Source organism: Lathyrus oleraceus, chromosome 3 (genome assembly GCF_024323335.1).
Source record: "Lathyrus oleraceus cultivar Zhongwan6 chromosome 3, CAAS_Psat_ZW6_1.0, whole genome shotgun sequence".
Lineage (NCBI taxonomy): Eukaryota > Viridiplantae > Streptophyta > Magnoliopsida > Fabales > Fabaceae > Lathyrus > Lathyrus oleraceus.
In genome coordinates, this window is record NC_066581.1 from 526,220,609 (window position 1) to 526,292,697 (window position 72,089).

Consider the following 72,089-nt stretch of genomic DNA (forward strand, 5'->3'; position numbering starts at 1 on the left):
AAAGAACAAAAAACTTTACTAAGTTGATATGTTATTAAAAGGGACTCTATTAAAATAAATAACAAAAGAAGAAAACGCTTACATAAGTTGCTATGTTTGCAACAGTTCCTCTATGCGATTTGCTCATTATGAGGATAGAAATTTTGTCGGGGATGAAAGCGGTTGGTGCAGATGAAACTACAAGAAGTTGTTGCAGATGAAATTGTAGAAGAAGTATTATATAAGAAATTTTTGGTGATGGTATGGAAGAAGTGTTGATGGCGAGGATGTATTTATAGGCAAATGACTTAGAGCATGAAAAGTTGTCTTTGCATGTGGTCTCCAATTGAATTGGAGCCCATGTGCATTTTGTACATGGTATCGCCATTCAAATTGGCGCCTCCATAGGGACATGCATGACACACCTAGGTCTGATTGCTTGGTTTCAAGGTCTGCATGCATGTAAGACAAGGTGTCGCCAAATGGATTGGCGCACATGTGTAAGGAATGAATGGGGCGTCAATTCAATTGGAGTGTGTGTCTGCATGTCTGACATGTGATTGTCCTCTCTCTTGCATACTGAACATGTCACTTCTGAGTAGCTTGTATGATTGACACATCATTTCGTACTAGCTTGCATGTGCGACACATCACTTCGAACTAGCTTGCATGTGAGACACATCACTCACCTATTTAAGTTTCTTACTATCAACATCCAAGACTCAACACACATTCATCTGCAGCAAGAAAATAGTTTTCATCTGCACAATGTCATCTTCACCAAAATACAATGTCAACGTTCACTGCAACGATGAAACATATGAGTCTGAGTTATATGGTTTTTATTTTTGAAACACCGATACCATTAGACTTACGATCAAGAGAAATGCAACCTTCTTGCATTTGAAAAAAAGAATACAATCTTGTATAGGATCGGGTATTGTGTCAAAGATCATGTATCAAAATCCAATATTTTTTTAGAACAGTCAATACAAGTTTTTCCCGCTTAAGGTACGGGACGATGAAGATGTTGAATACATGTTTGTTAGTTATGAACATTCAGGTTGCAAATGTATTGAGTTGTATACTACTCTTCAGCCATGTATACCATCTCAGCAATCTCAAATAACCAGTCAGGATGAATCTGGTGAATTTGATCCACAATGGTCAAATGACGTCAACCTAGAAGCAGAAGCAGAAGTGGACGTCATTGATGAAGAAGAAGAGGGGGCCAAGATACAGGTTGATCACATGCTGAACAACGACATTGAAGATGATGGTCAACCATCGACAATACCTCCTAGTCATGTCTACAATCCGCCTCAACATATGACAAAGATGGATCTGCATGACGATGAAACATCCAACAGTGTTTTCTATAACCCTTATCCACGATCAGAAGGCAAATTAAAGGTGGGAGACATGTTTCGTACCAAAGAAGAATGTGTGCGAGCTATCAAAAAATTCCACATGAACAACTTTGTTGATTTTATAGTGAAACGCACTTATTCGAGAAGGTATGTTATCGAATATCGTAACATCCTTTGTAAGTTTCGGTTGGCTGCGTCTTACAAAAAGAAAAACGACTCTTGGGAGATCACTTCAATAGACCCACCTCACAGTTGCATTGCAACTAACGTTGAACAAGATCACCGTAAACTAAGCGCTGCATTGATATGTCAATACATTTTACCGTTGGTTAATAAAGACCCATCAGTGAAGGTGAGTATAATTATATCCCATATCAGAACAACATATAATTATACTCCATCTTACAAGAAAGCCTGGATTGCAAGGACAAAGGCTGTTGAACAGGTATTCGGTAACTGGGGGGATTCATACAAAGAATTACCACGGTTTTTATGGGCACTAAAAGCATATGTCCCAGGAACTGTGGCAATTATGGAGACATTTCCAGCAATGATCCCAGACGGAACCTGTGTTACAGGTAATAGAATCTTTCACCATCTCTTTTAGGCGTTTGACCCATGCATCAAAGGTTTCGCATTCTGCAAACTTATTATTCAAATTGATGGCACTTGATTATACGGCAAATACAACGGTACTTTGCTTATGGCGGTTGCACAAGATGGCAACAACAATGTCTTTCCCATTGCCTTTGCTCTTGTTGAAGGTGAAACGGCTGGTGGATGGGGTTTCTTTCTTCGACATCTCAAAACGCATGTGGTTCCACAAGCCAATCTCTGTTTGATTTCTGATAGACATGTTACCATTGAGAATGCCTACAACAACCATGACAATGGATGGCAAGATCCTCCTTCTACCCATGTCTATTGCATTAGACATATTGCACAAAACTTCATGCGTGCAATAAAAGATAAGAATCTTCGTAAGAAGGTGGTGAATGATGGGTATGCTCTAACTCAACCGTCATTTCAATATTATCGTGATGAAATTAGACTGTCTGATGAAGACGCAGGGAGATGGCTAAATAACATACCAGTAGACCAATGGACAAGGGCATTTGACAGAGGTTGTCGATGGGGCCAGATGACAACAAACCTTATGGAATACATGAACGGGGTATTCAAAGGAATTAGAAATTTGTCAATAACCGCCTTGGTAAGATCGACCTATTATAGGTTGACTTCTACGTTCGCAACCAGAGGTGAAAGATGGAGTGCGGTGTTAATGTCTGGGCAAGTATTCAGTGAGTGTTGCATGAAAGTCATGAAAGAGGAGAGCATCAAAGCTAGCACACACGCTGTAACAGCCTTTGACCGTCATAGGCAAAATTTCAGCGCCCAGGAAACAATGGACCACAACAAGGGGAGACCAAATTTAGCCTATGTTGTTAGACTAAACAGAAGTTGGTGCGACTGTGGAAAATTTCAGGTCTTCCGCATTCCTTGCTCCCATGTCATTGCAGCATGCGCATATACTCGTCAAGATGCTTACAGCCATTTATCTGATGTGTACAATGCCGTCACCGTCATGAATGTATATAATAAAAGCTTCTCGGTGCTACCAATGGAGGAATACTAATCTCCATATGAATGTGATATAGTTTGGCACAACGACGAGATGCGTAGAAAGAAAAAAGAAAGGCCAAACAACACACGTATCAGGACAGAAATGGATTCGACAGATAAAATGATAAGGTTATGTAGTATATATCGTCAACCATGACACAACAAGAACAACTGTCCCAATCGAGGAGCAGCATCTGGATCATAAGCTTATTGTAACATTGTATTTCTATAACCTTCAATCATTATATATCATACAGTTTTTGTTACAACGAGGTTCACAACAAACATCAGTACAAAATAAGCTAACTGAAAACAAAAATATTTCTAACCGATTACAACAATCAAATTGATGTCATCTCGACCGAACATCATTTCCCTAGCATCCTTATCAGTCTTCATCCGCACCCAACCAAAGATATTGTTGAGTCTCTCAATACTTCTAATTTTTTTCCCTTTTGGTATTTTCCCATCTAACCAACGAACCAGCTCCCTCTTTAGTTGCTCGAACGTAGTGATGTTCTGGAAGAGCATCAGCATCTGAGGTTTGTCTCTCGCATAAATCACCTTTCCGTATCGGCGACGAACACCAAACATGATTTCCAAATGATTAAATGAGATGTGAAACAATGACTCACATAACACATCTATTTATAACAAAAAAAATTACATTTTACACTGAGGTGTCAATCCAATTGGCGTCTCCTTTGTAAAAATACGCATGGGCGTCAATTGGATTGGCTAGGGCATGTGCCATAACCAATCCAATTGGCGCCTCCATTCAATCTTTAAGAGGAGACGCCAATTGAATTGACGCCTCCTCCTAAAAGTTGGGTAGCTTGAGAATTTTTTTTTAAACCAGAGGTATTTTGGGAATTTTCTTGAAAAATTGAATTATTTTTAAAAAAAATTCAAAATATAAGGAAAGAATTTTGAAACTAAACTTACCTATAATGAATCACTTAAAGTTAAAAAAATATATTTTGTTTTCATCTCTAAAATCATTGTCTTTCTTAAAAATGAAAATAAAAAACTAATAAAGAAAATAAATTTTCATAAAGAAAAACAATATTTTCAAGTTAACACTCTCATTTTACTCCTTTGATATTTTATTATATTAAATCATCAAATGTGTAAAATGTAAAATTTTACAAAATAAATTGAAGATTTCCATAACACTCATGATAAATTTATCAAATAAAGAGATAATTCGAATATTATTTTCGAAAATCAAACAGAAATTTATAATAAAACTAGATTAAATTATGTGGTTCACAAAGTTATGCTTCTATGAGAATGTATATTTCTCCATTTTTGATAATGTAAAAGAGAAAGAAATACTAGCAAATTGTTAACGGAAGTTTCAACTCCACCTTTTTTTCCATAAAGGGCCAAACTAAAAGATGAAGATGAAAAGAAGCCTTCAATGATAGCAAATTGTCGTGCATATAAACATTCTGATAGAATTTGTGAAATTTTCAATATTATTTTGGAGTTTTTGAAATTTACACAAACAAATTCAAAATGAATTTTAATAAATATTTAAAATTTGTATAAAATTATTATAATCAATTTATTGTGTTTGTGGGGGTGTGAGATTTAAATGAAAAGTACCACACCAACTGCCTCCCTGGCTTTATTTGTCTCCTGCTCATAACTTTGTATTTATCTCTATACTTTTAAGCTGTCCATTAACCTACCAATTTAAATAATTAAATTATAGTAATGATTATAGAAAAAATACTTAAACCTTAGCTAGCTTAATTTGACTCATTTTTTTGGACTTTGAACCCTTCTATAAAACCCTAGTTTTGCTACTTATCATGAGAAAAATAAATAATAAGATGAAGTTCATCTTCATATTACTCTCAAGTCTTTTCCTAGGATGTCTCATGCTCATGAATGTCCAAAGGGACTCATCAACAAAAACAACCTTCAGAGGACTCAAGTTACAACCACAAGATTATAGAGTTAGTATTAACTAGCTTTCCACGTGATTTTTTCTTTTTTCGTTTTAGATTTATATTTCTGACCTTATTTATAAATTGAAACAAACAGAAGCAAATGATACTCAAGGCAAAGGTATCTTCAAAAATCAACAAGTTTTTAAGTCAAAGAAATAGTCCCAACACAGACACCAAGTGTTCAAAAGATTGTGATGAAATGCAAGCTTATAAATACAGTTCAGATAGATCATCAAGATCTGAACAACAAATTTTCAGAAAACCTCAAGATATTGATCATACTGCAAAAGAGATTGAAAACCAGTTTTATAAGGATTATACTTATAAGGGACGACATCCAATGCCAAAAGCACCATGATAATGAGTCTATGTTTTTACCTTATTTCACATAAAAGGTTCACAACTCTGAAAACACCGATGCCTGTGTCCATGTCGGACACTGACGTAATAATATCGACGTGTAATGCCGGTATCATGTCAGAGCTCACTCACTACTAGACAATTTCATTTACCAACTATATGTATAGTGTGTGATACATTGCACAAGCCTTACAACATTGTTTCAAACCATGTTTCATTTTTAGTAATGCTTCTAAAATTTGCATGAGGCTCCAAGTCTCTGTCTCTGCCTCTTCATTTTCTTTTCTTTACAGTTAACAAAAGCTGGGATTAATAACCTTTGAAAATTCTCAAGAAACTGGTTCCACTTCTCTTCATCCATATCTGTCAGCTTCACAAAACATGAATGTGTAACCAACTCATTCACACTATTATCTCCAGAAGAACTCGCAACCGAAGAGCCACTTCTTTTTTCATTGATTGCTGCGTTTTTCACCAACACGGATAGCTTTGAAATATTAGTATATTCATCGCCTTCTTCCTCCTCCTCCGTTACACTCTCTTCTAGTTTAGAAAGTTCAATTCTACAGTTTCCGTTTTTCATTTGTAATTGAGATGGTAATAACACTCTTGGCTTCTCTTCTATATTTAAGACTTTATCAGATTCCGGATCCTCGCAATCTAACTGAAAAGGGGTCGCATCTTTGTCTCCTACTTGTGTTTCAAAAGATGATAAATCTTCATGATCTAATAGCTTCTTTGCCTCAATACATATTAGCTCAAGCTCGCTAGGTTCTTCATCGTGACAGTGAAATTCCCTACTCATCATATCGCCGATCTCAGCTAGACAAAGACCGAAGGCTGCTGCTTCTTTGAGGAACAAAGTACAAAGGACCAAAACCCGCAAGCATGCTTCTCGAATCATTGGAAGCTCCATTCTAAGCATTTCTGACTCCCGGAATGGGTCTAGTTGAAATATGTACTTCAGCTCATCATCGGAGAAAGGGATTGAAGCTTGAGGCCAATGGATCCATTCAAAATAAGGATCTTCCAAATTTTCAGGTAGACAAAGACCATGATCGATAGGAAAAAGCTCGACCTGATCAAACCTTCCAAGCCCATCAAGCTTCTTGACAAGAAGATTTCCTGCGTGTCTGTCTGTATTTAAGATGCGTACATCTAAAATTCCGATCCTATGAACAGAAGCAACAGGAAAACTAGAAGTTCCATGATCACTTGCATCAAAATCGTGAGGCATGTAATGTTGGAGTGACGCAATTTTGCTTATTTGCTTCTTGTTAAGAAGCATATTACCATTGACCCTGTCGTTAACATTAAAAATAGTGTGTGTAACCTTGACAAGTGCAGTAGAAGGCACGTTCGCAAAATGATCATGATCAAGAAGGTAAGCTGCAACTTCTCTGAATCCCGTCTCCCCAACCCTCACCGACCTTTTCAAACCCGGTTGTCCGAGAGCTTTACCGACAAAACCTTTCGGATTGTTTGGTGCATAAGGTTCCTCATCAGTTGGTTTCACAATTGCGACGTTTTCACCATAAATGTTTCTAAAATAATATGCACCTCCTAATCCACTCTGAATACGGATTGGTTCGACACCGCCTTTTATTGCCATCGTGATATCCTTAACCAGTTCTTTAGTTCCAGATAACATATCCGACCGACCTATAATCTCAATTGGTCCACTCTGATCCCTAAGTTGAAGATCCCTACCGGTCGGTGAAAGGCACGGGGTAGATGAACTCCTATGTAAAAAGTTCCTGGTGAGAAGAAGTGGAGAATCATTTCTAACTACACTTAGATCATTTTTCAAGACTGTGTCGCCACATATAAGTGAACTTTCCTCAGTCGGAACATTGAATGCTACCTGTAATTTCCTCTTCACAGTGTGCGCATTGTCACTCCTTTCTAATTCCATGCCAAGAACACACCCGGTTTCTGTCTGAACAAATACACGTCTTCTACCCGAAGGCTTTCTTTCCATTTTCTTATTCCCCGAACATTCGCTAGGAGGTCCTTTGAAGGTTGCAGCCGCCATCTCGTCATGTAAACATGTATCCAAATCAGGATACATCTAAGAAAAACGAAAAGGGGAAAACTCGGATGCAGAGTGTTTATCTCTCAAGCAAACGCCAAACTCAGATGCTGGCACTTGAGAAGAGTCTTTTGCATGAACAACCATAGCCAACTCTACAAAATCCGAAACTCAGATGCCGGCACTTTTGCATGAACAATCATAGTGATCTCTACAAACTGAAACTCCAAAGGTTCTTACATACAAACTGGAAACTCGGTAAAAACAGGATGTCGCTCAACCAAACCGCTACATCGGAGATGTCGCCTGATAACAGAAGAAGCTAATCAAAAATTGGAAGGAAAAAAAATAACTATAAAGATATTTTCCAAATTGAGATTGGCAAACAAAGACAAATTCACTTTTGAAATCCCAATAATGATCAATCAAACATAGGGAAAGGATGCTTAAATATGAATTTAACAACAAAGAACTTGATTTAGTAACTAGAGGATTAATGGTATCAAACCTATGATATCAATCTCGGATAGCAGCACAGCATGGCCATCCCCAAAAAGGGAACGAGAGCTGAGAGCAGAACGGCCGATAATTAGTGACGCGGACACTAAAACATTATCAAAATTCATGAAGTGTTCATATTAAGAAATAAAAATCATAAGTCTTAAGCCAAACATACTTCCAAATGCAAATAAAATTCAAAAAAATAACCTTGCTATCCTTAAAAATTTAAGGGTGATATCATTTACAGCAGACGCAACCGGAGCGGCCACTTAGAGCAGTGTCGTTCCTAATCTAATCCCATTATCACGGTCGTTTCAGCCGAGACACCCATCTGTGAAGGAACGGCACGGCCTGACGCGGTTTTCTTGGTTTTGCTGCTCCGTGCCGAGAGAACGGCCAGAACGGCAATAATAATATCAAACCAGTTCTTGCAATAATAGAAAGAAAAAGAATTTAATGTATATTACCTAGTGCAATATGTACAATGAGTAGTATCTTACCTTAGTTACTCCTAACAAATGAAATCAGTGTTAATCACAGACAGTGGCATCGGATTAGTGTTAGCTGGTTGAAAAGAAAAAGATGCAATTGATATTTAAAATACAATTCAAAGGTAAATAGTTGAATTAGAACTGTTAATAGGAAAGCATGATGCATTTTGTATTTCATTAACAGTGTTTACAAATGGGTCCAAGTCCAATAACTTCTTTCATTTTTCTCACTCAATCTAATCAAAACCACGTCATGAAATGAGTATTTATTCTAACTTACCTTTCCTATATGACTAATCAGCCCAAAAGTAAATGGTTTTCTAAATCATTGTTTAAACTCATAATCAATTAACTAATAAATAAAATTGTATCTTTTCTAACCACTCAAGAAAAGACAAACCGACTATCATAGTATAATGACAAGCTATACATAACTCCTATCAGCTGAATCATTTCAATGTCAAGATTCAAGTCCACAATAAACTGATGGTGTAAAATAGACTTCAATCTGTTTGTACCTTTATAGTGTCTTTTTTAATAAAACTTGTGTCAGTTTTGTTTTTCATTTTCAAAGTTCAAATTAAAATTAACTATTGTCATGCAAAATTAAAATGAAAATTAAATTTTAAATACATCTCATGCATATATTGGTACTATATCATAGAGGTGTACAAATGACTGGTTAGATCAGGTTTATGTGACCCAAATTCGACCATAAACCCGGTGAAACGAGATGACATAAGGATGGAAAAATACAAAGACAGGGTCGGGTTTGTATCAAGACAAGTCACCGATACAACAATATTTTTATTAAAACAATATAAATTTTAGTCTTCAAATCACTTACAAAGAAACTAATCACCCATAAATTTCAACACAATTGTAAAAACTTGCAAACATAAGCATCACAATGCTTTTTACTTACTAAAGTCATACAAAAGATAATAGAAATGAGAGATCGCACTCAAGTGAATTCTTAAATTAGAAAGAGAAAATAGTTAAAGAAATAAGACTTTTCAGTGACATGAGTGACTCTTATAAAATATAAAAATAATACTTAAAAATAATATAGTTGTCCTCAAATTCATTTGAGTCCTTTATTAACTATGTTTATATCTTGTTCCTAAAATATTGTCATATTTTGCACACCCTACCAAAAGTTTTAACTAACAATCGTGTTCGCATTACGGTCGTGTAAAGGCTTTTACAATTTCGATTGATATAAGTGTTGCGACACTGATTACGGTAGTGTAGAGTGAATTAACCACAATTTATTGTTTAACATAAAATCAACCTTACAAAAGAGTGGCAAACAGGCAATGTCCGCCCCGTTTAGACCCGTCCCACAAAAACCCGCATAAAACAGGACGGGCGGGACTGGCTTTGTTGAGGGTGCGACCCTAACACCTTGTCCGCCCCAAAAAAATTAGGAGGGTGGGATGAATCCGCAGGCACTTTTTAAATCTATAAATTACAAATTTTCATATTAAGGTCTGTGCCCACAAAAAAATGGAGCGGGACGGATATATTAGAGGTGCAGACTTAAAATCTTGGTCAGTTTCGCAAAAAAGTACAGTAAAAAGGATATGCCCGACAGGCCGGCCCGTTTTTGCCACCCGTTATATCCATATGCCAACAAAACTAGTAAGTACACAATAATGAATTTGGACCCTCTTTTTTCTCTTCATGATAATAATATGATCCTAACAAGCCGACAACTATAGTTGGCTAATAACTAATTATAGGATACAACCATGAAATCCACAAAATAATAATAACATTTTTATTTTTTATTTTTTATAGTTTTCCATATGTTTCTCCACTAGATATAACATAATCCTATAAGAAAATGTGTGAAACAATAATTAAAATTTTAAAGTTTCACATTACAAAAACAAAGAATTTGCATAAATATTAAGTAAAAAACGTCACTCCTCTTTTCAAAATTAGGAGTCTTATAAAAACAATAACAATCCTATAAGTTAATAATAGTAATAATAACAACGCAATCGGAAAAGAATCTCACCTGCTTCAGCCTCCTGAAACAACAAACCTGCCGCAAATTTCACAACCAAAAGCTTCAGCCATCGTAAACTTCACCTTCTCAACAATATCTGTAAATCCAAAATCATAAACAAATCTTCGATTCCAATTCACGAAAACACAAAACGAAGAAAACAAAAACAGAAATTCAAATAATTCGATGTGCGAATTTTAGATTTGAAGTTAAACATGGAATCACGAAAGTGTAAAAACCTCGTCGGCGAGAAGGTTCTGCGGCAAGTCGAGAGGAGGCTCCGCCGTGAGAGGCGGAGGAGAGATCCGATGAGAGATCAGTTGGAGTTAGTTCTGCAGATTTTCGTTATTACATGATTTCAAGGTTTAACAAGATTCTTGAATTCTTATAGATTTTTATATATTTTTATTCGAAAACTAATTTATTTTACTTTTTTTTTTTAAATATGCTTCAAGAAAGTTTAAATATGTGGGCCAGTTAGAAATAAGAGTTTAGACACGTGGGGATGAAGGGCCCACACTGTTGCAAACTACTATTGCACGTGGCAGTTGTTGAGTTCGTGCATTGATACCGACTACTATAAATTTTTATCATTTACTCCACTACTTTTAGGTTATATTATTTTACAAAATTTTCGACATGGTGTGGTGTAATTGGCGCCTCATTATCACCGAATAAAGAAAACAATTTCTTTTTCAAGGTTAGATGTTCTTTTCTTCTTTATTTTTTTGTTGAATTTGTTGTTAAAAGAGGGGAAATTGAAAGAGGATTAAAGTTTAGGGTTTATTCCTTTTAGATTAATGTAATAAATTTTTCAATCGACGGTTGTTGTACTAATTATGTTTTTCTTTGATTTTGTTTTGTTATTAGATTGAGTGCTTTATTGTTGAAACTATGACATAATCAAAAAATGGTTACGAAACTGAAGTAAGTAAGAGGCACAGGTTTAAATTTTTATTTGTTTTGTTATTCTTGTTAGTCTGTGTCTAAAATTAATCAAGTTTTTTCATGAATTTAAGGTACGAATGAGACATAGTTATATCCCGATGAATTTGAGCAGCATCAATGAAAAGTTAACCACAACTCAATGTGCCTACATCGAATGCACCCCGTTCAAATGGGCGATGTATATTTCTAACAACTTCTCAATCTCAGGTGGTTTATTGTGGGAGTTAGTAAGTAGATGGGACATACGTAGTAGGGTATTTAGGGGTAGAGATAGGATAGTTCCCTTTACTCCGGTTGATGTTTCTTTTGCTCTTGGATTCTCTATTGTTGGTAAGTCTCTAGTAGTAGAAGAAGACCAACAATGTCAAACATTAGATCTATTTAAAGGGGCTGAGGTAACCATTAAAAATATTCGCAAACAACTTCGTTGCCACAAGAAAAAATTAGTTAATTTTTTTAGACTTTACATATTACTTTCATTTGTGGAGTTTTACTTTCCCAAAATAGGGAATAAGGTATTTACGGGATTTATTAAGCAATTGGATAATTTGAGTTCATTTGATACCCATAGTTGGGGACTTGATGTTTATAACTTTGTAGTTTCTAGTTTACGTGAGTCTTCAGTTGTGTTGAAGGAGGGAAAAAAACAAGACACAAAGACATTTAAACAGGTGTGTTGTCATATTGAAGGTAAATAGATTATATAACTTTATAGTTCCATCTTGTCTTTTGAAACTTTGAAATTTTGAAATTTACAACTTCTAATTTTTGTTATAGATTTGGGCATTCAACCATTTATCTTTGGGGAAAGCACTTGTTATTTTTAAGTTTTCTTTTCCACGTGTATTTAATTGACCAGTTATAAGTCTGCAGAAGAAAAATATTGAAAAAGCATTTGAAAAAAATATGGTAAGATTTTGTGTGTTTGAATTGAGAAAAATAGGTTTTCTGTTGTCGTGTGTTTGAATTGACTTTTTTTTGTTAGATAATTGATAGAATGGTTGCAATAGAGGAAGAACTAAAATATGACATAGTCAATGTTTCTCTGTTTGAACAAGGACAACGATTTATGGATGTTAATGATTATCAAATACTGGTGGCTGAGAATAAAGATTTCAAAGAGAGGATAGTAGTTCTTGAGGATGAAATGAGGATGATGAAAGAGGCGAGAGTTAAAACTCTATTTGAGGACGAGGTTGTTCAAGATGATCGACAACTTATGAACTTTATCACTGAAGATGAAGTATGAACTTTTGCTGGAGATGTTGGACATAACACTCCATTTAATGATGATGACAGTGTTGTAGAAAATCAATCAAAGTCTAAATCCAACATGGCTACAAGAATTAGGAAGAAACCAAGGAAGCGTGGAAAAAGAACTAGAATGAATTTGTAAATCATTAGTGTTGTAGTGTAGAATTTGATAAATATGTATTGCAAAATTTTGCCCAATTGTGATGTGTTGTAGCGTAGAATTTGGCACAATATTGACAAATTGTGGTTGTGTTTTGTTTATATGCATAATGTCTTGATTATGCTATAGTTCATTTTGTAGTTAATGTGTTGGGTATGTTATAGTTAATTATGTTGTTAATGTGTTGAGTGTGTTATAGTGAATATTGTTCCAACAATGTATTAACCAAGTTTGATTTAACAATTTCCCTTTTTTGAAGTCTGGGATTGCATTAACCAAAGTTAAACTTCCATTAACCAACTTCATACAATGTGTTAACCAAAGTTAAACTTCCATTAACCAACTTCATACAATGTGTTAACCAATTTCCCTTGTTCTTTGTTAATATAATTCCTCACATTCTTTTCACAAAAGGTAATATTTTCATGTCCTCCTGCATCTTTAACAAGCGATTGAAAAGTCTTGTTGATCTTTACTCCCGCAACATCATTTATTTGAATTGTTCTCCTCACATGTAAGTTCATTTTCTTGTTAGCCTTGAACAATCTTGATTTTGTAGGGCTAGTCTCATGAAAATGGTTAGATTCAAATTGTGTAATGTACCACAAACCATCTTATTTCAATTTAATACAAATCTTGGCAAGAAAATTTTCTGCTATAGATCGTAGTGTCTTTAACGTGCATGCAATTTTTGAAATGTTAGACCCCTCTCTTGAATATGAAACTATTAGGTAGTTGAGCTCTCTGTCATCTCCTTTTTTCGATGATCTAATCCTCCACCTAAACCCCTTTTTTAAAGCATACTCTTGATAATATGTTTTAACTTCCTCTAGACAAGAAAAACACATCCCAATTGCAGGAACCCAAAGTGAGTCATCATCATCACCATCACCATCACCATCACCATCACCATCATCGTGATCACCTTCTACATCTTCCCTTTGAGTACTACCAAATTCTATAAAAATGCTTGAACTGTCCATTATGACACAAAAACTGCACAAAAAATGTCAATGTCATGTCTAATATAAATTTATAACAAATTCAAAATTATGGTTAATATTGTCTATAACTTGGTTAATAAACGTCCAGACATGTGGGTATGTTTATAACATTGTTTATTATAAAGTTGGTTATTGGTGTGACATAAGTTGGTTAATAGAGTTCTCAAAATGGTTAACGAATCAACATGAGTAAATATATGAAACCGTTTCACAGTAAATAAACACGGTTAACAGTGTGAGAAAAGTAGATGAATATTGTTTAGAACATGGTTAATGAACAATCGTGAATAAACATATGAAATCTATAACGGTAAACAAAGTTGGTTAATATTGTGTTAAATCTAGAAACATATGAACAATCGTGAATAAACATATGATCCAAAAGAAGAACATTGATATTATTGGATGAATCTATAATGATATCTAGAAATTTACCGAGTTAAATCTTCATCTTCATCACATAATGGTGCTAAATAAATTTCTTTTTTTCTTGATAAACTATGTATTTGATTGGGTATGATTGAAGATGTAAAGAAAAGAATAGTTGAAGAAGAGATGATAAATGATGCGGAAAGAGAAAGAAGAAGAAGGAATGGATACACTGGCTACTAATATGTGGTTGTTGTTAGGAGAGAGAGAGAGAATGATAGTGAATATGACCCACATATAACAAGAGAGAAACAAAAAGTAGTGGTCATATTTTATTATTTTAAGTGTAGAAGGACATTGTTCATACGGTGTAGTGTATGATTCAAGTGTAAGAATAGCAAAATTGGCCGTTGGATTTAAGTTGTCGTAATTTGGATTTAAGTTGTAATTTGTAGCTCAATATGTGTTATTGGGCTTAACAAAAAAAGTCTAATAAACGATTAAATCGATTAAACTGTTTGTATTAACTCGTAACCCATCCTAACCCAACTCGTCCAAAACAATAAAAAAATGGACGGAAGTAGGCCTATATGGCTCAATCGCAGGTTGGATTGAGTGAGACTTTTGAGCCCGAAATCGTCCAACCCGATCCGTTGTCCACCCCTACCGACAACATTCTAATGGTAATTAAAAGGTTAACTTAAAAAAACCTTGGTGTCATTAAGTTCTCTTTTGTAACCAAAAAATAATTAAAATGCATTTTTTATTTTTTAGTTTTTAATTTTTAGTCTCTCTATTTCAAAAATTAGCATTTTGGTCTCTCAATTTTACATCTCTTAATATTTAGTTGGTCCCCTCCAATTTTATAGATATAATAGTAATGATTAGAATAAAAAATTAATTTTTAATAATGTGGCATTGAAAATAATTTTATAATTATTATTGTTTTAACTTTTTATTGAATAAATTAATAATTATAATTATTTTTTAAAAAAATTAATTAATTAAAATTCTTAAACTAAATTTTTAAGTCCAAAACCCATCAAGATTCAGCCCAAACATGTATCCAACATGTCAATGACTCATGCATGAAAAGTTATATAAACATTAGTTGTGTTTTATCTAAAAATGATGTGGGACTTATATAACCCTAACAACACATTCCAACTACAACAAACTTTATCTTTTTCTCTCATTGTAATCATGTCATCATCATCTTTCATTTGCAGATACATGACATGGTTGATTTTTCTGTGATGCACTACATCACCATTCACTAAAAGAATTCAACCATTTGAATTTGAAGTGTATGATTAAGAGCCCGTTTGAATCAGTTTTGCTTTTCACTTTTTAAAATATATTTTATAAAATTGTTTTGGAAAAGTATTTTTAAGAAGAGAACTATTAAAAAACTTATTTGGTAACATGACTTTTCAAAACTGTTTTAAAGATGAGAAAATAGAAATATTTGTTTGATAAATTATTTTTAAAAACAGTTTTAAAAATGAGAAAATAAAAAATGATAACTCAAATGAAAACAGAAATCCAGAAATTCAAAATTAAAAATGAAAAACATGTTAAACCTGTTTTTGTTTTTCACTTTTAAAAACAATAAAAATGAAAGAGTTTTTAAAAACAGTTTTCTAGAACATTGTAATCAAACAAATTTTTAATTTTATAAATTTTAAAAACAAAAAAACTGTTTTTAAAAACTAAATCAAACACACCCTAATTGTGTGGATTTCAATGAGAAAACGAATGTCATTTGCTAAAATAATTTTATTAATAATTGGTAGGAAAATAGTTATTTGAATTAAAATACAATAAATAAGAATAAGTTAATGGAAAAAAATAATAAATATCTATTCTAAAATGATAAATAATTTGAGACAAATAAAAATAGGAAATATGACACATATTGTAAAATGGAGAGAGTAAATATTTATATAGCTTAATAATACTTATATCATTGTCAACTTGGATACTAGACTAATGCTAAAATGAAAATGAAATGTCCAAAGATTCATTTTAAAATTTTAATTAATTAATTCCTAAAAAAAATAATTAAAATAATTAATGATTAATTTATTTTAAAAAAATTATTAATTAATAAATTATTCTAGTCATCAATGATACATCACTAATTTTTTTTTATCATAATTATTATTATCACGTCTGCAAAATTGGAGGGGGTCAAATAAGTCCCAATAGATGTAAAGTTGAGGAATCAAAAAAACTAATATTAGACGAGTGCTTTGATGTTGTTTTGGTTTAATTTGGTGAGGTTTGAAGGTTCTCTGGGTTAGGTGTATGAAGGTTTGAAGGTTAATGATGAGCATTCATCGTGTTCATGATGAACAAGATAAATATTCATCTTTTTCTGGGTTTAGGCACGGTGGTTGGTGGTGGTTCACGGTGGTTCAGGGACATGTTCATTGTTTCTGGGTTGGACCTTCATTGTGTTCATATGAACACGATGAAGGCGGTGTTGGATGTGAATTTGAAAGTAGAAAGATGGTCTAGAGGGGGTGAATAGACCAAAATTAAAATTCAACCGTCGTTTTCCAAAATCAGAGTGTTTTCAAAAATGAGATGTAGCGGAAGGTTTGATGCAAAAATTAAAATTATACTATTCAAATATTGATCAAGTTAACACGAATCATTTTACAAATATCAAAGATTAATATGATGAAACACTCGGTATGGATTGATTTAATTGCGTAATGCACAAGAATTGTTTACATAGTAATTCAATATATGAAGTTATAAGGTCAAATTGTTTCAGATTATTAATCATGAAACTAGCTTAATCAGTTATCCAATTCTAACAAAACCTAAAGCTTACGCAATAAATAATTATCAATGAACAAACAATATAATACGATGGGATTGAAAAATCTAAGAATGCAAATATTGTGAAATTAAATGCAAGAGAAAAAGAGAGAGATGACACCGAGATTTAGAGTGTTTCGACATTCATCATCGCTTTGCCTACGTGCACTCTTAAATGGTTTCCCATTTGAACTTGCACATTTCCTTGTTATTTGATCAATATTTCCAAGAGTTCATACAATCATCAATCCACAATACAACTGAGAAAATAAATCTCTTATTTGGAGATTGACTTGTGTAAGGGCAAACTGTCATACAACATACGATCATAGGTTTCGATGATGACAAATTACCACCATGGATGAATCGGCATTGTCGATTCCATCTCTACAAAACAAATGCAACATATCACCTATCATATCCTTTTCTATGTTCATCTAAACTGTTATATTTCATACAACATATGTGGATAAAATGTGGTCATGACAAAATGCATGAAAACCACAAAAGTCTGAATTTTTGCATATTTACAGGGTTTAAGTCGACCGCAGGGTCGGCCCATAACACAGTGTATTTCCTCACGGGTCAGCGCACAAAGGTTTGAGTCGACCGCAGGATCGGCGCATAACATAGTGCATTTCCTCACGGGTCAGCGCACGAAGGCTTGAGTCGACCGCAGGGTCGGCGCATGAAGGTTTCACTTTCGCACGGGTCAGCACACGCCAACCTATGGTCGACGCATACTAATATGTTTTTCAGATTGTCCAAAACTGCAGGCTATGCGTCGATGCATAGACCTGCTATGGTCGACCATTCGCGTGCAAATACAGCTTTTTAAGTAATTCCCACTGTGTTTGAAAAGTTGTTAAGTGGGTTGGTTGGTTTGTTACTACAAATACAAGTTCAGTTACTTGTATCAACTAACATTTGACAAAATTGATTCAAGTGTACAAAGAACAAGAAAAAGTGAAATAGGTGTCCAAGATTCTTCATCTTCATCTTCAACATCTCACAACACATCAATTACACACAACCATTTTTGAAGTGCTTTGTGATTGGTTAAAGGTGATAACGTTCGAAGCCGAGATTGGGAATCCGGTTCGGGTTGAAGCTTGCGACATGTTTTTTCTTGAATAAAACCTTTAGGGTTTTGTCCTCCAAGATTGGTTTGATTTTTGGGGTTTTTGGACGATTTCTTCATCAATTTTCAGCTGAGCGAAGGTGATTGAGAAGAGGAAGTCTTCATCAATCTAGTAGCGGATTCGGTGATATTGAAGGGAAGATTTCGGGTTCGATTTGTTGTAGTTGAGATCAATCGGGCCGAGGGTTTGAAGAACTGAGAGTTATTCAACAAAGGGGCTGGAATCGGAGGTCTATCAACAACAATCGAAGGACTTGATTCACCTTGAATCAAGGAACAAGGAGTGGATGCAACATTCAACGTCTTGAGAATTCTGTTGTATAATTGCATTTCAATCCTTGTATAAACTGTTATACTCAACATGTGATATCTATTAAAGCAATCTCAATTCTAGTTTTAGAATTGAGGGCAGACGTACCTCAAAGTGAGGACGACGGGGGAACTGCCTCATCAAATCTTTGTCTTCTCTATTTTTCAGCATATTTGTTTTTGGCTTAAAATAAGTGATTTTTGTATAAGCACTTTTATCAAACCTTAATATTAATTGAGTAAGAAGTTAAAACTCTGTTTTTGAATCCAAAGTTCAATAAGATATTGTACTAGACTAATTGGAATCACTTACTCAACATAAATATCACTTGGAGTGTTTTTGCACACCAAGTGTTTGATAATTTGCCTAAACCAAAATTATCTTAGTTGTGTATCTAGTTTGGTTTGCTCTTTGAATCATTGGAACTAGGAATCCTAGCAAGTGAAATAAATCATTGCTAGTGTGACTAGTGTAGTGATTCTTATTCTACATTATCACTAATCCATAGGCTAGACGCATATCCGGTTTTCCAATAACCGTTCGTTTTAGACTATATTTTCCTCGGCCACTTCCGCACTTAAAACAAATTTTCAAAACCAATTTTTAATTGGTAGCCCCGACTCAACTTTTAATTGGGATCTATTCAACCCCCCCCCCCCCCCCCCCCCCTTCTAAATCCGTGCCATAGTCTAACAAGTGGTATCAGGAGCACCGGTTCACTCTGTGCTTCAAAATATAACTTTGATAGAAAATGGCTAACGAACCTAAAGGGGCTTATAATAGAGCTCTCATTTTCAATGGTGAAAATTATAGTTATTGGAAAGACTGTATGCGGGTGCACATAAATTCCATAGATAGAAAAATATGGAACGTTATTCTCAATGGTCCAATTGAAATAACCATGACCAATGAGAATAATGAATTAGTGCCAAAGCCCGAAGCACAATGGACCGATGATGATGAAAGAAAATACAATTATGATTGGAAAGCTAAAAATATCCTAATCTCCTCATTAGGTGTAGATGAATACTATCGTGTATCCTATTGTCCTACTGCTAAGGCCATGTGGGATTCACTACAAATCGCCCATGAGGGGACGAACGATGTTAAGTTGGCAAGAATCAACACACTAACACAAGAGTTTGATCTCTTTTTCATGGAGCAAGGGGAAACCATTGCTGTCATGCAAAAGAGATTTACTCATCTCATCAATCGATTACATTCATTAGGTAGGCCGGTTTCCAATGATGTTGCTACTAATAAGATCTTGAGATGTCTCAATAGGGAATGGCAGCCGAAAGTGACCGCCATCAAAGAAGCAAATGATCTTACCATATTAGACTTGACAGCATTATTTGGCAAACTACAAGAGCATGAACAAGTACTCTTGAGCCTGGAACAACACGAAAAGAAAGAAAAGAAGGACAAAACAAAGGTGAGTGAAAAGAAATCTATAGCTCTTAAGACTTCCTCCTCGAAGTCTCAAGCAAAAGAGCAAAGTGATTATTCCTCGAGCGACGAAGAAGAGGAGGACAATAGCGAAGATATGGGATTGTTCGTTAAACGTTACAATCGTTACGTGAGAAAGAACGGCATCCAACATTCCGAGAAGAACTTGGTAAACTTCCGGAAACAATCGAGGTACTCTAAAAATGATGACTCAAAAGGTAAAAAGACTAGAGGGTCGTGCTACACTTGTGGGAAGCCCGGTCATTACAAACCGGATTGTCCGATGAACAAGAAGACAAAAGAAAAGGAATCATCCAAATCACACAAGAAATCATCAAAGCCAAGGAGAGCATACATAGCTTGGGAAAGCGATATCGACTCCTCCGATGATGAAAGTTCTAGTGATGAAGATGAAGCTGTAAACCTATGCCTCTCTGCTCATCAAAAGAACAAAAAGAAACAGGTACGACATGCTAAATATGAAAAATCCTCTAGTATGTCTCATCATGAATTACAAGCTGCATTTGATACTTTACACTGTGAAGCTAAAGAGGCGTTTAAAAGGCTTGCCTCAAATAACCAAATTTTTATCCATTCGGAACAAAAAATTCGAGAATCCGAAAGGAAACTTGAGGCACTCAAAGCTTCTATGGTAGAAAGCACAAAAGCAGGTTGTGAGGACCTTAGAAATACGATAATTAACTATGGGTGTGATACTTGTTATATTTGGCAAGGTGAAGTAAGAAACCTAAAGACCAAACTTGACAAGGCTCTTGAGCCCAAGATTACCTTTGCAATCGACAAATCAAACTTTCGAAAAAGTATGGTTAATCCATATCAAAAATATAAATATGTGATAAAGGATGAAGATAGCAAAGGCAATCAAAATGTAAATTTCTCTTGTCTTTATTGTTGCAAGAAAGGCCACTCCATTGCTAAATGCAGGTTTAGGAGATTCTTAGTTCCTAAAGGCATTTATCAATGGCTGCCCAAATGCAACCATCTCGTTACTAACTATTCAGGACCCAATAAGCCATTGGGTACCTTCTCGTGTTAATTGCATTTCCATAGGTACAATGCCTCGAGACCACCGAGAGAAGATGGGTTCTCGATAGTGGATGCTCAAGGCACATGTCAGGAGACATATCACTCTTCATTGACTTCGTGGCTAGGAAGAAAGGATATGTAACCTATGGTGACAACAACCGTGGAGCAATACTAGGTAAAGGTAGTGTAGGTAACCCTTCTTCCACTACTACTTCTGATGTATTGCTTGTCGAAGGTCTTAAACACAATCTTCTTAGTATCAGTCAATTATGTGACAAAGGATACAATGTATCTTTTTCAAAAGATTGTTGCAAAATTATACATAATGATGATAAGAAGAGTATGTTTAATGGCCTGCGAGTGAATAATGTCTATATGTTAGACTTGAACGAAGTATCGTTAACAAGTGACAAATGCCTTGTAACAATGAGTGAAGATTCATGGTTATGGCATAAGCGTTTAGCACATGTTAACTTTGACTTACTAAATAAAGTAGTCTCAAAAAATCTAGTCTTAGGTCTCCCCAAAGTAAAGTTCACCAAGGATCACCTTTGTGATGCTTGTCAAAAAGGGAAGCAAACGAGGATCTCATTTAAATCAAAAAATATCGTTTCAACAACGAGACCTCTCGAACTTCTTCATATGGACTTATTTGGGCCGTCTAGGATTAAAAGTCTAGGAGGAAATTATTACGGTTTCGTAATAGTGGACGATTTTTCTAGATTTTGTTGGACTATCTTTTTAGTAAGCAAGAGCGATACGTTCGCCACCTTTGAAAGGTTTGCTAAGCTTTCCCAAAATAAATTAAATACAAACATTGTTTCAATTAGAAGCGACCATGGGGGTGAGTTCGAAAACCATTTATTTGAAGAATATTGCGGTAACCATGGTATTGATCATAATTTCTCCGCTCCACGTACTCCTCAACAAAATAGGGTTGTGGAGCGTAAAAATCGAATTTTGGAAGAATTGGGAAGAACAATGATTAACGAAAGTGGTTTACCGAAATATTTTTGGGTCGACGCCATTAGTACGACGTGTTATGTTTTGAATAAGGTGCTCATTCGCCCCATTCTAAATAAAACACCGTATGAGCTTTTAAAAGGGCGAAAGCCAAATGTTTCTCACTTACATGTTTTCGGTTGCAAATGTTTTGTATTAAATAATGGAAAGGAAAACTTGGGCAAATTCGATTCCAAGGCCGACAAAAGTATCTTCCTCGGATACTCTCAATCGAGTAAAGCATATAGAATATATAATAAACAATTACTTGTTGTGGAAGAGTCTGTACATGTCACTTTTGACGAATCCTATCCGAGAAACATCGGAAAGGGTAGTGTTGTTCATGGTGCAGGTACATCTACGGAAGACATACTCAAGGGTGGCGAGTCGGGGATTGATCAACCCGACAAAGTCAAAGTTGAGGAGGATAAAGATGTACACCATGAGGAAATCGAGGTAGCTCATCCGCCTTCAAACGATGATCTCCCTCAAGCTTGGAAGTCTCCCAAAGACCATCCAATTGACAACATTCTCGGAGATATCTCAAAGGGTGTTACAACTCGATAGAAGCTAAGTAATTTCTGTTATCACTTCGCTTTCGTTTCACAAATGGAACCTAAAAACCCTAAAGAAGCCCTACTCGATGAACACTGGTTTTTGTCAATGCAGGAGGAACTAAATCAGTTCACTAGAAATGAGGTTTGGGACCTTGTCCCTCCTCCGCGAGGTCATCGAGTAATCGGCACCCGATGGGTGTTTTGGAACAAGTTGGACGAAAACGGGGTAATAACCCGTAACAAGGCGCGTTTAGTCGCGCAAGGGTATAACCAAGAGGAAGGCATCGACTATGAGTAAACTTATGCGCCGGTTGCCCGACTCGAGGCTATACGCCTTCTCCTTGCATTCACTTGTGCGAAAGACTTTAAACTATTCCAAATGGATGTTAAGAGTGCATTCCTTAACGGTTACATAAATGAAGAGGTCTACGTCGAACAACCTCCGGGTTTTGAATCTCATGAGTATCCCGATCATGTTTACAAACTAAAAAGGGCTTTATATGGTCTCAAACAAGCCCCTAGAGCTTGGTATGAGCGACTAAGTAAATTTTTACTTGATCAAGGTTACTCAAGAGGAAAGGTTGACACAACTCTCTTTATTAAACGTCAAGGAAAGCACTTGATATTAGTACAAATTTATGTTGACGATATTATATTTGGGTCTACTAACATGAATCTCGTGAGAGAGTTTTCGGATCTTATGCAGGGTGAATTCGAGATGAGTATGACGGGGGAGCTCACATACTTTCTCGGTTTGCAAATTAAACAACTCAAAGAAGGAACATTCGTGAGTCAAACAAAGTATTGTTTGGACCTCATCAAGATATTTGACATGGCAAAAGCCAAGGCCATTGACACCCCCATGCCAACATGTGCAAACTTGAATAAAGATGAAAACGGTAAGGACGTAGAGGTAAAAAGGTATAGAGGTATGATTGGATCACTTCTCTATCTTACGGCTTCTCGTCCCGACATTATGTTTAGCGTGTGTATGTGCGCAAGATACCAATCATGTCCCAAGGAATCCCATCTAAAAGCTGTCAAACGAATACTTCGATACCTATCCGGTACTCCGAAGTATGGACTATGGTATTCCAAAGGTAATGATTGCTCATTGGTAGGTTTCTCCGATTCCTATTTTGCCGGTTGCAAATCGGATAGGAAAAGCACTGGTGGTACTTGTCAGTTATTTTCAAATTCCTTGGTTAGTTGGCATAGCAAGAAACAAGTTTCAGTTGCTTTGTCAACCGCCGAAGCGGAATACGTTGCCGCCGGTAGCTGTTGTGCTCAAATCATATGGGTTAAGCAACAATTATTGGATTTTAATCTCAAACTCGAACGTATTCCCATTTTCTGTGACAATACAAGTGCCATTAATCTTACCAAAAATCCTGTGTTGCATTCTCGCACCAAACATATCGAAATTCGACACCATTTTCTTCGGGATCATGTAGAGAAAGGTGATGTTGTATTTGAACATGTTAACACTAAAAATCAACTAGCGAATATTTTCACAAAGCCGCTAGCTACTGAGCCTTTCTTTCATATTCGCCGAGAACTTGGTATTCTCGACATTTCGGAACGGGCGTTATAAATTGCTTGCTTTATCTTATTTCATTTAAAACTATAATCTTGTACTTCTAACAAGTTAATGTTGTTGCAAGCACAAGTATATTGTTCATCAAGTTATTCCGGCATCGAGGTGATATTGTTCCTTTACCCTTCTCTCTCTCCCAACCTTCATGGTTAAATAGTTGTATTACATGATAATATTGTATATATATGACTTGTTTCTTATACCATATCTGTTTGGATGTTTAATGTTGTGTGGTATTCTATTTATGCATCAAACATGTGAGCATATGTGCATAACAGTGAAAATCTGCAAAATTTGCCTGTATGAGTCGACCATAACAGGGCAATGGTCGACGCACACCTTAAAAACTTTCCTTTTTTTTCAAAAAATTCAAACAGTATGCGTTGACGCATGCAGAGGGTATGGTCGACGCATCGCACGAAAAATCAGTTTTTCTGCATAAAATGTTCAAACTTCCCATGCATTTGCATTTCAAATTCTCATTAAGTGTGCATTTAACCCACTACATTGTGAGTTGCACCTACCTAGTGCCTATTGTCTCTTGGCCTCTCCTCTTCCCAAAACCCTAAATCTTCATCTATAAAAAGGGCAAACCTCCTTCTTGCAAATCATTCTCAAAATCTTACACCAAGCTTCACTCTCCACCTTTACAAAAAGCTTCAGAATCTTTACCCATGGCTTCCTCATCCCGCAGACCTACCGGTAAGAGATCAAGGGGATCATCCTCTGCCTCCCTACCCATTACCGCTGTCTCATTAGTTCCACCGGCTCTTGTCGACACCTTCAACAAAGACATTGATCAAAGAGGAGTTGTGAGGCAACATGCCTTCTACAAACTCACAGCAGAATGCATGCATCTCAGAGACATCATGATTCTGCTACAGTATCATGGTATTGTTAAATTCCTGGAATGCAATGCCAAATATAGCGAAGACCTAGTCCGTGTGTTCTACACTTGCCTTCATGACAAATTTCGTGGTCAAAAGTTTCACTCCAGGATCGGCACAAGAAAGGTATCTTTCAAGTCTGTTGTTTGGAATAAATTTTTTGATCTGACATTGGCTGCTGATGAAAATCCTCCTACTGAGGTAACTGATTCTCACACAATAGAAGGATATGAGTTTAAGAGCGCTTTGAACGCTATGCTGAAACGACCCTACCCAGACCACATTGTGAACAGTGATGCGTTCCCACGAACTGTCACTGTCGGTAAGCTGAAAACAGGTGAGCGCATTCTCCAGTGGATTGTGGCGCACATCCTGCGGCCTAAGAAGGGTGGCCTTTCTCGAGTTGAACAGGCTGAGGTTCATCTCATATATATCCTGAAAAACAAGCGCAAAATAAATTGGCCCTACTACATTGCTAGTAGGATGTTCAGTTTACGAGACTCCGGACGAGGCACTGCTCTTGCCTATGGATCTTTCATTCAAGAGGTTCTTACTGCAGCCGACGTTGATTATCCGTCCTTTCCATATACCTCCATTTCATCAGATAAAGAATTCAGCCCAAAAACTTTCTCTATGATGGAATACTTTTGGTGTGATGAGCGGAGAACATACAAGTTTGTTCCCAGGGGGTATATTCCTAGGATTGAAAGTGATGAAAGTGATGAAAGTGAAGAAGAAGACCAAGAGGAAAACGAAGAAGAAGAAGTAGGACAAGCATTTGAGCAGCATGATAATCCTCCACAAGCAGACACACACGACTACACAAACACCGCTTGGGTTCAGAATACCTATTCGACTGAAGAAGATGCCCCCAACCGTGGTGGCTGGGGTGAATGGCAACATATGGGCTGGTCAACACAACGCCAATTCTATCAGCCGTATCAATATGGTGCTGAAGAATCTCTACCGTCTCCTCCGCAGCAAGAAAATTCTTCTGAACTTTTAGATATGATGCGAGATATGCAGCTGGCTCAACAATCATTCATACAAACTCAGGATGAGCGCTATGCTCATATAAGCAGCCAACTTCAAGCACAAAATGAGAGGCTCGATAGCCTCTCAACCAGCATGAATGAACGGTATGCAGCATTCACCGAAACATTTGAACGACAGGAGCGGTCCGTCGATGTGGGCCTCAAGTATCTAAGTAGTGTTGCTGACCAAATATCTTCTCTGGCAGATCCTTACAGAAACCCGGATATTTGTTACCGTCGAGGACGAGGCATTTAGGGCATAAAACTGCATGTGCATCTGTACTTTTGTTGTTTGACTGAACTTATTATCTGTTATGCTTGTTTGTCAATCTAGTTTAATGTTATCTCCTTTTCAATTTGTTCAGTAATAATATTTGGTGTGGTATTGTTATATGATTCGCTATCTCCTGTTGAACATCACGTTCTGTTGAATAATAGTTCTCTTTCTCTTTTTGATGTTGTCAAAGGGGGAGAAAAGCATGTACCAAAGCCAAGCCAAGATATTCACAACAATTAACAATTTGTTTTGCAGCCAGCCTTAAATTACAAAAGAAAGGGGGAGTGCGTGTAAATATTGCATGTTGTTTTTCTTTGGTTTCACACAGGTTGTCATCATAAAAAATGGGGAGTATGTAAGGGCAAACTGTCATACAACATACGATCGTAGGTTTCGATGATGACAAATTACCACCATGGATGAATCGGCATTGTCGATTCCATCTCTACAAAACAAATGCAACATATCACCTATCATATCCTTTTCTATGTTCATCTAAACTGTTATATTTCATACAACATATGTGGATAAAATGTGGTCATGACAAAATGCATGAAAACCACAAAAGTCTGAATTTTTGCAGATTTACAGGGTTTTAGTCGACCGCAGGATCGGCGCATAACACAATGCATTTGCTCACGGGTCAGCGCACGAAGGTTTGAGTCGACCGCAGGGTCGGCGCATAACATAGTGCATTTCCTCACGGGTCAGCGCACAAAGGCTTGAGTCGACCGCAGGCTCGGCGCATGAAGGTTTCACTTTCCCACGGGTCAGCGCATGCCGACCTATGGTCGACGCATACTGATGTGTTTTTCAGATTGTCCAAAACTGCAGGCTATGCGTCGACGCATAGACCTGCTATGGTCGACCATTCGCGCGCAAATACAGCTTTTTGAGTAATTCCCACTGTGTTTGAAAACTGTTAAGTGGGTTGGTTGGTTTGTTACTATAAATACAAGTTCAGTTACTTGTATCAACTAACATTTGACAAAATTGATTCAAGTGTACAAAGAACAAGAAAAAGTGAAATAGGTGTCCAAGATTCTTCATCTTCATCTTCAACATCTCACAACACATCAATTACACACAACCATTTTTGAAGTGCTTTGTGATTGGTTAAAGGTGATAACGTTCGAAGCCGAGATTGGGAATCCGGTTCGGGTTGAAGCTTGCGACAGGTTTTTTCTTGAATAAAACCTTTAGGGTTTTGTCCTCCAAGATTGGTTTGATTTTTGGGGTTTTTGGACGATTTCTTCATCAATTTTCAGCTGAGCGAAGGTGATTGAGAAGAGGAAGTCTTCATCAATCTAGTAGCGGATTCGGTGATATTGAAGGGAAGATTTCGGGTTCGATTTGTTGTAGTTGAGATCAGTCGGGCCAAGGGTTTGAAGAACTGAGAGTTATTCAACAAAGGGGCTGGAATCGGAGGTCTATCAACAAAAATCGAAGGACTTGATTCACCTTGAATCAAGGAACAAGGAGTGGATGCAACATTCAACGTCTTGAGAGTTCTGTTGTACAATTGCCTTTGAATCCTTGTATAAACTGTTATACTCAACAGGTGATATCTATTAAAGCAATCTCAATTCTAGTTTTAGAATTGAGGGCAGACGTACCCCAAAGCGAGGACGACGGGGGAACTGCCTCATCAAATCTTTGTCTTCTCTATTTTTCAACATATTTGTTTTTGGCTTAAAATAAGTGATTTTTGTATAATCACTTTTATCAAACCTTGATATTAATTGAGTAAGAAGTTAAAACTCTGTTTTTGAATCCAAAGTACAATAAGATATTGTACTAGACTAATTGGAATCACTTACTCAACATAAATATCACTTGGAGTGTTTTTGCATACCAAGTGTTTGATAATTTGCCTAAACCAAAATTATCTTAGTTGTGTATCTAGTTTGGTTTGCTCTTTGAATCATTGGAACTAGGAATCCTAGAAAGTGAAATAAATCATTGATAGTGTGACTAGTGTAGTGATTCTTATTCTACATTATCACTAATCCATAGGCTAGACGCATATCCGGTTTTCCAATAACCGTTCGTTTTAGACTATATTTTCCTCGGCCGCTTCCGCACTTAAAACAAATTTTCAAAACCAATTTTTAATTGGTAGCGCCGACTCAACTTTTAATTAGGATCTATTCAACCCCCCCCCCCCCCCTTCTAGATTCGTGCCATAGTATAACAACTTGTATACAACACACTTGCCAAACTCTTCTATATAATCTTTACTCGAATTACATTTCTTGAATCTTCCAATATCACCAATTCTACTTCAAGTCTCCGTGTGTAGCTATCAACCCCTTGATTTACTGATTCCTTGAGCGGTAAAATTGTTCGAAGATCTGTGAAGAACTTCGTCTTATCTGTAGCCTTCCACACAGTCACTACTAAGGAAATTTTGGAGAGAAGTGAAGGTAATGGAAACACAAGAAGGGGGTTTGAAATGGGTTTCTAGAATGAAAACATTATCATCTCCTATGTGGGGGTAACCTTCTGTTGGCGTTGTTGGATGTTGTGGACATTTTCCTTCAGGCTTTAATTTTAGCAGCAGATGCATCCATGACGACACACATTTAAGCATGGGCATTGGAATCAATGATACCTCATGTGTCCTTCGACCTGGGGGATTATGCTCTCCTAGTGATCATGATTGGGAATATTTAGGTCTATGAGTGGAGGTTTCAGTGAGTATCTAAGTGGTGATGGTAACAAAAGGTGTGACCTATGTTAGTTTTATCGGGGTCTCACAGTGGGCTCCACTATAATTATTAAAAAGTTCAGAACTTGTGGCACCCCAATGTTGGTAGGAATGGTTAGAGGAATTAGTATTCTTTTGTGGTTTGGGGCTTGCTCACGGTGGTAAGAACCCTTTTCGGTGATGTTTTAGGCTATGGACAGAGCAACCTCACGTGAGATGGGAAGTTATGTATTACTGGTGATATTTCATGTGTATTTGAGTTGTTCCCTTCAAACCCTAAGGTTTAAGTATTTATAGAGTTTTGTGGACCTAAAGTTAAAGGAACTTCTAATAAGTGGTAACCACCCCCTATTGACTGAGGGAGGCATTTACTACTTATTTCCTAGGAAGTCATGGGCATGACTTCGCACACACTGTTATAGGATAGATAAACATTATTATCCACATTTTCCCTTAGGGACACTCCCTGCTACGTGAGGGTTATATCCTCGGGCGATGTGTCATGGGGTGCGCACCTGGGAAGGGATATACGGCTCCCTATTTATGAGCCCTCACAAATATATCACTACGTGTGTGTGCATATATATATATATATATATATATATATATATATATATATATATATATATATATATATATATTATATATATATATATATATATATATATATATATATATATATATATATATATATATGTATATATATATATATATATATATATATATATATATATATATATATATATATATATATTAGGTCGTTCCGTTTGATCCAGAGGGTTGGGGTATTTATAGGAGTTATTGATCCTAGATTTTAGACCTCATTAAGTAACAATCATTTCCAAGAGTGAATGTGTGAGGTATTTAATCCCCTACTATTGAAGAGAGTGTAGTTAACTTCCATGGATCCTTCCATGCACCTTTGTAGACTAAGTGTCACTTCACACGTTCTCACACTTCAGGCGTGTTGTCTAATAAGTGGGTGACATGTTTGAGGAATGGACGTCAACTCTAGTTAATGGGAAATCGATCTAGGGAATGAATGATAAGGAAGGCGTTGATGCATTACATCATCTGCCTCTCATGCCGCCTGTACTTAGTTCTTCACGAATATATCAATTAATAGTTCGTCAAGCACGAGGGTTGGGAAAAGGAGAAATGATTTAGTTTTGTTTTCTTCTGTTAGAACTGTTTAATTGGACCCTTAAGTAGAGCAACTCAGGAAATACTTAAGTTAAGTTCCTCATGCAAGATTTAAGTTAATTCCCTCTTGCGAGACTTTAGTTGATTCCCTTAGGCGAGACTTTACTTGAGTCCCTATGGCGAGACTTCAGTTAAGTCCTTCAGAGGATACTTTAGTTGAGTCCCTCTAGCGAGACTTAAGTTAAGTCCTTTAGGAGAGACTTTATTTGTGTCCTTCAGGCGATACTTTAGTTGATTCCTTCAAATGATACTTTAGTTGAGTCCCTTTAATGAGACTTTATTTGAGTCCCTTAGGCAAGACTTTAGTTGAGTCCCTCGAGTAAGACTTTAGTTGACTGGTCTATATGGGATATGTCTCATATGAACAATATTTATATTGGCGATAAAGATATTTTTCAATGCAATCCAACATTCTTATTGCCTTTAAAGGTAAACAAAGATCTTCTAGTGGAAGTCCAACATCTATATTGCATTTTAAGGGCGACAAGGATCTTCACGTGGAAGTCCAATGTTTATATTTCCTTTTTTAGACAACAATGATCTTCCTGTGGAAATCAAATATTTAAGTCGATTGTATAACCAAATAAACCTGCTGCAAATAACAAATAAAGGTTTTTCAAAAAGATTCATATATTGGTAAGTAACCCTCCTTATTAACAAACAATTAGCTATAATAGTATCCCAGGACAACTGAGTTCCAAGTTCTGGGAATGAATTGTCCATCTAACTCCTCAAGATAAATTAAAGTCATATCTAAGATCACAATAGAAAGGGTCTACCTTTTTACTAGCAGATACTCATGTGTAGGTTCAGTTTCCCTTGTGTTATTATTTCAGATAGTGGAGTGGGGCAATTTCATGTTCCCCTAAAAAACCTTAACATGGGAGAACCCATTTTGTAGAGCCTCCCTGACATCAAAATGTATTTTGTTGTGCGCTTACGGATCTTTTTCGCCTCTAACTCATCTTATGGTAGTTCATTCTATTGCAGATAATTTATTATAGGCGTCATCCAACCAGTGGTATGGGAGAATTCGAGAATGTAGTCTCCCTGCCTGAATACTAAGGGCTCCAAGAGTCTCCTGAATTACAATAGGTTTATACCTTGTTTTCTTCAAGTTGGCGAGCTTTGACAAAAGATCTTCCTGAAATTCTACTCCTTGGGCATGTGCATTATCTCGAAAGCTTTAAAACGTTCTGACAAGTCATATACCTTTTTTTAGATACATGATGATCTGAGGTTCCTCCGTCATGTATTCCTCGACAACTTGATTCACCACCAACTGGGAGTCACTATTGGATTTCAAATTTGATGTGCCCACCTCAAGGGCGAGGGTCATGCCAGCTATGAGAGCTTCATATTTGACCTTATTATCGTTAGCTTTTAAATCGAACTTCAGGGACTGCTCGATCAACAAATTTTTGATCCTTCTAACACTCTCCCGACACCATTACCCTTCAATTTATATACGCCATCTACTGATAGCGTCAAGGTGAGGGGAGCCTCCTCACCTACTAGCAAACTGCATTATTCCAAAAAATCAGTTAGTGCATGTGATTTGATACTTCCTCTAGGTATATATTGGATGTGTATTCAAATAATTTAACTGTCGAAGATATCTTTCTTCTTGTTAATGTTGGCTTCTTCGTGACTTAACGTATATAGTAGTTCATCTTTACCATTACCAATTTCCATGAAAGTAGGATTTGAGCTTCCTTGCGGTTATCAGGACCACCGAGACAAACCTCTCAATATTCTAATATTGTTCCTCAGCGCCCATAGATGAGTACAAATATATATATATATTAAAAACAAAAGAATACTATAATTATGGCACAAACTAAAGCATCGGTCCAAAAATATAAGAGAGTAATTCGCAATAAATTAAAAGTTACTTTCTGTCATTTCTATACATTATGACAAAATAGTATAACATTCAAATCAATTTCTAATCTCATACTCATATACATAGCTGCTAAAAATAACATCCTATTAATCTTTTATCAAATTACCACAGAATCTCTTCAATTTTAGGTCAGGTCCCACCCACCTAACCTAAGCCACAGATTTACAAATTTAAAATTTTGGCCATTTTTAAACCCTTTTGTTTTAATTAGTGGTGATCATCATGTATCTACTTTCTCCATTGCTTAAAAGTCTTCTTTCATTAATCATATCATCAAATCTCAAAACCATACTTTTTCTTAACCTTTATTTGATCATCTAACAAGTTACAAATTCCTAAGATATCTATTTTAGAAGGCCCCACAAAGAGATTATTAGTTTCAAAATATCAAAGTGATTCTCCATAGTCTTGGTTCACCGACTTCAAAAATGATGTCATGTCAATAAAAAAAATTCCTTGAATTGTAACTTTTTAAGAATATAAATATAATTGAAATTTTAATACTTAATTAACAAATTTTTAGACCATAAAATAAATAAATTTTATGAATAAAAATGCTATAATATAAAAATTATTATTATATTTTTAGACGTCACCTCTCAATAAGAACAAAAGTAAATTTTAGTTAACAATAAAATAATAAAAAAATTAATAAATTAAAGATTGTAAATTAAAATATTATTTCAAATAATATTTTTAAAAAAAGCAGAAAGTTCATGTAAAAAAAAGTTGAGAGTTCAGATATTTTTTTAAAAAATAATCATATTTTTTAAAATAAAATTTAAGATAACCATATTTTAAATAAAAAAATATCAAATTAATCATATTTCAAATAAAAAAAAATCGCTGTCAAGTGGCATAGCTAAATCCATTGGTGCATGGATATAACTTTTGTACACAAACGTCAACAACATGATGCATGCATATAGGTCATGACATTGCATGTGACGCATGCATGCATCCTCTAGGAGCATGCACCACAGACATTGATTATTATATATAAAAGTTGGTATAACAAGACAACACATTAGCCACAAACTGTGACTATTGTGTACAAAAGTTGGTATAAGAAGACAACACAATACCCACAGACAGATGTTACTGTGTATAAAAGTTAATATAACAAGACAATGCAGTAGTTACAGATAGTGGCTACTATGTAAAAAAGTTGTATGCATGCGTCACAAATAGTTACTACTGTGTATAAAACTTGTGTTTATGCGTCACAAACAGTGCCTACTGTATAAAAGTTGTATGCATGCGCCAATGGACATGGCTACATCTTTTGTCAGTGAATTATTTTTGTTTGAAACATGATTAGTTTGATATTTTTTTTGAAAATATTTTGACATTTATTTTGAAAAACATGATTATTTTAAAAGAAATCGAAAGTTCATGTTAAAAACCTGTATAAAATATATAAAAATAAAACATAAACAATTATTTTATTGAGACTCTTAGAATTTCTCTTATTAATTTTTGTAAATAAAAACCTGTTTTTTAATCAATCCATTTTTATTTTTTAAGATTATATTTACAATTATATATACAAAATTTTATCGCATATCCACATTTATTAGTGTTTCTCTGAAAATTGTTTTTGAAAATTGCGCGCAAGAAAAACTAAAGAATTAAAAAAGGAATAGTATCTGAATTATATTTACCTGCTCCTTATACATCTTTTTTGGCAGAAAGGTTGATCAATATCACCACAAAAATGTATTAGAAAAAAATGTAATTACAAAAGAAAAATAAGGGGGACCAAACTAAAACTCCTCAATGACAAACTCTATAGAAGAAAAGACCTACGAAATTCCTAGCAAAATTCATAAGGATATTCCTATGAACTGCATACCACCATGTAAAATCATGTACATGTAACCCTATGTTAGTAAGTTTATTTGCGCAATGGTTACCTTTCCTAAAGATGTGAGTTACCAAAAAATGAATTAATCTAGTATGATGCAATACATTTTTCCACCTATTCTGAAGGATCCAAGGAACCATATAAGGCTTGTTGAACACAAGAACAACCAATTTCGAATTTGATTCTAACAAAAGATGAGTCCAATCTTTATCTTTAGCAATCTTAATAGCCAACATAGTAGTTGTTAGCTATGCCATGAAAGCATTTCCTATCCCAATATTCAATAATAAGCTTCCAAAATACTTTCCATTATGATCCCTATAAATACTACCACAAGCAACAACACTCGGAATTCCCACCGAAGCACCGTCGGTGTTACATTTTACCCAATTCATAATAAAAGGATGCCAGATAAACTCTTTCATGATACAAGTCTTGGGGGGATGCAACTTCACATCGAAGCATTTCAAAATATTGAAATCCAACATTGAATTAGATTCGATTTTGAGAATAGCATTACCCGTGCGAGAAACCTCAGCAATTATGGCATTGAACGCCGTCTTCTAGTGAATTTTGATGTTATTAAACCTAATTTTGTTCCTAGCCTACCAGATTGTATTAATAGGGTTTATTATTGTTGACAACACTACCAACTTGCCCTGAGCCAAAAAGGGTATGTTCAAAGCCTCCCAACAATCATCAATGGTCTAAATATCATGTGTCAAGATAGAAGAAAGTTGTGTCTCCAAAGGTGGTTGACAAAGTTGCAATTGAAAAAAATATGATTAGAACTCTCTAAATGTGCCAAACAAAAACTGCACAAGGAAGGGATATTCATCCCTCCAATGGTCAGATTTTCATCGGTGGGGATTAACAACCATTAACACATAATGCTCTTCAATCTGAGATCAGATTGAAAAAGCGGGAAAAAAAACAATATTTCCTTTATTTTATTATGAATTTAATTGAAATACACTGACAGTGTAAAAGGATTTTACACCGTCAGTTAATCATAGTCGTTGGATGTTGAAACAAATTTGACTTTTATTTTAAAAATCTATAAAGTAATGCAAACAGGTGATGGTGATGAATCGGTTGTGTAAAACTTTTTACACTGACAATGCATAGTAATTAATCTCTTTTATTATTTATTGCATTTAATTATTTTACGTGATTAAAAATAAGATTTAATTTATCTTTTGACCCCTTAACTTAATTTATTATTTTACTTTAGTCCCTTAATTAAAAAGTATTAGAGTGTAGTCCTTTAAAATTGTGTCGTTAGTTTAAGTAGTCTCTTCCATTAAATTTTTTACAAAAAAATATTAACTACTATTGTGTATGTGGCACTACGATTGCCTTTTAAAAACTTTACATGACTTTTTGTTAGACATTTTTAAATTTTATTAATGCATTTGTTTTCATTTTTAATATATTTCATATTTTTTAAATATATTTCACATTTTTTGCACTTATTTTCATTTATAATATAGTTCACATTTTATTATTTAGAAGAAACCCTAGCCGACTCTTTAATGAAACTTGTAGCCACCACCTTCTTTCTCTTTCTCTTTATTTCTTCTCTTTCTCCTTCTTTCTCTTCTCTCCTCAAATTTCATGCTCTCCTAGCTACCACCAATTCGCTAACTTGTGTAATCCTCTCGATAATCAATTTTATTTTCTTTTTAATATAGTAAAAAAATTCATTTTCCTTTTTGGGCTTGTTAGTTCGAATGATTTTGGTTTCTGAATTTTGAATGATTTTCATATATATTTTTTTTAAAATTTGGGTGTTCCTGAATTTTCAGAACATGAAATTCAACCCATATTTCCTCTATTTTCTTTGAAGATCCAACCCAGCCTTAACTAGAATACATTGCTCCAGTATCTAGCTAAAGCAACTTGGAGAATAAACTCTTTTTTTTCTCTGTCTGTAACTTTTTCTCTGACTATGTCACTTTTTTTATCATGTGTTTATGTTCTATGTTTTTTGTCTTTAAATTTTATGGATATTTTAAGTTTGAAACTATTAATTTAGTCATTTTTTTTGTCGGGAAAAACTCCATGGTTGAAACTTATTTTCCTTTGAAGAGCTTTAGATTGTCATCAATAGTTGTTGGCTTGGTGACAGATTGGGAGATGTTAAAGATCAGCTTTGAAGAGGCGGAGAAAAGAATTGAAATTTTCAAATGTGTTAATGTTATGTACAATTTCTCTTGGTTACTTACTAGAGATGTTGCAACAAAATCAACAACGAATGGTTCTCTAAATTTCTTCTTGTAGTTTCTATCATTATGAACTTTTATACAACAGATCTACAAATATTTTTGATTTTTGGTTAGGTTTGTATGTGTTTTTTTGCAAGAATAATGTTTCAAGACATAACGACATTGTTGTTAGATCAAAAAGCATTTAAGGATATTTTTGTCGATCGTTAGGGAGACATGCACATTTCAGTTGTTGCAAGTACTATTTTACTCATTCATGAGTTTCATGGAGAGATGGTGAAAATTAATATGTGGATTTTCATGGAGAGATGGTTTTGCTAGAGAGCACAGGCAAAAATCAATCAATTAGATTTTTTTTTGCACATTATTAACAATTTGCGGGGGTTTTAACCTCTGAAAACAAAACTCCCAGGTTTAAATAAGATATCAATTTTTTTATTAATATGTTGACTCCGATTTTGATTATCTGCCTTGTTGTCATGTCACATAGTCAAAAATTAATGTTTTTTTCAAAAAATTTAACAAAAGGGGCCAATCAGGCTATGGAACAATTTTTATGGGATCAATGAGTAACGCTTTTTAATTAAAGTACTAAAGTAAAACATTAAATTAAATTAAGGGACATTATGACTAATTATGTTAAAAAATAATAAGTGTACCAAAAAAATATTTATATACTATTTCATTAACTCAAGTACTATTATTTAAGATATATATATATATATATATATATATATATATATATATATATATATATATATATATATATATATATATATATATATATATATATATATATATATATATATATATATATAATATATATATATTAAAGAAAGTAGTAATTTTTTTTTTACTTATAAGTATAGAAAATTGATTTACATTAGTATAATATAAAATAGTAAATAAACGCTCTATCAAAATTTGAATCATAGACTATTAAATTGATCAAGATGAACATGGTGAAAATTTCTCATTAAATGAACAATGGAGTGAGTAGTTCTTATATACATCAAGGTGACTTACACCATAAGAAAGTTATACTCTACCAGACTACATTGTGCTTTAGAGAGGAAGTTACAAACTTGTAACTAACTCAAAACTACTTATAATTGTCATCAAGCTATTTGGTGATGTATGATGATGGTGTTGTCATGCTTTACATACTCATCATCATCATACTTCAATATCCCCCCACAAGTTGAAGGTTGATAAATGTTTATCATCTTTAACTTAAGTAACAATGCATTAAATGGCTGAGGATGAAGGGTTTTGGTGAACAAATCAACAAGTTGATCCTTGGATTTGACATAGAGTAGCTTTAAGACACATTTGTTTTGTTTTCCTCTAACAATGTGGTAATCAATTTCCAAGTGCTTCGTTCTTTCATGAAAGACATGATTGGAGACAATGTCGATTATACTTTGATTTTTGCAGTATATAACAAGTATTTTGGTGCATGTGACATGCAAATCGTTCATGAGATACAAGAGTCATTGAAGCTCACATGTGGCTGCTGCAAGTGCTCAATAGTTTGTTACTGATGATGATCTCAAAACTACCAATTGCTTCTTTGTCCTCCATGAAATGAGAGATCAACCAAGGAAGAAACATTATCTTGAAATGGATCTATGTGTGTCAGTGCAACTAACCCTATCATCATTTGAGTAACCATTCAGTTGTAAAGTTGAATCTCTTGGAAAGAAAATGCCTCGAGTTGGACATATTTTGAGGTATCTTAAGATTCTGCAAGCAACATTGAAGTGGGTGACTGTAGGAGCTGATAAGAACCAACTTAGTCATTGTGTGCAAAAGGTGATGCCATGCCTTGTTACATTCAGATACAAAAGCTTGCCTACGAGTCTTATGTATAAAGGAATATCATGATAAGGGGTGCTTGAATCCCGATGAAGTTTGATGGCAGGATCAGATGGGTGTGAGAACTGGTATTCACTCAAGGAACCCTGCATCTTCGATCAAGTCAAGGAAATATTTCCTTTGATATAAAAGAATACTTGTTTTTTAGTGTGCAACTTCAATCCTTAGGAAGTATTTGAGCTTTCCTAGATCCTTGATTTTGAAGGTGGTGTCCAAAGTTATTTTGATAGAATGGAATTCATCCAAATCATTACTTGTTAGGACCACATCATCAACATACACGTGCAAGATTTTGATGGAGGATGAGTGGGCTTTCACAAATAATGAATGATCTGATTTGCAGTATGTGCACACTATATGAGCATTCTTTATTTTATGGAATCCACCTTTGTGCCTAAAATCAGATTTTTGGGTAGCATTCACTAGGATGGATGGATCTTTAGTAAGTGCAAGGTTCTTGTGATGACTTCCTTCTTGGATCACAAGAGAGTATATATTATTAATAGATGGTAGGGGATCCATGATCAAGACTTGAGTTCTAACAACATAAAATTTATCATCTAATCCAGTGAGAAATTGGATTGCTTGTTTCTCGAGTCTATGTTCTTGAGCCCTTCTAACAATATTACATCGACATCTATGTGCACAAATGCATATTAGTAATGGTATATGAGAGTTAAGTTCCTTCCATAACCCTTTTAACTCAAGAAATTATTCCATGACAAATCTGGAATTTTGTTTCAGATTGTTGATAGTAGATCGCAGAACACGATCTGCTTTAGAGAACCGTTCATGCAAATCATCTCAAGCATATAAAGCATTTTCATGAAAAAGGATTGTATAAGCAATTTGTTCACTAACCGAATTGATAATCCACGAGTGAATGAGATGGTTGCATCGTTTCCATTGACTGAAATTTAAGTTATAATTATCAGGAACTTCAGTGGATCCATCAATAAATTTCAGCTTATTTTTTGCGCCAATGCATGTTGCATGGACCTAATCCATGATAAGTAGTTAGAACCATAGAGTTTTTGTGTGATATTAACAAAATAAGGACATTAACTTGGATGAATATAGTATATTGAATCAAGATCAAGTTGATGGTTTAGTGCTAAATGTGAAGGCATGTTGGTTCGATGAGAAAGAAAAACAAAAGACTGCAACAAATATGTAGACTACAACAAAGGCGATGGAGAAGATGAAGCTACTGCAATAATTATGCATAAATGAAGGCGGAGAAGAAGATGAAGTGCTGCAACAATTATGCAGAAACTGAACAAATGATAGAAAAAAGAAAAAGAACAGTAATCAGGTGCAGAGTATTTGATCAAAGGAATGATCACACGGTGTAAGATTGCTTTCACAAGATGATGAAGGTTGAATAAAGCTTCACATGAAAGATGAAGTGTGAATGAGAAAAATGTTCATTGATCATCCATATTAAATTGATCAAGATGAACATGGTGAAAGTAAATTTCTCATTAAATGAACAATGGAGTGAGTAGTTCTTATATACACTAAGGTGACTTGTACCATAAGAAAGCTATACTCTACCACATTATATTGTACCTTAGAGAGGAAGTTACAAACTATAACAAACTTTTAACTAACTCATAACTACTTGTAATTGTCATCGAGCCATTTGGTGATGTAGTGTTGTCATGCTTTACATACTCATCATTATCATGCTTCAATAATGACGAATCATTTATATTAAATTTTTTAAAGCTAAGGTCAAGTGCAAATAATTAAAATATCTTTAAAATTAACAAAAACTAAAATAGAATAACCCTTTTGAACAAAATCTACCGGATATTCATTTTAAACCGAATATCTATGTTAATTATTAATTTATTTACTTTGAAAACTATTAACATGTTTTAATATCATGGATTCAAATAGTACATAACATTATTTAAAGAGTATAACTTGAAAATAAATAATTAAAATTATATTAAAAACTAACAATTCAGTCTTTCTAATCTATTAATTTTATACCAATGAGACACGTTGAATGTTCAGTATCAAGTATATATTTGGTCCGTTTCAAAATCAATTTGTTTAAGATTTTTATACACATTAAATAATATATTAAGTAGAAAAAAGAGAGTATTTTTAATTTTTTTTAGATTTAATTATACTTTATATGTAATTTATTTTAGATTTAAATATATTTTATCAAATTTTAAATTCAAAATATTGTTATATTCTTATTTGTAGGGGTGTACGTGCGCCGATTTAAATTTGAATTTGATCCAATAGAATACCAATTCATATAGAATACTTTAATTTAGGTAAAGTAAAATAATCACCTGATACATATTCGGTTTCGACAAATTCATTGATTTTTGGGTTGAGTTGAGTTAAGTAGTGGACTCTCCAAATAATTGGTCTATTTTATTAATATTAAATGACTAAATGATGCGACATCATATTATTTTTATAAAAATATTAACATTTGTATCTTTTTAAAAAAAATTTGATAACTTATTTTTACTATCTTTTAACATCACAAAATAATAAAGGCATAATTAGTCACAAAATTCCTTAACCTTTAGTCCCTTAACTAAAAACCGTTATAAGTTAGTTCTTTATCTTCACTTCTATTACCCTATTTCGTCCATTCCGTCAATTTTTAACAAAAAAAAACATTAAATTCTGGTGACGTGGCGTGACAACAAGTTTATTGGTACAAATTTAAGTCAGATAATGTATCAATTTTTAACTACATATACTGACTCAGATTGATACGAATGATATTTCCATCACGTCAGATCACCAGAACTTAACATTTTTTCTTAAAAATTGACGAAAATGATCAAATAGGATAACATAAGTGAAATTAAGAGACTAATTTATAATATTTTTTGATTAAGATTCATGAGAGATGTCAGATGCTATTAATACTTGCATGCATGTGTCATTGTCATTGACATGGCACTAAAACATACGCCAGAGACAATAATGTCTAAGGCCAAATTAGAATGCATACGTCACATACAGTGGTGCATCCTCTGTGTGACATAATTTTTTTATTTGAAAAATTGATTATTTGATTTTTTTTTTAAATTTAGTTATTTTAAGAAAAAAGAAATGTTGTATTAAAAAAAATAAAAAATACAAAAGATATAGGGTATCTACAAAAAGTAAAGAAAATATAGAATGGTCCTCTTCATAAATCTTGTTCCACCTCAAACAAAAAAAACAACACACGCACATATACACACTCTTCTCTCTCTTGTCTTTGTGAACAACATTGTACTAAGAAAATAAAAAACATGCTTTACCACGTGCCTTCTCAATCTCACTCATTACTTTCATAGACTTTTCCATTGACTCTTCTTCTTCTTTCTCATCACTTCTCAACAAACAAACCTCTCAAGAGAAAGAGAGAGAGAGAGAGAGTTTTTGTTTCTATAATTTTTTTTTCAATGAAAGGGGAAATAAAAATGAAGTCAAAAATGAAATGGGTTGGCTTAATTGGAATTGTTCTTTCAGCTTTTTCAATCTTCATTCACTTTCTTCTAGCTAGATTCACTCAACTTGGTGTTTCGGATTATCAATCTTCTGTTACTATCTTCTCTTGGAGACCCATCTTTGATAATCCAGATTTTTCCACCAATGTAAGCAAAAAGATCTCATCTTTTTCATCTGTTTTTGGTTTTTCTGTGTTTTGATTTTCTTAAAGTCTAGATTTTTTCTGAAAAAAAAATCCCTTTTTTTAAGGGTTCTTCATTTTGACTTTTTTTGTTGTATAAATATTGTACTCTCAGAAAATGACAAAGATGTTGCACTCAGTGTTGTTTCACTTCTCATAGAATGTTATTGGTCAAATGATGTTTTTTTTTGTTTTTCTGTGTTTATCAAAAGAAGCATGTCATTGTCTTTGTTCATTGGTTTGGATCTGTTGTTTCCAATGTCAAATGATGTTTTTTGTATTTTAAGGTTTTTTTTTTTTTTTTAATAATGTTTTTGATGCAGAGTGGTTCATATAGAAGATTATGGGGACAAGTAAAGCTTCTTGAATCTTTATATCCAGATTCAATTCCAAGAGGGTATTATCCTGGTTAGTTCAACTTTTTCATTTTGGTGCTTTAATCCTTCAAATTTAGTATGTGTTTGGTTCTGCGGCGACAAAAATCGATTTTTGAATCAAATGATTCATGTTGGTGCTTTTACTTTTTATTCTACTGCTTCAAACATGTTATGCATTTGGAAATGATTTTGGCAAAAAGTTAAACGGAATGTAAAGCGACTTATGTTTGGATACTTTCGTATGAAAGTAGATTGGCACGGATACCGAACTTACAAACACAACACTGACACGTTGACGCCGATGATAATTTAAGGAAATAGAGTCGATTGAATATAACATGTGTCTATCTTTCGTGACAGAACCTGCTTCACAAACAAACGGGTTTATATTTGTCCGAATACAAGGTGGTTTTCACGAGATCAGGAATTCGGTGAGGTTATTGTTTCAGATTCTGTATCGTATTATATATTTATCCGGCATTCGTTTGACTCAATGTGTTTTATGATCTGTTTCGTTTCCAGATATGCGATGTGGTTGCGATTGCACGACTTCTTAATGCGACATTAGCAATGCCTGAAATTCAATCAACAACCAGCAGCAAGGGAATAAGGTTTGTCACATCATCTTAAGATTAAACTCAAGTCCTCTTTGGATAAACAGATTAGTTAATCGCTTATAGCATAAGTGCTTATCATATAAGTTCTGAAGCACCGACATCTCTGAAAAAAGGCTTGTCATTGTCCATGTTGGTTGTGATTACGTTCAATTTATTCATTTTTTCAAATTATTACAAGTGTCAGTGTCGGCGTCGTGTCTGGTTCATAGCATATAAGTGCTTACGTATAAGCTATATCTAAGTCAATCTATTTTCATATAAGCTGTAAGCTGTTTTCTTAAGCTCAAATAATTGAATCCAAACATGCCCTCTCAATCTTATATCATCTATATTTACTATTTTTTCTTTTCACAACTATTTCTATGCAGTTCTCGGTTTAAGAGTTTTGCGTACCTATATAACGAGGACCAATTTATAGTCTCGTTAGCGAAAGATGTCAAAATTGTGAGAACTCTTCCGAAATATCTAAAGGGTGCAAGGAGGAAAAAAGAGATTCCGGTGTTTAAAGTTCCGTATTCGGCATCGCCTTTTTATTACTTGCGTCATGTCCTCCCTGTATTAAAGAAGCATTCAGTGGTTGAACTAGTTGTTTCCAATGGTGGATGCTTGCAGGTAACGACAATTTACGATTCACACATTAGGCTCGTAATTTTCGCTTACCAAAGTTCATGTTCAGAAGTTAATTTTTTTCGCGTTCTTCTTTTTCAGGCCATTCTTCCTCCCGATTTCGAAGAGTATCAAAGGCTGAGGTGCCGAGTTTCCTTTCAAGCTCTTCAGTTCCGGCAGGAAGTCCAAGAACTGTCCGCCAAGATTTTGCAGAGGCAAGAGAAACTTCATCGTCGCAGCTTTTTCTGTCTTTTTTCCATCTCTTCCATAATCTTTTCCCGTTATTTTTGTTTTTGAATATTTCCCGATATAATTATAGGTTACGAGCTCCTAGTCGGCCATTCATCGCCTTTGATCCTGGCATGACGAGAGAGTCTTTAGCTTATCATGGTTGTGCCGAACTATTCCAGGTATATAATTCAATCTCTGATAACAAACGGGCCCTTATACTCTCGAGCTTTACGTATTTGAACTTTGACGACGACCTTTCACTCTTTGCTAGGATGTACATAATGAACTCATTCAACACAAGAGATCTTGGATGATAAAACGCGGGATTGTCAAAGGGAAGCTTTTAGTCAACTCGGCCGAAGCAAGATTGAATGGATCGTGTCCTTTAATGCCGGAAGAGGTGAGAGAATACGTTTAAACTTTTGACATGGCTAATTTTTCAGGATCAGTGAATTTGGTCGGAACGACTCTTCGAACTTCGGTAATTAACCGCCGTTGCAATATATCGTAGTTGTATATATAGGTTCTGTTTGGATAAACAACTTAATTCGACCGCTTATAGCAATAGCGTAAATCCTTATCATATTAGTCGTTACGTATAAGCTATAAGCTGTTTTCATACTTTTGATCTCTTGTAGATTGGTATTCTTCTACGAGCCTACGGATACTCGAAGGATGCGATTATATATGTCTCGGGAGGTGAAGTCTTTGGTGGTCAAAGAACATTGATTCCTCTTCACGCGATGTTTGAAAACGTTGTTGATAGAACATCTCTTACTACTCCGTGGGAGATGATTAGAATCTACGGACAAGAGGTTAACCTCGTTAATCCTCCTCCCGGACCACCGCCTTTCGAAGAAGTTAAAAAGCGTGCGGCTTGGAAGAACGCAGGTCCACGTCCTCGTCCGCTTCCTCCCCCTCCAGCAAAGCCGAAATCGTATAACATAGAGGGTTGGTGGGGTTGGGTAGCTGAGAGCGATAACGAACCTGATAGTACCGTTATGGAGCTAAGGACGAATGCTCATAAGTTACTTTGGGAAGCTATTGATTATGTGGTTTGTGTTGAAGCCGACGTGTTCGTCCCCGGATTTGACCGTGACGGGAAGGGGCATTCGAATTTCGCTAGCTTGGTGGTGGGGCATAGGCTATATCAGTCGGCCGCGTCGAAGACATTTCGACCCGACAGGTAAATAACTATCTTGATCTTGATTGATGTTTCTATGTATTTTTTTTTTCAATGCATAATTGCAATGATTTTTCTTCTGATGCAGAAAAGAAGCTGCTAAGTTCGTAGACGAGATTCGCGACCACATGTATCAAGCAAATCGCACATGGCTAAAATCAGTCCGCAGGCATTTGAGAAAAACATTACTCGATGGAATACTCGAAGCATCGAGTAAATCGAAACCATTATCATTTCTCTCTCATCCAATCCCGGAATGTTCTTGTTTGCGGCACGGCTCTTCTGAAGCATCGAAGAATTCTTCTAGTCCTTTATCTTCCCAAGTATGGAAAACTCTTGGTGTTTCTCACAAGTGTCCTGCATGGATGGACACGACTAGTCCGGTTTCTCAATCAAAAGATAAGGAAAATGACGATGACGGTGACGACGATGATTCTGTATCGGGTTTATTCTTTAAGCAAAGTGGTGGAAATAATGAAGGCGAAGGAGGCGAAGTTAACACGAAAGAAGAAAATCAATTCGAGGATCAAGAAGAGCTCGAGGGTGGCGAAAGGTGACAGACATCCAAGATATGCGACGATCGACAATGGATTCACATTCTCCGAATTCATGTACATAATTGCTTGTTGCTTCCAACTACCGCATACCGGATTTAGTTTTGGGTGAGGAGAGGAGTAAATCGATTAATATATTTAACCTTACTCAGGAACATGGTTTTAAATTGCGGTTGAGGCTAACGGTTATGCTGCGAACTTTTATATTGCGGCAAATGGGCACGATTGTAGTTACTGACCGCAATTTAAAACCAAAACCACGACGAAAACCATTTACTAGGAAAGAATAATCTATATAACATAGGTGCTAATTTGTTGACAAGATATCAATTTTGGTGTTACTTTAATATTAGGTTTAAGTTCAGTTTGGATGTATTTTATTGATGTAGCACTGAGGAGAAGTTAACTCCATTTTTGTATCTGATATGAGTAGTAATTCTAATTCATCCATATTCATACTTTTTCATTGTGAACATAGATTCTTCCATACTTTGTAACTAGAAACTTTCATTCAATCTTATTATTTTTCTTCCATGTTTTCATATTATGGGAATTTAATAACAAAGTTCTAAATCATACTCCGTAGTGTAAATTACATCATACATGTAAACTCTAATCTAGATTCTGTTGTATGTATTGTTAAATTGTTAGTTAGTTACTTAAGAGTTACTTGCTAGTAATGCTTACTATTCTGTGTTTCATGTATAAGTACCAGTTTAGTATTCATGGATATAGTTTTATGTATAAGTTTGGTACTCATATGGCAAGTTAATGAAAACTTTGACATTCTAATCTAACTAGTATCATAATCGAGGAACCATTACTTTTCATTTTCTTCTCATTCTTGATCCCTGCGTGTTTCTTACCCTTTCATCATGACTGAATCCTCGTAATAACGATTCATTCAACCAGCAATTCCAAGATTTGATGACTTTTATGATCACTGGTCCATGCTAATGGAGAATTTGCTTTGAGGAGTATTATGGACTGATCGAAAATGGTATCATGGTGGTTCCTCCTGATGCGACTCAAGAATAATTGAAAGTTGTGGAGGAGAGTAAATTGAAAGACTTGAAGGCCAAGAACTATTTGTTCTAATCCATTGATAGGTCGATCTTGGAAATTATCCTTGTGCGCAACACAACCAAGGACAATTGGGATGCAATGCACCATAAGTATCATGGTTCCTCAAAGGTAAAAGAACACACCAAGGACAATTGGGATGCAATGCACCATAAGTATCATGGTTCCTCGAAGGTAAAAAGAACACACCTGCAGTCTTTGCGAAGAGAATTTGAAGTTCTTGGCATGAGAGAAACTGAAATTGTTGATGAGTACTTTGCAAGAACACTTGCAATTGCCAATATAATGACTGCACATGGAGATAAATTGGAGCAGGTAACAGTTGTTGAGAAGTTCTTGAGATTGATATCAGCAAAATTCAATTATGTTGTGTGTTTCGTTCAAGAGTCCAACAATGTAACAACTTTTTCAATTGATGAACTGCAAAGCAACTTGTGTTGTGCATGATGAAAGGATGAAAGGTCAAAGAGATTTAATTGAAGAGCAGGCATTGAAAGTGTCCATTGCAGGAAGAGGGGTCGGGAGAGGAATATGAAGGTTCTTAGGAGGAGGTCGTGACAGAGGTAGACAAAGTAGAGAATTTGTGGAGTGCTACAAATGTCACAAGCTAGGCCATATCAAAGTGAGTGTCCTAGCTGGGAAGAAACTGACAACTATGTTGAATACGATGAAGAAGAAGAGATGATCTTGATGACCAATAGTGAATTAAAAGGCTTGGGCAAGGAAGAAATATGGTATCTTGGAGTTAAAGCTTGGTTATTTGAATTTGATGAAATTTTTAGGGGAATCTGTCAAGCTAGGTGATAACTCCACAATGGCTCTGTTATGAAAAAAGGGAATGTGAAGCTGAGCATTAGTCACAAGGCACATGTGACAACTGATGTCTATTACATATCAGGTTTGAGAAATAATATTTTCATCATTGGTCAACTTCAGTACAAGAAAATAAGTGTTGTATTCAAGCATGACTTTTTCCAAATCTTCCACGAAGAGAAGGGCTTGATTTGACAACTAAGATGTCTCAAAATAGGATGTATGTGATTCATGCACTAGTCATCATGTCTATGTGTTTTCAGACAACTAAATAGATGGAATCTCAACTGTGGCATATTAGGTATGCGCATTTAAGGATCAATGGATTAGAAACACTTGTGAAAAAGGAAATGGTGAGAGGTTTTCCTAGATTGGTAAACATAGAAGAAAGTTGCATTGGTTGCTTTATAGGCAAGAAAAACAAAGATCCCATCCTTATACAACCTACTTGGAGAGCTAGTGCAAATCTGAAACTTCTCCATTGTGATATTTGTGGGCTTATCAAGCCTGAGTTATCTGGAGGAAACAAGTATGTCATCACCTTCAAAGATGATTTTAGTAGGAAGACGGGTTAATTTTTTGAAAGAAAGCCAAATGCATTTGATGTCTTTAAAAGATTCAAGATATTGGTTGAGAAAGAATCCAATTGCCTAATTCATTGTCTCAGAACTAACAGAGGTGGAGAATTCACATCAAATGTGTTCCATGACTTTTGTAGCTTGCAAGGGATCAAGAGATAGATGACTATTGCATATACTCCAGAATAAAATGGAGTATTTGAAGGGAAGAATATGACACTCTTGAATATGGTTAGAAGAATGCTATCATGTGGAAAAGTTCCTAAACATTTATGGCCTGATGCAATGAGATAGGTCACTTCTGTCATTAATAGAAGTTTTACATTGGCAATAAAAAATATGATCCTTGAAGAATATTGGAGTGGAACAAAGTCATCGGTACATTACTTCAAAGTGTTTGGTTGTGTGGCTCATGCTCATGTACCTGACACACAAAGAAGGAAATAGGATGGAAAAAGTGTGCAATGTGTGAATCTTGGTGTTAGTGAGGAATCCAAAGCCTACAAGTTGTATGAACCAATTGAAGGTGAAGTCATCATTAGCAGAGATGTTGTGTTTGAAGAATTAAAGTGTTGGAATTGGAACAAAGAGAGTCAAGCAAACTCCGACGATTCACAAGTTCAAGTTGAAGATGAGAGTGAAACTGAAATGCAAGAAGGTCCTGATGCAACAACTCTAGTAGTTATATAAAATTCAACTGAAGAACTTGTTGAAGAACCTATAGATGGTCATACAGATGAAGAGAATGAAGGAAGAGTAAAAATCACTGAAGAACCTAATTAGCCAGCTCATAGAATTAGAAGACCTCCAAGGTATCTCTTAGTGACTATGTGACTGGTTTGGAAAATAAAGAAGAGGATTAACTGCCTAGCTTTACCGTTTTCAGCTCAAATGAAGATCCTAACTCAAATGAAGATCCTACTAGTTATGAGGAAGCTTTTCGATCAGAGGTATGGAGGAAGTCTATGATAGTGAAACAGAGTCCATAGAGAAGAATGATACTTGGGAGTTAACAACACTACCTAGAGGCCTAAAAAATCATTGGAGTAAAATGGATCTACAAAACAAAGTACAATGAAAAAGGAGAAGTGGACAAACACAAAACAAGGTTGGTGGCAAAGGGATATTCTCAAAGGTGTGATATTGATTTTAATGAAGTGTTTGCATATGTGGCTAGGTGGGACACCATTAGAACCATACTAGCTATAGCAGCAAATTCAAAGGTGGTGTATGTTTCAACTAGATGTGAAAAGTGCTTTCCTTCACGGTGAATTATCTGAATATGTCTACATAAGCCAACCTCTAGATATCACAAGGGAAATCCTGAAATGGTGTATAAACTGAAGAAATCACTCTATGGACCAAGACAAGCTCCAAGGATCTGGTATAGCAAGATTGACTCATAATTCTGCATTGACAAGTTTTTGAAATCCCCTTATGAGCACACTCTCTTTGTTAAACATGGAATTTAAGGGAAGATTCTCATTGTCAACGTGTATGTAGATTATCTTATCTACACTGACAATGATCTTCAAATGATGGAGGAGTTCAAGCATTCAATGAAGGGAAAGTTTCCCATGACTGACTTAGGATGGATGAGATATATTTTTAAGGAATTAAGGTGAAGCAAAGCAATGATGGGATCTCCATACATCAACAAAAGTATGCAACAAAGATTCTATCAAGATTTGGCATGGAAGTATGCAACAAGGTATGCTATCCTATTGTTCCAGGCTATAAATTAGGGAAGGGTGGAAGTAGTAAAGCTGCTGATGCCACCATTTACAAACAGATGGTAGGAACCCTAATGTACCTTCTAACAACAAGACCAAACTTGGCATTTTTTGTGTGCTTGGTAGCAGATACATGGAAAATCCCATAAAAATGCATGTTGCAGTAGTCAGGAGAATCATGAGATACCTACAAGGCATCTTGAACTTTAGTATTTTGTACAAGCAAGCAGACACCATTAGCTTACAACTTCTAGGATGGACTGACTCTGATTATGTAGGAGATGGAGATGACAGGAAAAACACCTCAGGTCACGTGTTCAAGATAGGGTCAGAGTCGATATCATGGTCCTCGAAGAAACAACCAATAGTCACATTGTCAAGAACAAAAGCAGAGTTTGTGGTTGCTGCTTCATGCGCTTGTCAAGGAATTTGGTTAAGGAAGGTGCTAACTTATTTGAAAGTAACTTGATGGCAAGGATCAATAATCTTTTGTGACAACCGTTCCTCGATCAAACTTTCAAAGAATCCTATCATGCATGGAAGGTACAAACACATAAATGTTAGGTTTCATTTCTTGAGGATCATGACTAAAGATGGAGTCATTGAGTTGAAGCATTGCAACACACATGACCAATTGACTGACATTCTTACCAAACCATTGAAGGCTTGAGTCATTTGTCAAGATGAGGGAGAGCTTATGAATAGAGACATTAACTAATGTTACTTGATTTCTTTGGAGAAGTCAAAGTAAGGGAATGATTGTTGTATATAGTTGTTAAGTTTTGTTTTAGCATTGTTAGTTAGTCAATTAAGAGTTAGTTGCAACTTTGCTTGCTTCCCAAGTAATATAAATTTTATCAGTCGTTGTCTTTGTTTATAAAAAAATTAATAAACACATAAAATTAAGGATGTTGTTGATTACACTATATTTTTTCCAAATTTTATGAAAAATTGAAAATGTCCCTATTCAAAAAATAACTTTCAGACACACCATATAAAATGTTGAAACAAATGGATCCAGATACTAACATATGGAGAAACCCTTAATATAAGAGCAAACATCCAACTCCCATCACCAATTAGGCAAAATCTCTTAATTCTTAGTTGAGTAAAAAGTAATTTCTAAACATGATTCAAACTCGACATTCTACATTAAAATAAATTTTAGAGTGATAGAGAACGAAAAGACTAAAAAGAGTGATTTTTACTCTCAATAACCTATCAAGGACATGTTATTATAAACTCTTCCAAATACTTACACACAACTGATGGTCTCATAACTCCATATAAGTTGTAAATAAGCTCTTCCATAAGCTTATTTCAAAATGTCATTGTTTCAAAACTTCCAGAATCATGAAAATATACATTTTATCTAGATCTAGCCAGCATGACAAAAATAACCTGCCACCAAAAAATAATAACATGAGAAGAGATCACTAGCTAGCTTCTCTTCTAAACCTCTTTGGACTTTGCTCAGAATCCTCACTGAAGTAATCACTAGCTAGCTTCTCTTCTAAACCTCTTTGGACTTTGCTCAGAATCCTCACTGAAGTAATCACATGCCATTGCTTGATTGCTCATATATTGATTTTCATGACCCTGAAACAATACAAAAAATTTGTTATGGTAAGATGATTCTTAAGGAGAAATGAAACAATATGAGAACTTGCAAAGGGGCATCCTTAGAATCAGAGCCGTAGATTAGCTGCGGTTTAACCATAGAGGCCTTATCCGTGACAATATTTTATGAGGTCCTATTTAACCACGGTTTCACAGTAGTCTTCCTTAGAATCGATATTTTAAAAACCATACCGAAGTTCTACCCGGTGAGACTTCAAGTTATGGTTTAATTGGTTCAATCAGTATAACTGTGATTGAACTGAATAAATAGCATAATTAACTGTTTATTATGAGAGTTTGTAATAAGCACTTAAGTTCAATAAACTATTTGTATTTGGATAAGCTAACCTTTGAGCTATATTGGCAAGGGGTTAACCCAGTAATTGAACGTCGACCAACATCAATTTGCACCGAAACACTGGTCTGCAACAAATCTACACCCGAGGATTGTAGAGCTTGGGTGAGAGTACCCAATATTCTGTTTAAACAGACAACAACTCAACATCCAATTATGGCATGAATAATATGTAATCATATAGATTCTTGAGCTAAAAAGTTAATTTCCCGGAAAATGAATTGTTGCACCACTTATTTTGTAATCTGTATGAAACATGAAGAATGTTAAAAGAACACAATGTCAAGAACTTTGAACATTTTCTTATGTCAAGTTTTATTTTGATTTTTTTAAGCACCGAATCTCATGGACAATCATAAACCAAGTGGCGCTCTAATAACTTTGTTGGGACATTTCATACTCTCAAAATTTGAATCAGAGACAATATCCGAACAAATTGCAAAATGTAGTTGGCAAGACTCAAGTGGTGATCCGCAAAGCATATGATTTGAATGTGGAAAGGAAAATTTCGACAGATTTCAGTAATGAACTTTTTACATCAATAATACATACGTCTATGATGTTAACCTCAGATAGAGGCGTGGAGTGACAAACCCCAAAACCGCTATAGCGGATAGTGAGATAGCTTCTATTGCAAGGACTAAAAAATAGTATACATACAAAGCATTAATCCCACACAAAATAGCAAAATACACAAAATTAAAGGAATAATCATGCTAAATAGTTAATAATTAGAGGGGTAACAAATTTTTTATTGTTAATGTCTTTCAAAGAATTCCATTACCACGCCATTTCAAGCTTATCATTTATAAGCTTAAAATAACCTTTACTCTTGGAGGTTGGTGTTTCCTTTTTCTCGCACAAAACCAGAAAACTTAGTCTTTGTTTGGGAGATAGGAGGGAGGAACGGAGGGTTTTGAGAAAAAGGAAGGATGATGGAAAAAATTAGCAAATAATTGAAAAGTAGAATAATGATAATCTATGAATGATGATGAGAACATTCACATTTCCTTTCCTTCTGTAACACACACAAAAGGTGTACACCCTCTCTAAATAAATAAAGTAGTTTCGAGCACATAGTTAACATGAAATAAGGCTCTAAACTTATAAAAGAAATTCACCTTTGAGAGTAGGCACTTGAGATGCTATCTGATTCTGACCCACTATCAATTTTCAGCTCCTCTTCTTCCTTCAATGTATTATCTGGAACAGTATAGTCGTCATTGTTTGGTTTGCTAAGCCATACTTGAGGCTGGAGATTGGAAGCCATGTCAGCATTAGATACAGGCAACTCCAGCATCTGTTGAGTCACCATACCACTGCTAACAACCGGATCAAACATGTCCAATCGCATTTGCATTGTCAGAGGAGCGGCTTCTGCGGATGAACCAGGGGTGCAACCCTTCTGAATAGTTGTGGAGGGGACAGGTTCTATTGCGTTCTGTACGTTTTTAGGCAATGACAGAGAGACATTGTTACGTGTTTCATGATCAGACCCATTTGGAATAGCTCGAGAAGGATCTATAGTGTTTTCGGCAGGTCCGTGATGATTTCTCTGAAAAAAGGTTGAACACAAAACAGAATTTAGATGAAGAGCCACTGCTATTATTTCAAGGCTTTACGTCACAACTAATCATCGTGAAAACTATATCATTGAGGTCGCCAAATTACATAAAATGGTAAAATCTTAGCATGAAAGAAATTAAATTCTCGAATGATAAATGTTATGCACGCCATGAAACATGATATACGATGGAGTATATTGGCATGACAAGGACCATTTATGCAAGCCTGCTTAGTAGAAATAAGACTTGGAGGTTGGTGTTATTTCTTTTGCATTCAAATATAAACATGAACTCTCATACAATTAGACAATACCAAGTTTCACAATGCTATACAACTTAATAGTTCAAGTTCGAGTGTCATGTAAAGATCAATGTTAAAATTAAATGTTTGAATTAGAGTTTGACCTAACTCAATCCTACAAAGTCGGCTTGTAGGATGAAGATTGTCCTCCCTTATAAGCACATGTTCAGACCATATATTATCTGATGTGAGACTCTAAACACACACCTTCACACCCAGAACTGGATATTTGGATCGTGGAAATAAATGGTGGGTGGCGCGATAGCGGAAACCTGATAGCAGGCGGTCTGCAACGAAGCTCTGATACCATGTGAAGAAATGTGGGGCTTAACAATCAAGTTTGCCAATAGTGAATAAGTAGAAAATAGCACTCTGTTCAAATTCTGCTATGCTAAAATACTATAGCACAGCTATAACCACTAACTTACGACACTCTGTGTTAACGCGTGTATTGCAGAATATTAGTTGTTTGTTAAAATCCCATTACGCAATAGCGCCACTATTTACTTGACAGCATTGTTTTAGATAAGAAGTTTCATCACTTGAATTCAAACATTTTCTCATATATTCACAGAATAAGAATTGTACAAATACATACACTATTCTAAATACTTTACCCATGGAATTAATTTACTTGGTTCCTGATTCCATCCTTCATAAGAATGTTCATAAATTTGTAACTTTTCCTGTAGGAACTGGATATATTCAATAACCTGGACAAAAAAAAAGCTATAGAAAATCAGAATTTCTTAAAAGAACAATTTATATACAATACATGAAGCAAATGATTGAATCAAATACCTCCAACAAAAAGGAAGCTTTATCTCTTTTTTGATCATTTTGAGGTATAAGATCTCTCAGAACCTGAAATCTGTCTCACAAATATATTTCTTCTCAAAGATCCAATCATTACTAAGACTATAAAAATAAATGGAGCGGAATGGAGCGGAATGGAGTGGAATGGAACAAAGATGTCATTCCATTGTTTGGGCATTTCGTCTATGTTTGGATATCATAAAATAAACAGACTAGAATTGAGCGGAACGAAGTGGAATGGTGTGGAATGAAGATTCCACTCTATTTTTTGAAGATTTTATGACGGAACAATGCAAGTTCTTCATTCCTCCCAAACTGGAGGGGAAGAGATGTGTGTGTGTGTGGTGGTAAGCGATGGAATGGAATGAAATTCATACCAGTCCATTCCACTCTGTTCCATTCAATTTTAAATGATTCAAACAATGGAATAGCATTTCATTCAACGCCACTCCATCCAATTCCATCAATCCAAACAAAGCCTTCATGATGGAATAGATCAATTTTGTCAATTCCGCCCAAATTTGGAGGGTAAAAAATATAAAAAATGATGAAATGAAATGAAATACACTTCCGCTCCATTCCATCATTTCTTTAACTAATCCAAATAATGGAAAATAAGGTTATGCTATTCCATTCAAACATAGCCTAAATTTTACATAATACAACAATTTATTTTAAAAAAAAACATTTTTCTAAAAAAATTTCAATTCAAAAAAAAAAAGCTTGCCTTTCGTTAATTTTGCTTCTTCTACGCTGCTCAGTCTCAGAATGCTTAGAACGATGAGGGTTCGCTCTTTTCCCTCTGCCAGGTTCATCCACCTTTACTGCCAATTCACAAAACAATAATCGCATTTTGAGTTGAAATTGAATTACAAAACGCAATTGATAGGGAAAAAGAGAAGAAATTTGAAGCACCCATCATCAATCAAGAGAAAGGGTCAGAGATTGTACCATTGTTGTTGTTGATGTTGAGAGCGGCGGAAGAAGTGTTGACGGTATGGAGGTCTTGATCATCATCATCCAACAATTCTTCATCTTGATTGCTTTTAGAAAACCTAGCCATTTTCTTTCTTCTTTAGATGAAAATACACATGAGGAAAAAAATAAGAGTGAGCTTAGTAATGTGAGCACACACCCTAGTGCAACTAATTATATTATATTATTTTATTTTTTTCTCCAAAAGTTAATTCTAGATATTTTTAAAATATTTATAATATTTATAAATTTAAAAAAATATAATTTTTTTTTATATTCATCTCCCTCTAAAGTAATCATTTCCCATCTCATTCTCTAGTATCTTATAAATAGAAATTTATAAGTCGGTTACAAATAAGTTTGATGAAATTGCATAAGCGTAGTATCGATTAGTCTCTATTTTGATGTTTTGTCTTAGTCAAATTTATCGTATAATTGAGTTTTGTATAAACCTCTAACTTATTTTAGGTTAAAATGGTATTTTCATGCTTACAAATGTAGGATTGACTAAGTCAACCTTAAACGAATCGATTCAAGGAAGTTGATGAATCAAATCAAATTGTTTGGGTAATATGAATCGATTCAAGGCAAGTTGTTAATAAATTCAAATGTGTTTTTGACAATTTTCTTGTGGTCACTGAATTTGTGATCTGATTCATAATATGTCATGAATTGATTCATGACTGAAAATTATGTGACTCGTCTTAAATTAGGACATGTGATATGGTTCAAAGTATTAGTGAATATATTCACGTGATTAGATTCATGAATCGAATCACGACATGATTAGATTCATGAGTCGAATCACAACATGACATTTTCAGGTTATCTTTATCATTTGAGTATATTCACATGACATCCTTTATCGGAAGCATTTAAGCAAACTTGCACAGATTTTGTGATATTTCTCAAGCATCTATAAAAGATTTTCTCATTTTATTTAAAAAAATAAATATCAAACCATTAAATGGAGTGCTATAAAAATACTTCATCTCTCTACAAAACATAACTTGCATCTTTTGAATGAAGATCCATCGATCTTTACGAGTGTGTGATGTTATTTTATGAGAAATCAATTAAATTGCTAACATGTTTTGAAGTATGTTATTTTTAGATTTTGAAGATGATTGTGGAATTCATGAATTGAAGTCCTAGTGAAGAAAAAGATTGGTCTTATCAATAAGAATTGGATTTTTCACTTCTTTCAACCTTGTGGTGAGCAAATTCAAGTCTTAAAAGCATAATTGTGTGACGATTGCTATATGTGTGAAGATTGAAGATTATCAAAGGTTAAAGATTGTGATCAAGATTGTAGTTAGGATTAGATGTGTTAGAGACAAATATTAGCTAGTGAAAAAAGCAAAGTTAGATAGGATTGAACGATTTATCTGAATTATTTTCTGGGGTTTTCTTGTAACCAAACTCTGTAACAAAACAAAATCTAGTGAAAGAACAATTTTCGATGGTTTACCATCGAATGCTATACTATGTGTATACCAGGACAAAGCATTGAACTAGTATAAACCCTAGTGCACTTCTCTCTCTCTCTCTCTCTCTCTCTCTCTCTCTCTCTCTCTCTTGTAGTTGCATGCTCCTAATTCATTATGGGGGAGAACCTCAATCCAGTTATTTTGTTGCTTGTCTTATCACTTTTATCTTTTATTACTTTCAATTATTGAGTCTCCTTCATAATTGCACTTCTCGGAATCAAGTTTGAAAGAGTCAGTTTTTAAAATGCATAAACCATTGGTTTGGTTTGACCTTGATCATAATTATTTTTGGTCAATTGCATGAGTAAGTGGAATAAGAAACCTTTATGTTTTTTATTTGAGTTTGATACAAAGAAAAATCTCAAAGTGATTTTAAAACTATGACATTTTGAGATTTTATGTGTTTGATTCAAATCATAGAAATTAAACACAATTTCTGATTCAAATCAAATTGGACTGGGGCAAACCAAGGATTTTCTAACCATTTGATTCAAATCAATTTCTCACTGGTCACCTCTACTTGATTTGATTCGAATCAAATATTATACATGATTTGAATCAAACAGTTTTTCAGCATTTTCCAGTTGGGCTTGTTGCATTTGATCTGAATCATTTTTTTGCACATGATTCGAATCACGAGGTCTCTGATTTGAATCACACTTTCCGGATGATTCGAATCAATTGAAAATGGTCAAAATTATGTTTTTTTTAAATATATTTCACTTCACTTGTTCATTTGATTCAAATCATGAATTGCTCTTGATTCGAATCTAACTGACTTTCCCAACCATACTCAGTGTTTAATCTCAAGCACATATAAAACCTTTTTGTCATCATTTTTCAAATATCATCTTATCATAATCAATATTTTGATTTAGTGAAAAATCAATTTCCTCTATTTTGAAAGTTCAAATTCTTGCAACGAAACTCTTGCATCTGTTGGTGTAAGCCCTAGAGGCCAATACCTTTTGGTACTTGTATCGAATTATTTATTAATAATAAAAGGCATTTTCTTTATTATGGTTGATTAATAAAGTCCCTGGAATAGATAGTCCGTTTAATGTATTAAGTGTGACTTAATCATGAGAACACATTAAACATAAGGACATTATTCTTAAAGTATCCGTAGTCGAGCTTTAGTGTGAAGTGGGATAACATTAAAGCATTAAGACTATTATGTTTGTAGACTGATGATCACATCTCATGGATCATGGATAAAGAGTTATCAAGTCTTAAACATAGGTATGAATATTAGGAGTAATATTTATACCGGATTGACCCGCTATGAGAATACTATATAGAAAGTTATGCAAAGTGTCATAAGTTATTCTCATGGTGATAATAGTGTACACCACTCTTCGACCTGAAACCACTATGGATCCTAGATGTAGAGTCGAGTGCTTTATTGCTGATCCAACATTGTCCGTAACTGGATAACCATAAAGATAGTTGATGGGTACTCCACGAAGCATGCTGAGGGACATGAGTGACCTAGATGGAATTTGCCTATCCTGCATAACAGGATAAATGTCTATGGGCCCAATATTGAACTGGACAAGGATGACACAGTCTATGCCTTGTGTTCAATATAGACATAAGGGCAAAAGGGTAATTATACACATAAGTATTATCATAGAAGGTTTTGTCAGATCACATGACATTTTCGTGTCTTGGGTAGCAGTGATGTGTTGCTAGATACCGCTCACTGTTTATTATATTAAATGCGTGATTTAATATAATTGCCAATGTCGCGAAAACCTACAGGGTCACACACAAAGGACGGATTGATGAGAGATAGAGTAACTAAGGAACACCGTAAGGTACGGTGCCCTTAAGTGAATTATAGAACATCGTAAGGTACGGTGTACTTGAGTAGAATACGAAATATGGTAAGGTACCATGGGCTTAAGTGATTTTGGGCATATTATAAGATATGGGCCAAAATACACTTAAGTGGGCCTTTTAGCTTGAAGCCCACACAAGTGGTTCTATAAATAGAACCCTTGTGCAGAAGCATTGATTGCGGTTGCATTACTTTCGTTTTCTCTCTCTCTCTCTCTCTCTCTCTCTCTCTCTCTCTCTCTCTCTCTCTCTCTCTCTCTCACTCAAAGCCTTCATTCATACCAGCTAGCACTGAGATTGAAGGAATCCGTTCGTGTGGACTGAGTAGAGACGTTGTCATCGTTCAACGTTCGTGATCGCTTCATGGATCTGCATCAAAGGTTTTTGATCGTCACAAGAGATCTGCACCAAAGGTTTCAATCGTCACAAGAGGTAAATATTCTATCACTGATCATGACCATTCGTAAGGATCTCTAAAGGAGAAAATTTTAATTTCCGCTGCGTTTTGGATCGCAATTCTCCTTCAGCATCTTCAATCAATTTGATTCAAATCTTGATAACGAGAGATTTATAATTGACTGAAGGAGATGCATTTTTGAACTAATCGTTTTTGAAGATTTGGTTGAGATTTTCAAGTTGTTTACAAGTTGGGGTGATTGTCAATGGTGATGACAAATTCCATTGAAAAGAAGTAGGTTCTTTTCTCCAAAATTTCCTTAGAAGTGACTCTATGGAAAGCTACAGATAAGACAAAGTTCTTTTCAAATCTTCAGACAATTCATCGCTCAAGGAATTAGTAGGATCTAGGGGTTGATTGCTACACACGAAGGCTTGGAGTAGATTGGTGATATTGGAAGATTAGAGAAACGTTAATCGAGTAAAGATTACATATAAGAGTTTGGCATTGTGCTATATACAAGTCAAGATCCATATAGGAGATTTAAATTTTATCAGCTCTATTATGGATTGGTGATTGCATGAATTCTTGGAAATATTTGTCAAATATATAGGAACTATGCAGGTTCCAATGGGAAACCAATGAAGAGCGCACATGGACAAAGTGAAGACGAATGTCGAAGCACTATAAATCTCGGTGTCATCTCTTTCCTACTCTTGCATTTAATTTCATAGTATCACGATGTAAAAAATATCACAAGCGCTCGCACGCTCGAGATAATAATGAAGTCACCACCGAACTTTATTTATTTCAAAAGGAAAGATAAAATATTGATAAAACCCTTAAAAGAAAAAGAAAATGGTCATCGTAATCAAATTGAAGTTCGATAGTCGATTATGTAGGGGGAGGGGTATTATGACCCCTCATAACACCCCAATTTTTGAGTTGTTATTTTAATTGATTTAATTGTATTTTAATTTAATTATTATGTGTGATAATTGAATTAATTTGGGTGGTGGGGGCGTGTGACCCCGAGATAAGGGTGTAAGAGTAATTAGAAATTGATAAAAGTCTACTAAAATATTAAGAATTATTTTAGTAATTAAAATAATAATATTTTATTTTAATTCAATTAATTAAATGAAAAATAGGGAGTTTGAGGCTGAGTTGAGAATTATGAAAAATAGAAGGGAGGAAGGAGTAAACATGTTAGTAAGTGGGAGATGAGTTTATAATTTTAATTAGATTACCCTAATTATATAAATTAAGAGATAACCTAGTTTTAGGGAGTTTTTCTATCATACGTAAAATCAGAATTTCAGAATAGAGAGGAGGCTAGAGAAGTGCAAGGAAAAGCTAGGAACATAGAGCAATTTAGATAACCAAAACCAGATTTTTCATTGTTGCTAGTATAATCAGGTAAGGGGGAGAACTATATCAATAATGAGTATATGCACGAGGGGTAGAATTGAGGAGTCCTTAACCTCCAATAAGGCTTTGGGATTTTTAATGAAATTCTGTTAAGCATGAATGATTTATTGTATGTTATGATGTTTGATGATGCAATTCGTGTACCAAGTTGTATGAAATTTTTTGTTTTGATGTGTGTTCATATTTACACCATTGTTGTGTGTTTGAAGGTTTCGGGAATAATCCAATTTTATGTAAACTATGAATTAAAGGTGTGGAATTGATGTAATTGGATGTACTGGTGAATTATACCATGTGTGTGATGTTTCTATGTCGAAATCGTATGGCTGGGATGAGAAAATAGGAGTTCGATAGTGAACTCCATTAGTAGAACTGAATTCTGCAAATTGCAGGACGCTGACGAATGTCACCACCTTAACGGGTAACCCGTCATGCTGCCCATGCTTATTTTTCAAGTCGATCGTCAGTTAAACGAAGTTATGGGGATTTTGGGGTTGGTGACGAGTAACCCGTCATGGGTCTGCAGTGAGCACAAATACTTGTTTTAATGATATTAAAATGCAGATTTTGATTTTTCGACTTTGTGGATGTTTGGGTACTGTTATACTCTATTAGTTGCTATTTTAAATGATGTTTGGTATGATTTAACGATTAAACATGATTTTAATCAAATTTATGACTTGTCAATGAATGATGGACATGTGCATACTTGATGATGATGTGATAATTTATGTGAATTGTGATGATGATATGCTGTTGTATGAGCATGAATTATGTTGCTGAACTATGATTTTGTTGTTGAGGCATGACAGTCCAGAAGGGGAACTATTATCATTAGGTCAATGCATGTTTTGTTTATTATCGGGAGAGGATTTTAAATATTATGTTATTGTTGCACTGATGTGTTGTGACATGCAGTAATTATACCATTGCTGTTGATGAAAGAGGCATGTTGCAATCCGAGTAGGATGGATTGGTGACTTATCCTAAATCTGAGTATGGTGGATTCGGGGTTCGATCAGGGTGAACCCGGTTCTTGAGTGAACCAATTGATGATGATATGGTACCATATGCATATGAGTCTGGTCGAAGTTGTGAGTCTCATTGCATAAATTAAATGATGAATATGTGATTGTTTTTGTATGTTGATTGATTAGGTGTGAGAATGATTTTGTGTGATATTGTTGAATGCGTAGAAGTTTGAATTCTACCTTAAACTTTATACCGTTAGTTTATTGGTGTGAATTCTCACCCCCTTTGCTTTGATGTTGTCCACCATGGACACCTTGCAGATAATTAGGATTGGAAGTTGTTGTTGTGAGTGAAAGATATCTTTTGAAGTTAATTCCATTTAGTTTCTTTATTTATTTAGTGGTTATGCTATGATCATGTAACATTGGGGCTGAGACGCTTGTTTTAATTATTGAATTCAAATTAATGCTTTTGAGGAGTCTCCATGATGTTATTCTGAAGTTGATAACAAACATGATTTTGTCGAGTATTTTAATTTGATTTTTTGCGACTATTTGAATAAAGTTGAGAAGTTGGTAACAGTTTAATCAACGTATAATGCTTGTTATATAAGTTTCGAGGTTAAGGTGTTACATAGTGGTATCAGAGCAGGTCGGTCCGTCCGACCAGGTTTTTGCATGATAATTATTCCTTAGTATGTGACATGTGTGTGTACATTATCGATGCATGATTTCTTCTAATGTCTGTTTAATGGTATGCATAATGGCTGGAAGAAACTATCATGGAATTGTTGATGCTTTTGAGATATTGGCCCACACGCTGCATGGGCAACAAAGTTAGGTTGGTGAATGTTCTGTTGCTTAGGAAAATTTCAGAGGAATAATCCATTGACGTTCAAGGGTAGATATGACTCGCAGGGTGCTCTTACATGGTTGAAAGAGATTGAATAGTTTTTTTTGAGTAATGGCATGTACTGAGGAGCATAAGGTATTCTTTGGTACTCACATGTTGTCTGAGGAAGCTGTAGATTGGTGGGATAATGCATGCTAGATACTAGAGGTTACTGGTACTGAGGTTACATAGGCTGTGTTTAGAGTGCAGTTTCTGGAGTAGTACTTCCCCGAGGATGTGCGTAGCAAGAAGCAAATTTAATTCCTTTAGTTGAAGCAAAGAAGTTTAACAGTTGCAGAGTACGCTGCAAAGTTTGAGGAGCTAGTAAAATTTTATCTGCATTATAATGGTGCTGCTGTGGAGGGTTCGAAGTGCATCAAGTTTGAGAGTGGGTTGCGTCCCAAGATCAAACAGGCTGTTGGTTACCAGGAAATTCGTCGCTTTTCTATACTGGTGAATAAATGCATAATCTATGATGAAGATAGCATAGCTTGATATGCTTACTACAAGAGTATTAATGAAAAGAAAGGAAATGAAGAATTTCGAGGAGAGCCGTATATGACTACTACTGATAAAGGAAAATAAAAAGCTACAATTGAGAAGAAACCAAGTTGGGGATGAGCTTTTGCTTTGGTCCAGTTTTATAGGTGTGGTGTGATAAGTCATCGTGCCAATGAGTGCTCTAATGTTGGGAATAAGTTTTACAAGTGTGGGAAGACATGTAAATTATAGAACTATGACTCAAGGTATGTTGATTCGCGTTTGACTTCATTCCAATCTTCATGTTTTTATGGTTTTTATGTTTTCATTTATTGACAAATGTTAAGGACCCCCTTGAAATATAGTTGTTTCAAATTAATATTTTTCGTATGATGTAGCTGAAGTTTAGAACTTATTTATATAGATGTTTTATTATTTAACTTATTCATGTTTTTGCAGGTGTAAATAAACTCTTAGATTTTTCGTTGGTAAGCTTGAAATTTCCTCAGATACTGTCATACCCAAATTTTGTCCAGACATTTTTAAAACTATCATGCATCTGACTTCATTTTCACTGTGCATCATATGCATAACATAACATGTCTTTGATCATGCATAATGCCTAAAGTGTTTCCGAAAATAAGTTTTTGGATCTACAAACATACCATTTGAATCATTTCTCAAATATACATAAAGATCGGGTCTGCAAACGTCTGTTTTATTAATCTGCATTTTGTGTAGTTTGACCTGGCGTGCTTGCTTTATTTTTTCAACTACTCTTTGAGTCACATTTTGATAAGCTAGAGCCTTATAAACCAGACATTTTCAACTTCAAAATTTGATCAAAACATGTCTGCTTTTCAGAAGTATATTATGCGTTGATCATTGTAGTGTGTTCATCTTATTTTTCTGGCATTTTGACACCCGATTTTTATTCAATTTAATCCATTTTATATTTATCTTTGTGTCAAAGTGTTCGAAATAATTAAATATAATTTTCTACCCTTTCATTTTATTTTTATCATATTTATTTAAGAAGGTGTAAATTTTAGTTATTTTAATTGATTTTATCTCATTTATATTAATTAAAGCTTCTAAACAGACAACTTTGGTATTTTAAATTAATTTGTGCTTCTTTGTTTCGATCTTGATCACTTATTCAAATTAATCTAAGGCTCACATTTTCTATCCTTGTCAACTTCTCTTATCCAATAAAAAAAGGATAATGCATTGAAAAATAAAAGAAAACTCTCCCTTAGGAGAGGGCCACACACTACTTCACAAAAGGAAGGGGAATAAAATTTTGTCATTTGTGTGACAGCTGGTAAAAGAGTGGACATAACTTTCTTATTGCACAGGTCCACACATTTTTGGAAGTTCACCATTATCCAATTTTAACCCCCACTCACCAATGTTCTTATCTCATTACCATTTTTTAATGCTAAAAAATAGTTGCTCCCCTAATAAATAAGGGACGCGTGTCCCAATAGATGTATGCAAAAAAAAAGGTTTCTCCTATACCCACAACCAAATGTGCCATTCCCTTAAGACTCTCTCTCACGTCTTGTAGAGGAGATATAATTGAGAAATGAAAAAAAAAGATTCCTCTCACTTAGAGGAGACAAATTTCTCTCAGGATTTTCCTCTGTAATTCTTCTTCTTCTCACCAAGAAATTCATCTCCATACCTAAAACTCCATGAATCTACCACACATCCAAAAAACCACTTGTTGCAAACATCTCAAACCCCACCTTAACACAATAACCACATCCATCTCCCTTGCCTCTACCGTCAACCCACTGCCGTGCAACTCTCCCCAATCTTCTTTCTCCTCCGCCTAACCTCCACCTCACAAAACACCATCTTCTTCCACGATCTATCCCCCATTTAACTGCCAAACTGTGAAATCCAAACTTTAACTCACCTTCAATACCCACCGAAAATCACCTTTAATTTCGGAGAAACACAAATTCCTGTAACCACCGTCTACTTCATTAGTGTCATGTTTGCCTTAATTTTGCGTTGCATGTTATTGTGTCCAATATTCTGAGTTTTGGTTAGCATTATAATGTTACTTTTCATTTTGAGTTGTGCTGCTATTGTAATTAAGATGTTGTTGTTCTATCTTAGTTTTGTGATAATTGAATTTAATCTGGGGTTTCGACATTAATGATATGCCACCAATTTCTCTTTTGATATATTAAACGTAACATTGCAGCGAATCTTTTAAGCTACTTTCATTTTATTGGTGTAGTATTCTGTTTTGGGTTATCTTCATTGTAAATATAACTTTGTGTTGTTATTGGATTTTGATTAATTTCATTGAGATAAGTTGAATTTTGATCAGTGGATTCGGTAATTACATGTCGTTATGCCGCCAGAATTTTGTTTCAATATATTGATTTGATTTCGCCGCGTTATGATCTTTGCGTACAACATTCCGATTTTGTTGTCGTTATGCACAAATCGGCTTTGAGCACATTGTAGTTAACTCGCTTCGATTATTTTATCTCGGTTTCATCACTTATTTCTTTCTTTGTTTTAATTAAATTAATTAATTAATTAAATTTTGTTTAACTAGTTAACTTTGATTGGTTAATTTTAATTAAATTGTTTATTTAATTTAATTAAATAATTTTGATAATTAATCTTAATCAACATAATTAATCAATTTAACCGAGTTTTAATCAATTAACTTTGTTAATTAAATATTGATCAACTTATTTCACCTTCATTTAAAAAAAAACTAACAATATCATTTCATAATCATTTTCAAATTACCAACTCGATTTCATTCATAATCACTTCGACTTTAAATCATTTCAAAATCATTTCACCATTGATTCTAAACCATTTCGAAACCATTTCCATAATTCACTTACATTTCAAACTTAAATAAATAAAACTCAATCAATATCGAGTCTGCCTTGTCCAAATCAATTCAAAATACCTAATCACGATTGAACACCATTTCATTAAAGGTGAAAAGAGGGATGATCTCGAGCCTTCGATTCTTCTCCTTAATTGTTTGGGTATGAGTTCCCTTACTCGACTATTCAAGCATTTGTCATCTCTTAAAAATTCCTATTTCGATCAGACCCAAATCATTTTTACAATAACTTAGACGAAAAAGGAAGTGGTCTAGAGCCTTATATTCCCTTCCCTGAATACTTGGATACAGGTTCCCTTATTCGGCCATTCAAGTATTTTTAGTTTATCTAAAAAAAGTTAATTATACTTAACCACTATTTCATTAAAGATGAAAATGGGGATGGTCTCGAGCCTTCGTTTCCTCTCCTCAATTGCTTGGGTATGAGTTCTCTTACTCGACTATTCAAATAATTGTCATCTCTAAAAAACTTACAATCCGATTCACCTTAAAAATTTATTATAATCAAATCAAATCAAACCCATCTTCATAAAAACTTAGACAAAAAAGGAAGTGGTCTAGAGCCTTCTATTACCTTCCCCAAATATTTGGATACGAATTGCCTTACTCAACTATTCGAGTATTCGTCGTCCATTAAAAATATCAAACCCTTTTTCAAATTAATGATAAAAAGGGAGATGGTCTAGAGCCTTCCATTCCCCTCTTCAATTATTTGGATACGAGTTCCCTTACTCAAAGAAAAAATGAACATAAGCTAACATTCAATCACAAATTTAACTAAGAGGTTCCCATTGAGTACAACAGACATGAAAGGTGCTAATACATTCCCCTTACGTAATCGACTCCCGGACCCTAAATTTGGTTGCGACGACCATTTTCCATTTTAAAAGGTTTTATAGATATTTTTCTATTCCTCCATTGGAATAAATAAAGTTTGGTGGCGGCTTTCTTCGAGTCATTTTTCCGCGACCATCGTGAAGGATCGTATTTTTCAAGGTATGACAGTTTGCGACTCTGCTGGGGATTTATGTTCCATGAAAGAGAGAGTCGGACCTAGTTTAGTTTGATTTGTGATGAAAGTTAGCTTCATTTATTTTGTTTTCTTCTATCTTTCTTTTTTTCTTCTTCTGGATTTTATTGGATTATTTCTATTTATGATCTGCTGTTGGTTCTCATGATACTATTGGGTGTCTCTGATGATTGGCACTTTGTGACATAAACTCTTTACTCGAGTCCGAGGAAAACTATAGGATTAAAATGGTGATTATGTAGTGGAGGACCGCGAGGAGCCTTCCTTGTTGGGATGATACGAAGACCCCTCATAGAGTAGATTCTCTTAGAGATATTATTGTTCGACGAGCCTTCGTCACGATGATAGTGTTTTCAAGTTGAATCAATGACTAGAGGGACCTTTTAAAACCTTTTCCATCCATGATGGTTGTGTAGTATGAACCTACAAGACCTCAGACTCGTTAGGTTAATATAAAAACCCTAATCAAATGAGATCCCTTGAATGTATTACTATCTTACGATAATATTTTCAATCTTGATCTATGATTCTGAGAACCTTTTTAGAACCTTGGATCGATGAATATGTAGTAGTGGCCCACGAGGAGCCTTCCTCGTTAGGATAATATGAAGACCTCATGAGATCATTTTGAGGATATTATTGTCCGAAGAGCTTTCGTCATGGCAATTATATTCTCAAGAAGGATCCATGACTCTGTGAACTTACCAACTCTAGAGCCTACCTATGGGGTTCCATTAATCAAAGATACCAGTTATTTACCCATTGTTATGACTGACCTGAGAACACGATGAACTTGTGTTCCTGAACATTGCATTGCATTTCCTTGCATATCTAAAAAAAAATTCATGCATTTCAATTTCGTCAGCATGCATGCATATCATTTTCCAATACAAAAAAAAAACTCTTCCCACCTTTTGCCCATTACCAGCAGGTTGATTTCCCGGCACCCGTACCGAACCCTTGAGAGCTACTAAAAGACAAGGAAATGCTTGGAACAAAATCAAGTTGAGTTGATAAAGGATATGAAAGGCAAGGTAGACCAAATATTGGAAGCTATGCAAGCTCAGTCGAAGACTAATCTTCAGTGTGCTGTCATAAAGAATGTCAGTACTACATCATGCTTTACTATAATGACCAACCCAATCTATGATCTTCTGCCTGACTATGATCTTCTGCAAGTGAACATTCCTACTCAATCCTAGATGATGCCATTGAAAAATCCTGATGTTGAAAGGCTTCGTGCCTTTGAAAAGAAAATCTGAGTTATGGAGGTGAATAATACTCTTGAGCTTGATGCCATTGATATGTGCTTAGTGTCAGACCTAGTGATCCCGCCAGAATTCAAAGTACCCAATTTCGAGAAGTACAAAGGGGATAGTTGTCCAAAGCACCATTTGTGATGTTCTTCCAATAAATGGCATCACATACTCATGATGGCAAGCTAATGATTCACTATTTTCAAGACAGTTTGATTGGAGCATCAGTGAGTTGGTATATGAAGTTGAAAAAAAGCCATATTCAGGCATGGGAAGACTTAGCCAATTCCTTTTTGAAGCAGTACAACTACAACTTAGACATGGCTCTAGAACGAAGGCAGTTGTAAAGCTTATCTCAAAAGAGCAACAAATCTTTTAAAGGATATGCACAACAATTGAGAGAATTGGCAGCCTAAGTGCAACCACCACTCTTGGGCAAGGAATTAGTTGACTTGTTTATGGACACCTTGCAGAGTCCATACTTTGAAAGTATGGTAGGCAGTGCGTTATGAGACTTTTCCCACCTAGTGGCAATTGGAGAACGCGTCAAGAGTGCCCTCAAAATCAGAAGAATCCAAGGCACCTCGAGCATCCAAGCTAGCGAGACAAAATCCCTCTGCAATTCCCAAAAAGAAGAAGAGGATGAAACCAATGTGGTCATGGCAGTATTCTCATGGTGCACCAACAAGACCTTATGATCCCTCATCTTTTCAGCAGTCACCATTTCCAACACCACGCTATCCTTATGGGCAACCAACAATTCCCAGAGCACCATACAAGCAACCATGGACTGCTCCTCATGCAAATCGATGAGCCTCAGGTCGAGGATATCATAATTAACATTAGAACCAGCCCACACCTCGAAACAATATGGAAAGAAGGAACGCTCCTCCTGATCCAATCCCCATGACATACAATCAACTTCTACCAGGTCTGATGCAAAGCTCATTGATGGATCCCAAGTCTCTCAAGACATTTCCACAACCATACCCACCTTGGTATGATCTAAATATGCAATGTGGATATCATGCCGGATCAATAAGGCACTTAACTGAAGACTGCAATGCTTTAAAATCCAAGGTTCAACAGTTGATCGACAAGAAGTACATATCCTTTCCAGAAGGAAATCTAGTGGTGCATGTCAACCTCTCTCCTAAATGAGTTCGAAGACTTCAATGGGCATCTCCTAAAGCTAGTGGTTCAGACAGGAAGACATCCTCAACATTGGCAATCATGGACATCTTTATCATTGCATTTCTATTTTCTTTGGCTGTTAAATGCTACTTGTTTTTAAATGTTTTTTTTCTAATGGTAATATTAATGAAGTAATCATGCATGTCCTAAATCAATTATTTCACATTCTCTCATTTTTCTTCTCTTATATCAAAAACAAAAAACACACCCATATTTCTCCAATTCACTTTCTTTATCATAACTGTTGTTTTTAGAAAAGATTGGAGGGAGAATGACGAAAATGAAATACCCATAATTGCTAATGGTATGCTTTTAGATAAAATCCTGTTGATGATGTACAATCATTATTTCAAATCCCCAAACACTAGAGAGATAAGGAGTTAGTCCCTAGTTAACCACTTCGAGCCTAGAAGTAGGAGTTTGTTTCAGATCTACTAACCCTTATGCTTAACCCGGGATAGGGTAGTGTTTATTTAATCTAACTATGCATTCAAATTACGAGGTGAAACATCCCATTTGAGGATCAAACATATGCCATTCTTCGCACACGTCCTGAAGTGTCGAAGGAACCAAGCAAAAATCAGAAGTTATGTCGGTTGTTCTTCAATGACAAATGACTTGGCAATCACGGACTTAGGCAAAAATTAGGAAAATCCCGGTGGACTAAAAGCTTCAAAAAGTGGTCCAGGAAAAATTTAGGGATGAAAACAAAAATCAAAAGAGGTCATTAAAATCCTCAGCAAAAGCAAAACAAGATTCAATGACCATCATATCAAGAATCAAAAGGTCACCTACATCCATGAAAAAGCAAAATAACATGACTGCCATTTCAAGAGACCTTGAATCATCGTATTTATCCTTAACTCTCTTTGAAGTTGAATGCGTGTGTTGAATTAAATGAGCATAGGACTGGAATTTATCATGAATAAGGGGTGGGTTAAAGTTAAACTTTGATCCTTACATCCTTTTGTTTTGAAAACCGTGAACCAGGCCACATTACAACCCTTAAAAGACCTAATTAGGTCAAGGTTTATTCTGAAAGCATACTACAACTAGGTTGCGTAAATTGACTCCTAGAGATTTATTAATCTTCTATTTTGGTATCATCTTCTTACTATATCTTTCACACTAGCTAAATCAACACTGCGTTTGGACTCATGGTCCAATCATCGCACGCTATCATATCATTCTAATAAATGATTTTTTCAAAACTTACATGAGCATTGCATTAAAATTACCATTTTTAAATGAACAATTTTCACAACAAGTCAGTATTTGACATCAAAGAAATTCCATTAAGGAGCAATCAGAGAGGAACTTGATCAGTCACCAGAATCAAGACCACCTCATAACCCTATAAATCAGGGGCATGTCACCTAAAACCTCAGTTGATCAGAGGAAGATTACTCCAAGAAATAGTCAATCTAAAGCAAGTCTCCCACCATCAAATGATTAAGGGGCAAGTTATTTAAGAGTCGATTGATCTAGAGAGAACCATCTCAGGACTCTATCAACTAAGGGCAGATTGTAACACCCCGATAAAAATAAGATAATTATTTAATTTAAGTTAATATTATATTTATTAATTTAATTAAGTAATTGGAATTATTGGATTATTATTATTATTATTGGAATAATAATTATTGGAAAGTATATAAGTGGGAAATAAGAAAAGAGTTTCATTTTTGGTAAAGAGGGTTTTTACGTGAAAAGCAGAGAAGCGGCTGAAAAGGGAGAAATGGCAAAGAGGAAGAGCAAGAGAATAAGGGTTGAAGAACGGAAAAGATTGGAGCTTAAGGATTGCCGGATTAACTCAGGTAAGGAGGGTTTATCGTCGTTTAATGGGTATTATGAGTTAACATGTGATGGGTAGTAATAAGCCATTGATTTGACCCTAATTGGGATGATGAATGTTGAAAATTGTGATGGATAAGTTGTGTTGAAACTGAAATTGAATATGTAATTAGATGAGTAGTGATTTTCCGAAAGTGTAGCTTTTTACGGAATCGGAATCGGAGGTCCGGAAGTCCTCCAACGGCGGAAAATACGGAGAATTCTGCATTCTGCTTCGTGTTAGCGCAGGAACAGCTTTCTGTCTTGCGTTAACCGGTTAACCCAGGGTGTTAACCGGTTAACACTGTTAGGAATTGTGAAGTATTGCTGTTTTGCTTGCGTTAACCGGTTAACCCAGGGCGTTAACCGGTTAACACTGTTGTGATTTCTGAAAATTGCTGTTCTGTTTGCGTTAACCGGTTAACCCAGGGCGTTAACCGGTTAACCCAGAGCGTTAACCGGTTAACACTGTTGAGTTTTGCCAGAAAGCGTGTTCTGTGTTGCGTTAACCGGTTAACCCAGGGCGTTAACCGGTTAACACTGTTGGAAATTGGAAAAATTGATATTTTAATGTTGTGAACATAATTGGTGATTGGCCTATATCGGTGTGTGATATAGTAGGGATTATTTCCCGTTGTTTTGAGTAGGATAGGTGTTAGTAGAGTGTGCTAATACTGTGACTGAATTATTTGGCATGACATAATATGATTATGTGATAAATATGCTGATGATGTGTGAAAATATGCATAATGTTGTGAATGTATATATTATGTATGTAATTGTGGATGGACTGTTTTATGGCTTAGAGTGTGAGCATATGTCCATTGTGGATTGTTGTTGATGTTGCATGCTAGGTGATTTGGCATAGCATAATGTGGCCTTTATGGTGGTAGCTAATTCCCATGGTGAGGAATTAGTGATGTTAGTCATTTTGGACTGTTGTTGATGTTTGCATGCTAGGTGATTAGCGTGCATAGCATGGCCCTTGGGGTGGTAGCTAATTCCCATGGTGAGGAATTAGTGATGTGAGTCACTAGGTCTCAAATGAGTGGGACTAGTGAGCTTGGTAGTCGTACCTGGATTTGGTCGGTGAAGTTGAACTATATGTTCACGAATAGTCGGTACCGCATGCATGGAGTCTCATTGCATAATGTATGTATGGCGTATAATATGAATGAATGTATTCCAATATTATACGTGTGTTTTGTGTTGGTGTTGAGTATGAATTGAGATTATACGTATGCTTTATGTTGGTGTTGAGTATGATGTTTGAGTTGATGTGACGTTACTGAATGTGTGTTATGATTAGGGTGATGAAATG

The 72,089-nt window shown here is 35.0% G+C and overlaps 4 protein-coding genes and 2 long non-coding RNA genes across 12 annotated transcripts; 3 read left to right on the forward strand and 3 right to left on the reverse strand.

Moving 5' to 3' along the window:
* The first annotated feature begins 4,767 nt into the window (after positions 1-4,767).
* Positions 4,768-5,562, forward strand: LOC127128672 (uncharacterized). The gene is made up of 2 exons (XR_007805995.1): positions 4,768-4,939; positions 5,028-5,562. It is a non-coding gene; the product is annotated as an uncharacterized LOC127128672 (long non-coding RNA).
* On the reverse strand, positions 5,213-10,729 carry LOC127128671 (phosphatidylinositol 4-kinase gamma 7). 6 transcript variants are annotated; one of them, XM_051058042.1, is made up of 6 exons: positions 10,574-10,729; positions 10,344-10,431; positions 8,034-8,253; positions 7,834-7,892; positions 7,566-7,631; positions 5,213-7,480 (listed from the first exon to the last, which is right to left on the reverse strand). In XM_051058042.1, exon 6 carries the CDS (start codon positions 7,362-7,364, stop codon positions 5,526-5,528), a length of 1,839 nt encoding a protein of 612 aa, XP_050913999.1. In that variant the 5' UTR covers positions 7,365-7,480; positions 7,566-7,631; positions 7,834-7,892; positions 8,034-8,253; positions 10,344-10,431; positions 10,574-10,729; the 3' UTR covers positions 5,213-5,525. The 6 variants fall into 6 exon arrangements, with proteins under 6 accessions (XP_050913999.1, XP_050914001.1, XP_050913997.1 ...); XM_051058044.1 differs by lacking the exon at positions 8,034-8,253 and adding an exon at positions 8,327-8,390; XM_051058040.1 differs by having other exon boundaries at positions 5,213-7,631.
* Positions 10,730-10,764: 35 nt separating this feature from the next.
* Positions 10,765-12,836, forward strand: LOC127128674 (uncharacterized). The gene is made up of 3 exons (XR_007805996.1): positions 10,765-11,034; positions 11,205-11,261; positions 11,354-12,836. It is a non-coding gene; the product is annotated as an uncharacterized LOC127128674 (long non-coding RNA).
* A 242-nt stretch (positions 12,837-13,078) lies between these two features.
* On the reverse strand, positions 13,079-14,259 carry LOC127128675 (uncharacterized). Its single transcript, XM_051058046.1, has 2 exons — positions 14,136-14,259; positions 13,079-13,692 (listed from the first exon to the last, which is right to left on the reverse strand). Exon 2 carries the CDS (start codon positions 13,677-13,679, stop codon positions 13,311-13,313), a length of 369 nt encoding a protein of 122 aa, XP_050914003.1. The 5' UTR covers positions 13,680-13,692; positions 14,136-14,259; the 3' UTR covers positions 13,079-13,310.
* A 26,937-nt stretch (positions 14,260-41,196) lies between these two features.
* On the forward strand, positions 41,197-45,681 carry LOC127128676 (O-fucosyltransferase 27). Its single transcript, XM_051058047.1, has 10 exons — positions 41,197-41,620; positions 41,979-42,063; positions 42,393-42,463; positions 42,555-42,643; positions 43,018-43,261; positions 43,358-43,470; positions 43,575-43,665; positions 43,758-43,886; positions 44,125-44,672; positions 44,758-45,681. Exons 1-10 carry the CDS (start codon positions 41,429-41,431, stop codon positions 45,224-45,226), a joined length of 2,031 nt encoding a protein of 676 aa, XP_050914004.1. The 5' UTR covers positions 41,197-41,428; the 3' UTR covers positions 45,227-45,681.
* A 4,924-nt stretch (positions 45,682-50,605) lies between these two features.
* On the reverse strand, positions 50,606-55,220 carry LOC127128677 (transcription factor BIM2). Of its 2 annotated transcripts, XM_051058049.1 has the most exons (7): positions 55,039-55,218; positions 54,815-54,911; positions 54,073-54,142; positions 53,889-53,984; positions 52,527-52,960; positions 51,399-51,528; positions 50,606-51,029 (listed from the first exon to the last, which is right to left on the reverse strand). In XM_051058049.1, the coding sequence occupies exons 1-7, from the start codon at positions 55,148-55,150 to the stop codon at positions 50,928-50,930; spliced, it is 1,041 nt and encodes a 346-aa protein (XP_050914006.1). In that variant the 5' UTR covers positions 55,151-55,218; the 3' UTR covers positions 50,606-50,927. The 2 variants fall into 2 exon arrangements, with proteins under 2 accessions (XP_050914006.1, XP_050914007.1); XM_051058050.1 differs by lacking the exon at positions 50,606-51,029 and having other exon boundaries at positions 51,512-51,650; positions 55,039-55,220.
* Positions 55,221-72,089: the final 16,869 nt, after the last annotated feature.

Bases quoted from the DNA above. Each gene is read 5' to 3' on its own strand.
- LOC127128676 (XM_051058047.1), top strand. From the start codon at position 41,429: ATGAAAGGGGAAATAAAAATGAAGTCAAAAATGAAATGGGTTGGCTTA. The intron at 42,644-43,017 runs GTTTGTCACATC...ATTTCTATGCAG, and splicing joins ACCAGCAGCAAGGGAATAAG to TTCTCGGTTTAAGAGTTTTG. The intron at 43,471-43,574 runs GCAAGAGAAACT...ATATAATTATAG, and splicing joins TCCGCCAAGATTTTGCAGAG to GTTACGAGCTCCTAGTCGGC.
- LOC127128675 (XM_051058046.1), bottom strand. From the start codon at position 13,679: ATGGACAGTTCAAGCATTTTTATAGAATTTGGTAGTACTCAAAGGGAA.
- LOC127128671 (XM_051058043.1), bottom strand. From the start codon at position 7,364: ATGTATCCTGATTTGGATACATGTTTACATGACGAGATGGCGGCTGCA.
- LOC127128677 (XM_051058049.1), bottom strand. From the start codon at position 55,150: ATGGCTAGGTTTTCTAAAAGCAATCAAGATGAAGAATTGTTGGATGAT. The intron at 51,529-52,526 runs GTGAATTTCTTT...CTGTTTAAACAG, and splicing joins TCAAGTGCCTACTCTCAAAG to AATATTGGGTACTCTCACCC. The intron at 51,030-51,398 runs GTTAGCTTATCC...GTATTGTTTCAG, and splicing joins CTTGCCAATATAGCTCAAAG to GGTCATGAAAATCAATATAT.